Below are 72,089 nucleotides of genomic sequence, written 5' to 3'. Positions count from 1 at the left end.
GACTCATGTCAGCCTGGTCAACATAAAAACATTTGCTCGAACTTTGAACTTTTGAAGTTCTACTGATTTAACTACCCGATTAGGAAGATCATTCCACAACTTGGTAACAGCTGGAATAAAACTTCGAGAATACTGTGTAGTATTGAGCCTCATGAGGGAGAAGGCCTGGCAATTAGAATTAACTGCCTCCCTAGTATTACAAACAGGATAGAATTGTCCAGGGAGATCTGAATGTAAAGGATGGTCAGTTATGAAAAATCTACCCTTAAAATGAGTTTTTTTACTACTATATACAGAGGGATAGTGATGTATTTAATTCGAGAATCGAATTCTGTATTATTATCAACTATAGTTCCTAACTAAATACAAAGTCTCCAATACAGTAATTTAAGTCCTCTTAACAGCTAGATTCATATGGATAATTAAAACATATGTATTAAAAATTACCATTATTGAAAATCATAAGGATAATTCAGCAACAATTTTTTATTCTCTTTTTAAAATTAGTTAGCACATAAATCTCTAAGATCATCATCTGTCTTGGAAAGATGGAGTTAGTCCATCAGATCTTCTTCAAGTGCAACTTGACATCAAATATTTATGAATAGTTTGGGAAAAAAATTACATATGTTAATTACCATCATTGGAATCTCATGAAACAGAATTTACGAAACACCATTGATTTTTGAAAAAAGTTAAAAATATGTGAAACTAAGGTATCATCTCCATCAAAAATAAAATTTAGAAGTTTGACAACATAGTATGTTTATTAAAAAGTACTAAACATAGAGAGTAGAGGTCCCCTTTTTTTGTTTTTGTTTCATTTGTTTGATGTCGGCTACTCCCCAAATTGGGGGAAGTGCCTTGGTATATGTATGTATGTATGTACTAAACAAGAAACTGTTATTAAGTACTAAACAAGAAACTGTTCTTAAGTACTAATCAAGAAACTGTCCTCAAGTACTAAACAAGAAACTGTTATTAGGTACTAAACAAGAAACTGTTATTAAGTACTAAACAAGAAACCGTTCTTAAGTACTAATCAAGAAACTGTCCTCAAGTACTAAACAAGAAACTGTTCTTAAGTACTAATCAAGAAACTGTCCTCAAGTACTAAACAAGAAACTGTAATAAATTAACTAAAACCAAGAGCCAAGCACCAATTATGGAACTACAGTACCGTTGTCTTGGATGAAACTCTAAAAATGTTCTAGTAGAACATCACACATACCTAATTGTTTACTACATGCACTGTATGACATAATATATACCCTTTTTGAAAAAGCAAATATCCAAATAAAAAAGTATTTCAATGGCTCACATTGATAAGTAAAAAACAAAAAATGATATTTTCATATTAAAATAAATTTTTGAATATACTTACCCGGTGGATATATATAAAGCTACTGTCGGAGATGTTAGCTATATATATATCCACCGGCTAAGTTAAATATTTAAAAATATTTTTACCATTTTACAGAGTAAACACAAAGAACATCTACCTTGTGAATTTCTTATCATAATTATTCCCCAAATGTTTTTTGTATAAACTATGTACGAAGAATCCATAATCAAAAGCCTAAATTGTAATGAATATAGTTTTAATGCAAAACAAACTAGAATAATTAATATAACTATAGTATAAAGCTGCTTTGAGTACTATCAAATATTTAGCTGATAATGAGCTACTTTCAAATGCATTTAGGAAAACATGTACTGCATCTTGATGCTATATTTGAAGCTAATCATTCTAATAAGAGTGACTTTAGTAAACAATAACAAACAATTAAATCTCACTACCGTTCTTAAGTGAATTAAAAGAAATCAGCCTAGTTATGATTTGCAGCTCCTCAATTATAAAGAAGTTTGACCAGTCTGCCAAGCTTAAGGTCTCGTGTAATCTTACCCCAATGTTAAGAGAGAACATAGTTTTTCATCTTAAAAAGTTACCCAATGGATAATGGGATGGCATAATGGGGATTTACACTGGCTGCCGATTAAAGCGAGAATTGAATTTAAAATATGTACAATAAGCCACCAAGCTATCAGAATCGGGCGTCCAAAATGCTAAAGAGAATTGCTACATATTGCGCAGCCAACAAATCGTGTCGACACGAGAATAGTTACAGATAGCTTCAAACAATTGGAACCTAGATTTATGTCTACTTTAGGCTCCAGAGCCTTTAAATATGCGCCCCCGAGACTATATAATAAGCTCCCACGAAACATTCGAATGATTGAAGACATTAAGGCTTTCAAGAGGAAACTAAAGACTTTCTTATTTCAAGTCTTTTGACAGTGACGATTTAACAGTAAATGAACAATAAGCAATATGATATGTTAAATACTCTGAACGAACAAGGTAAAACGACAGTGGAGGTCGTGTAGAGAGTGGGGTTCCCATGTTGTATGGGACTGGAAAAGCAGCCATCAAAGTAAAGTAAGTAAGTAGAGACTAAATAATAGAAAGGCTGCTCAAGACTACAGTATACACAATGGGAGGCCAGATGGTTTATCAACAATGCCCAAACTTTCTTACTTGCAACCCAGGTACTCCAAATACAATACATAGAATCCAATTCACATAGCGTCTATATAAAACAATTCTCTCACAAGAAAAACATACGAGGCAACAAATATTTTTTGTAAACCTATAAAACTGACCTGAATTTGAGACAGCGTAACAGAATGTGTAGAATGGCGGGTGAGCAAGGGAGGAGGCTGCGTGACAATATTAGGAAGATCCAAGGCTAAATTAGCTATTGCTGGTAGTGTGTGTTGGAAAAAGTATTCCCGTTCTTCATCTTCAAATTCCTGAGGAATGGAAAAAAACATATTACAGTATATAGACAGAGATAAAGGTATACCGTACCATTGCTTTTCCGGGATTGGATGATCCGAATCCAGCTTTTAATTAGAACATAATTATGAGAACTAACTGAAATATTAGCTCATTGAAAATATCTTACGTCTGGAATCTTTCAAAAATTTGGACTGATGCATATCTGTTACCAATGTCTCAGGATATTGATTTATTTCCCTTAAATAAGACTTAAAAAAAGTGCCAAACCATCACCATACAAAAATATAATTCATCAATTTTGAATAAACACTAAACTAAATAGATATTTTGAGTTCATCCACAACTTAGCTTAAATGATTATCTGGGTAAACATATAAAGTGTATATATAAATATATTATTGATGCATTAACCCTTTTACCCCCAGGCTATTTGGAACTTTCCAACCCTTAACCCCCAGGGTTTTTTTTTTCAAGCACATTTTGTAATATATATTTTTTAAAATTGCTCTAACAGCCTTAATTTTTGTCATAGAGAGGTCAGGTTGGTCTCATTCTTTTGGAAAATGCCTGAAGTTTCTCATAAAGTTATCAAAAATATGCAAAATAAAATACAAATAGCAGTTTTTTTTGCAAGGACGTACCAGTACGTCCATGGGGGTAAAGAGATGAGTTTTGTGAAACATACCAGTACGTCCATTGGGGGTAAAAGGGTTAATGACTACAGCATTGCTAAGTATTAAGATCAAAATAGAAAAACCTACAAAACCTGAAAGTAAAGAGATAAAATTTATACCACATAGGCCCAACTGAAAATTGAAGTGATTATGCATAACTCGATAAGAAGAGCTATTGTGTAAGAAAACTCACTCTCTTTCATGCATGGAAATGTTTAGATTCATTTCATATTCTGTTATGTTTGGCTGCATATGGTAGCTATTCTTGTCATAAATACCTTTTATTTAATCTGACCATATTTCCTTAGCACTTACAATTAAATTAAATTCTTGTTGCAGTGATTTAAGTAATCCCTTTTATATGTAGGCCTTAACACTCATGCTTCACATGCTACTCTCTGCCAGATGAGATAAGTTGTAAACAAGTTTTTTACTTCTTTGTACTGTACATGATTATTAAAGTTATAAATTTTGTAACTATTTTCCAAACATTCAAAGTTTACTGCATCTAAAAATTGAGTTTAAATGCATTGCTACAAATGCTTATTACAGTACAGTAGTTATCTTGAATTTTTTACAAAATGCTTATCTTAGCTCTTTACAAAAAAAACAAAAAAAACAAGATTCTCTGAACAATGTGGTTTAAACACACTAGACGTCTCCTTTTTGACTGACAAATGAAGTTGTAAATAGAACGACACCTCATAGTAACGGGGGATTTTGAGGAGGGAGAAGTCTAATTGGTAAGGGACCTCTGGTAGTGGTGTCACACGCCCCAGTTTTTAAACCGACACCCTATAAGGGTGAGCGAGCAGAGTATATTCCTGGCATTCCATGCAACTTTTTTCTCTGGTATATCTAGAAGTATTTATACCTTAGAAATGGTGCTTTAAGGAGCATTTCACTGGGCGACACAGGTTGAGCCCAGAAATAGATTTTTCCTTCGTCAAAATCCCCTTTTTAAACTGCTATATGGTCATATACTGCTTTTCAAAAAACATTTCATTTAGTTAAAAATAAAGGTGAGTGAATTACTAAAGCATTCAAGTCATATAAATTCACATTAATCATAACAAAATTTAGTTCCTTGAAAACAAATTTCTAATCTTCACAGAACCATATTTATAATAGGGAGACCTATGAGTTCTGACACTATCAAATCCATCACAGCATCTCCAGTTCTGAAATCACCTGGCGACCTTACGACACATCATCACCGAGAACCAAATGCAAATACTGGAGACAACGATACAGCTAATTAACCCTTTTACCCCCAGGCTCTTTGGAAATTTCCAACCCTTAACCCCCAGGGGGTTATTTTTTTCCCAGCACATTTTGCAGTATATTTTCTTTAAATTGCTCTAACAGCCTTAATTTTTGTCATAGAGAGGTCAGGTTGGTCTCATTCTCTTGGAAAATGCCTGAATTTTCTTAAAAAATTATCAAAAATATGAAAAAAAAAATTTTTATTAGCATTTTTTTGCAAGGACGTACCAGTACGTCCATGGGGGTAAAGGGATGGGTTTTGTGAAACGTACCAGCACGTCCTTTGGGGGTAAAAGGGTTAAACACTAAATGCACCAAGCCATCTTAAGTACTTAGAGTAAGAATCAAATGTCCCCTACACGAGGTGAGGGAGGAGGGCCTCAGAGACTAAACAGCACCTCCCAAAAAGAAGGGCCTCATATTTTGGTTAATGTGTGTCTTCAAGGACTTACTACCATAAAGGCCAACCACCTACAACCAAGCAAACAACTTCATCATGTGTTTATAGATTAAATTTGATACTCGCCCAGGAAGTCATCCAACCGAGTATGATGAACCCCAATGTTATTCTAACTTTGCTAATCTGCTGATTAAATGGTGTTTTGCACAGGACAGGTGGAGTTGCAAATACGCCCACCCTCCCCATCTTTCACCACAAATAATTATACTGTATTATAATGTGGGAGGCAAGAGAGCATGCTAGAAATAGGAATGAATGGCGACCGATTGTGACACAGTTCCGGTAGGCCCCGCTGCTTCCTCCGGTGCCTTGGATGACCGCGGAGGTAGTAGCAGTAGGGGATTCAGCGTTATGAAGCTTCATCTGTGGTGGAAATGTGGGAGGTTGGGCTGTGGCACCCTAGCAGTACCAGCTGAACTCGGCTGAGTCCCTGGTGAGGCTGGAGGAACGTAGAGAGTAGAGGTCCCCTTTTTGTTTTGTTTCTTGTTGTTGTCGGCTACCCCCCAAAATTGGGGGAAGTGCCTTTGGTATATATATATATATATATATATATATATATATATATATATATATATATATATATATATATATATATATGTGTGTGTGTGTATATATATATATATATATATTTATATGTATACACATATACATACCTACATATATACATAAATACATGCATACATAAATACATGCATACATATATATATATATTACTGTATATATATGGGTTATGGAAAAAATCCGCGAAGTGGTGAATCCGCGATGGTCGAACAGCGAAGTAGCGAGGATTCACTGTAGCCACCAAAACCAAGAAAACAAGTGTAGTAATCTAATAAAAAAAAAACTCTGGTTATATACTGTATCCTTTACTTAGCAAAACAAAAATATTTACCTTTAAATGCAACGGCAAACAATAAATGGCAGTACATACGAAATATTCCAAAAAAGAAATTAGTTCATACAGCGGTTACAAAGAGAAGACTACTTACATGGAGCTCCCAGTGCTTCTCAATGAAGAAAAATACTGTAAAATTCAAATTTAATCTAACTGAAGGTAACAAAGTGAAAATCATACCACTAGTCATCAAAAATGACTTGTATATATGAAAACCATGAATAAGAAAATGAAGGTATATAGTTAGGCGATAAAAAATAAAAAAGGACTACAATGTTACTAGTATTATTAATATCATTATCATTACTTGCTAAGCTACAACCCTAGTTGGAAAAGCAAGATGCTATAAGCCCAGGGGCTCCAACAGGGAAAATAGCTCAGTGAGGAAAGGAAACGAGGAAAAATAAAATATTTCAAGAAGAGCAACAATATCAAAATAAATATCACTTTATAAACTATAAAAACTTTAAAAAAACAAGAGGAAGAGAAATAAGATATAAGATAGAACAGTGTGCCCGAGTGTACCATCAAGCAAGAGAACTTTAACCCTAGACAATGGAAGACCATGGTACAGAGGCTATGGCACAACCCAAGATTAGAGGACAATGGTTTGATTTTGGAGTGTCCTTCTCCTAGAAAAACTGCTTACCATAGCTAAAGAGTCTCTTCTACCCTTACAAAGAGGAAAGTGGCACTGAACAATTACAGTGCAGGTGAAGAGAGAAATCCACCCGAAGAGGCAATTTGCTACAAAGACACCTGATGACTAGGAGTATTAACTGCTCTTAATTTAGTATGTGTCTAAGGAACATAATTAGACTGAAGTGATAGAGGTGTGTTGAAACAAAACTGTATGATAAAACCTTATCTGTTGTGGGGTATTCTTCACCAACGGGGAAGCAAAAAGTAACCTGGCCAGAACTCTTCTTTTACATAAAGCGCTGATAATAAAGATTACAAATTGTATTCTCTGTTATTATTATTATTAGAAGCTAAGCTACAACCCAAGTTGGAAAAGCAAGATGCTATAAGCCCAAGGGCTCCAACATGGAAAAATAGCCCAGTACGGAAAGGAAACAAGGATATGAATAATAACAAGAAAATTAATACAATCAAAATATTCTAAGAACAGTAACAACATTAAATTGAATCTTTCATATATAAACTATAAAAACTTAGGAACAAAAAAATAAGGAAGATAAATAATATCGAACAGCATGCCTGAGTGTACCCTAGAGGTAGATAACTCTAATCCAAGACAGTGGAAGGCCATGGTACAGAGGTTATGGCACTATCCAAGACTAGAAAACAATGGTTTGATTTTGTACTGTCCTTCACCCAGAAGAGCTGCTTACCAAAGCTGTTGCAGTAAAGTAATACATGACAGTTCAAATGATTGCCATAAATAACAATAGTGAAAAACTATGGTAAATGGACAATGTTATCTACACTATACTGTTACAATAAAGTCCTGAAATGTCGGTATATAATCCTAAGCAAAAAGTTCTGAAATGTCGGTATATAATCATAAGCAAAAAGTTCTGAAATGTCGGTATATAAACCTAAGCAAAAAGTTCTGAAATGTCGGTATATAATCATAAGCAAAAAGTTCTGAACTGTCGGTATATAATCATAAGCAAAAAGTTCTGAAATATGTTATTTTCCTTAGTAAAATAAATTTTTGAATATACTTACCCGATGATCATATAGCTGCAGCCCTGCTGCCCGACAGAAAAAACCTACGGGCGGAATACGCCAGCGATCGCTATACAGGTGGGGGTGTACATCAACAGCGCCATCTGTCAAGTAGGTACTCAAGTACTCGATGTCAACAAAGAACCAATTTTCTCCTCTGTCCACTGGGTCTCTATTGGGGAGGAAGGGTGGGTCCTTTAATTTATGATCATCGGGTAAGTATATTCAAAAATTTATTTTACTAAGGAAAATAACATTTTTCAATATTAAACTTACCCGATGATCATATAGCTGATTCACACCCAGGGGGGTGGGTAGAGACCAGCATTACATGTTGACATTATTATGAGCTAAGTATTCCGTATTTCATTTTAGCAGTTATTCAAAATAACAAGCATAAAATAAATAAGTACCTGGTAAGGAAGACGACTTGAACAATTACTCTGCCTTTTTAAGTACGTCTTCCTTACTGAGCCTCGCGATCCTCATAGGATGCTGAGCGACTCCTAGGAGCTGAAGTATGAAGGGTTGCAACCCATACTAAAGGGCCTCATCAAAACCTCTAATCTAGGCGCTTCTCAAGAAATGATTTTGACCACCCGCCAAATCAAGTAGGATGCGAAAGGCTTCTTAGCCTTCCGGACAACCCAAAAATATTTCAAGAGAAAGATTAAAAAGGTTCTGGAATTAGGGAATTGTAGTGGTGGAGCCCCCACCACTACTGCACTCGTTGCTACGAATGGTCCCAGAGTGTAGCAGTTCTCGTAAAGAGACTGGACATTCTTAAGATAAAAGACGCGAACACTGATTTGCTTTTCCAATAGGTTGCGTCGAATATACTTTGCAGAGATCTATTTTGTTTAAAGGCCACGGAAGTTGTGACAGCTCTAACTTCGTGTGTCCTTACCTTCAGCCAAGCTTGGTCTTCCTCATTCAGAAGGGAATGAGCTTCTCGTATTAACAGTCTGATAAAATAGGATAAAGAATTCTCTGACATAGGCAAAGATGGATTCTTAACTGAACACCATAAAGCTTCAGACGGGCCTCGTAAAGGTTTTTAAAATAGAACTTAAGAGCTCTTACAGGACATAATACTCTTTCTAGTTCATTTCCAACCATACGATAAGTTTGGAATATCGAACGATATTGGTCAAGGCCGAGAAGGCAGCTCGTGTTTGGCTAGAAAACCATGTTGTAGAACATGTAGCCGTTTCGGATGAGAATCCGATGTTCTTGCTGAAGGCATGAATCTCACTGACTCTTTTAGCTGAGGTTAAGCATATCAGGAAAAGTCTTAAAGGTGAGATCTTTCAGGGAGGCTGATTGAAGTGGTTCGAACCTGTCTGACATAAGGAATCTTAGAACCACGTCTAAATTCCAACCAGGTGTAACCAAACGACGCTCCTTCGTGGTCTCAAAAGACTTAAGGAGGTCCTGTAGATCTTTATTGTTGGAAAGATCTAAGCCTCTGTGACGGAAGACTGATGCCAACATGCTTCTGTAACCCTGAAAGTGGGAGCTGAAAGAGATCGTTCTTTCCTCAGGTATAAGAGGAAGTCAGCTATTTGAGTTACAGAGGTACTGGTCGAGGATACGGATACTGACTTGCACCAGTTTCGGAAGATTTCCCACTTCGATTGGTAGACTCTAAGGGTGGATGTTCTCCTTGCTCTAGCAATCGCTCTGGTTGCCTCCTTCGAAAAACCTCTAGTTCTCGAGAGTCTTTCGATATTCTGAAGGCAGTCAGACGAAGAGCGTGGAGGCCTTGGAGTACCTTCTTTACGCGTGGCAGACGTAGCAGGTCCACCCTTAGGGGAAGTGTTCTGGGAACGTCTACTAGCCATCGAAGTACCTCGGTGAGTTATTCTCTCGCGGGCCAGAGGGAAGCAACTAGCGTCAACTTTGTCCCTTCGTGAGAGGCGAACTTCTGCAGTACCTTGTTGACAATCTAGAACGGAGGGAATGCATATAGATCTAGATGTGACCAATCTAGTAGAAAGGCATCTATATGAACTACTGCTGGGTCCGGGATAGGTGAGCAAAGTATTGGGAGCCTCTTGGTCATCGAGGTTGCGAAGAGATCTATGGTTGGCTGGCCCCAGGTGGCCCAAAGTCTCTTGCATACAACCTTGTGGAGGGTCCAATATGTTGGAATTATTTGTCCCTTCCTACTGAGACAAACTGCTATGACATTCAAGTTGCCTTGGATGAACCTCGTTACTAGTGAAAAGTCTAGACCTGTTGAACAGGAGAGGAGGTCTCTTGCGAACTCGTACCATGTCAGAGAGTAGGTCCCTCCTTGCTTGGAGATGTACGTCAAAGCAGGGTGTTGACCGTGTTCACCTCCCCACTTTGCCTTGAAGGAGAGACCTGAAGCTTTTCCAGGTCAGACGTACTGCCAGAAGCTTCTTGCAGTTGAAATGCATTGTCCTTTGACTCGAGTTCCATAATACCGAGCATTCCCTACCGCCTAATGTCGCACCCCAGCCTACGTCCGATGCGTCCGAGAAGAGAACGTGGTTGGGAGTCTGAACAGTCAGGGGAAGACCCTTTCAAAGGTTGATAAAGTCCTTTCACCAAGTCAGACCAGACTTTATCTTTCCGGAAACCGGGATCGAGACCGCTTCTAGCGTCTTGTCCTTTTCCAGTGAAAAGCTAGATGATACAGAAGAGGACGGAGGTGTAGTCTTCCAAGTGACACAAATTGAACCACGGATGACAGTGTCCTAACCAGACTCATCCACAGCCTGACAGGGCAGTGTTCCTTCTTCAGCATCTCCTGGATGGATAGCAGGGCTGGGGGTTGATCGTCTTGTTCAGCAATGTCCTCATCAGAGGGTTCCTCATCCGAAACTGATGAGGAAACGGCAACGGAGTGGGCAACGTCTGACTCGCTGAATCCGGTCGCACTGGTGGATGCGTGACGGAGCCGGACACAAGATCATGGTACTGCTGCACAGTCTGTGAACTGTCAACCATGGGGACGCGAGGAAGTACAGCGTCAACCCTAGACTGTCTGGGTTGTGCAGTCAACCCCCTACAGGGTTGCTGAGGTTGCCGCACTGCGTCACAACAAGTCACCTCTGCTGGTTGTTGAACGTCTTCCTAGTGACACACTGAACGTCCACAACCACCTCCGAGAGTCGCTTAACGTCAACGTGCGACTGGCAACCCACACTGGGTCGCACCGGTGGAGGAACCATCTCAACTGGCGGACGTGAGTAGGATACCTCAGCGTCAACAGGGCGTACAACCAACCGGTAGGAAGGTTGTTGTCTAGAAGGTTCTTCTCCGTAAAAAATCCTCTAACAAGGACACAAGCTTGGACTGCATGTCTTGCAACAAAGCCCATTAGGGTCTATGGGAGCAGGTATGGCAACAGACGGGGTTAGCGACTGAAGCGGAACCATTTACCATCTCTGGAAGCCTTGTTATGCTTTAATTAAAGTCCATAGGAGGCTAAGCAGCTTAAGGCTCCTCTCCAAATGACAGAGTCCTCAAAGGAATATCAGAAGGAGGGAGAACAGCACTTTCTCATCTACAGGAACCATGTCCGAGAAAAGCTAGGTTATCTCAGTGAGGGTCTCACTGGTGCAAAAGCAGCAGACCAGAAGGCAACGTTATGTAACTGTTTGACAGTCTGTGAACTGTCAAAAACTGAACTGTCAACCACAACAGGTGCGTGAGGACATACAGCACTGGTGCATTAGTAGCAGACCAGAAGGCAACGTCATGTAACTGCTTGACAGTCTGTGAGCTGGCAACAACCAAAGCTGTGTGGGGAAGCCTCAACTCCTGACTGACTAGTCTGCTGCGGGCGAGTGGCGGTAACCACAGTGGGTTGCGGAGGCTGACACACCGTGTCAAAACACGGCAGCTTGTGGTAGCTCACGCACGGCAACGGAGTGCTCCGTGTGTCTGTGGGAGTCAGCATGCGTCTGGCAGGGTCGACAGCGCATGGGTGGAGGAGCTCTCACAACAAGAGTGTGGGAGCAGGCAGCCATGCTGGGCGCACAACCGTGGCAGGTTGTAGGCAAACGGGTGCATCGTCAACCTTCTCCGCAGTCGGAGTGTGGGAGCAGGCAACAACCAAAGCGGAGTGGTGGTGCGTGGTGGGGACTGCCGTGGGTTGCGGAAACTAACGCATCGCGTCAAAACACGGCAGCTTGACTCCACCTTCCCACTGCTGATGCGGTAGCTCACGCATGTTAACGGAGGGAGCCGCACGTCGGCTAACGTTAACATGCGTCTGGCAGGGTCGATTGCGCATCGGAGGTGGAGCTCTCCGCAGCCGGAGTGTGGGAGCAGGCAGCCTCAGCGTGAGCTGGGCGCACAACAGTGGCAGGTTGTAGGCTAACGAGAGCAGTGTCAACCTTCTCCGCACGAAACTCCTGCATAACCGCAGCTAACTGAGTCTGCATAGACTGCAGTAAAGACCACATAGGGTCTACAAAAAACGGCAACAGACGGAGCTACTGTCCGTTGTGACTGAGGGTCTAAAACAGCTGGTGCGGCAACAGACGGAGTTACTGCCTGTTGCGGTACCACCTTGCCTCTCTTGGGAGGTGTGCAGTCGTCGGATGACTGCAGCGAGTCCGAACTGACCCAGTGGCTACACCTAGGCCGTTGGACTTGCGCGGAAGGGACCGACTTGCACTTAAAAGCTGCAAGATTTAGTCCATGGTTTCTTACGAGAAACCTCTTCCGCAGACGAGGAATAAATGGGCTCTCTCGTCTTTGTGTGGGTGGGGCGATCTCACGTCGGCAAACGTGTGTAGATACGCCCGAAACCACGGAGGGAAAAACGTCTGTTCGTCGATCAAGGCCTGTGGAACCCATAAGTCGTTCGACATTACTTCTCCCCTGGGCTTGGGAGCTTGTAAGAGGTCCCGGACTAGGTGAACAACTGGCACGAACAGACGAACCCTCGGACGCAACACTGTAACACTTTGCGCATATCACTTTATCACTTTTGATTTTCTGTTTGCACTTATTTCACTGAAATCGAAACTTTAACTGATTTCTACCTGAAACACGCAATCCTATCCTTCATTAAAAGGTAGTAATTGCGAAAACAGTTTTACAATGCAACAGAAAAACATAAATAAAGATAAAGAATTCAGTGGCTGGAAAAGAGACTAAACACTAGATCAAATAAACTACGTTTACAATCTCTCACCGCATAAAGCCTGGGAACAAGAATAAAACCCTAGAAACGTTTTACCTTCTTCCCCTACAGCGACTAGGGAGAAGAGTAAAAAAACGAGAACAACGTTACCCGCTTGAACGAAACGTTTATTCTCCTCTCTCTCCCTCCGTCTCTATCTCTCTCTCTCTTCTCTCTTGATTTAGCACCTGAGAGAAGAGCCCAATTATATATCGTTAAAACATGTTATTTGCTAAAGGAAAAAACTGAAAGGTTTCCCAAATAAAAAGTTCCTTTATTTAGAATTTAAACCATTTAAGCTAAGAAAGAATGAACGAAACGCTAGAATCGGTTTACTCTTATGCAAAGTGAAACCGTGATACACTCTCTCTCTATCGTAACGATAGAGCGCAAGTTGAACGTTCTGAACGTCAACAACTGCGGAGACTAAAAACTAAACGTTAGTTCATCTTTGAAAACAGTACGAGACTATCAAAGAAATTCTTCCATAAAACATTAAAATTAAAAAAGTATTAAATTCTTTAAAGGTTAAATACGATATAACGGGCTCAATGTTAATTAACTTCGGTTCCAAGTTAGGACCGCCTACTATTAGGAAAGGTCGCATATAAACAAACATAAAAATTTATTTTTTATAAGTTTATAATACTGTAATTGGAAAGTTAACCGAAGAGGCCTAAAAAGGCGGAGAGATATAAAATAAATGGATCTATAACGTGTTAAGCAAAATTACCAAAAACCTAAACACACTTCCGTCTAAGGGAAGGGTCGGCCATTTAAAAGTGAAAGAGAGTCCATACTCTCTTCGTCACCATAATTAAATCTATCCAAAACGAGTTCAAGTTTTGAAATGAAGAAAAAACCCCTGCATAGCGAAAGCTCAAAACTGGAATAGTGTACTTCACCAAATCGTTGTGAAAACAAATCCAGTTAGGGACGGCGTATTTAGTAGGTCTTGCCAGTGGCACGACCGAGGGAAAATTGGTTCTTTGTTGACATCGAGTACTTGAGTACCTACTTGACAGATGGCGCTGTTGATGTACACCCCCACCTGTATAGCGATCGCTGGCGTATTCCGCCCGTAGGTTTTTTCTGTCGGGCAGCAGGGCTGCAGCTATATGATCATCGGGTAAGTTTAATATTGAAAAGTCGGTATATAATCATAAGCAAAAAGTTCTGAAATGTCGGTATATAATCATAAGCAAAAAGTTCTGAAATGTCGGTATATAATCATAAGCAAAAAGTTCTGAAATGTCGGTATATAATCATAAGCAAAAAGTTCTGAAATGTCGGTATATAATCATAAGCAAAAAGCTCACCTCATCTATAAGTTCGTGAAGTCCTTTGAAATTCCACTTCTCAGCATATCGAGTATTGTACTCCAAAATTGTTCTCTGTAGATCGTTAACACATTTCATCTCCCTCTTCAGGGCTTTACAAATAACAGACCATCTCACTGCTAATGCCTCATTTCCCTGCAAATAAAAATAATTACAGACTTCACTTATTCTGTTTTGTATTTCCATAAGAAAATGACTCACTCACTCACCCTCTCACTCTCTCTCCCTGAAAGATATAGATGACACTACTGAAACTCTCAACAGAATTCCTGCCAGTTAGGGAATGGATGACAAACTAACAACTAAAATTAAATGAAAATAAAACCGAGTTTATGGCTATTCAAAAACAAAAATGTGTAAGAAACTTGGGTGATATTCAAATAAACACAAATAACAACTCTTCACCGATATCTAGAAAAGTTTGTGATCTAGGCATATCTCTTGATTGTAACTTGTCTTTCAATGCCCAAATAAATATAGTAAAAACTGCTGGTTATCATCTTAGAAACATTGCTTTTATTAAGAGGTACTGTACCTGGATGAACATTATGTAAAGAAACTTGAGATAAACTGTGTTATTACCAGGATTGACTACTGTAACTCCATCTACTAAAATGTACCTAAAGTGCAACTTAAGAGATTACAAAACATAATAAACAGAGGAGCAAAACAAAAAAAGGTGTCCCACCCCAAGAAAGGATCATTCTTATACTAAGTGATTTGCACTGGCTGCCTATTAAAGCATGAATCGAGTTTAAAATATATAAAATAAACCATCTTGTCATCAGAACAAGACGTCTAAAATATCTAAGAGAATTGCTACATATTGTGCAGCTAACAATCATGTTGACACGACAATAGTTACAGATGATTTTAAATTATTGGAACCTAGATATGTCTACTGTATGCTATAGAGCCTTCAAATATGCAGCCCTGAGACTATACAATAAGCTTCCAATAGACATCCAAAACACTGAAGATATTAAGGCTTTCAAAAAGAATCTGAAAACCTTTTTTATCTCCTAGTGCTTCGATAGTGTGGATTTAACAATAAACGAGCAATACACAGTGTGAAATATTGAATGCTTTTGAACGAACATGATAAAATAACTGTGGTCCTGTAGAGAGTAGGGTTCCCCTGATGTACAGGACCAGAAACACAGCCCTTAAAGCAACTATGTAAGTAACAAAGGTAAATCATTAGCGTTGAAATTAAAAGGAAAAATCAATAATGCCTATCACACAATCAAGTCTGTACACTGTATAACGTAAATATTGTGAGGACCAAGAAATAGGAGTGGGAACGTGGGGGCTCCAATCAGGGGCTACTTCCCTGGACTAAGGCTCTGAATTGGGCAATCCCTGGAGAAGGTACGTAAGGAATTTATTTTTTCTATGTTAAATGTTGAAAGCTCACGCTTTATAGGTAAGCATTGTGACCTTGAGGTAAGATTCATAAAAAATAATTTCTTACATGTGAAGAACTTTTCAAAGTCAATACTTTATACAGTAGATACATTCAACCTAAACATTTATTAAAGTTCAGATGTCCAAAATTAGAAAAAAATATGTATTATAGTATTAACATTCTATGTTAAAAGGGGCTACAAAGACGGTTGAGTCCCTGGTTAGGCTGGAGGAACGTAGTGAGTGGAGGTCCCCTTTTTTGTTTTGTTTCACATGTTGATGTCGGCTACTCCCCAAAATTGGGGGAAGTGCCTTTGGTATGTATGTATGTACAAAGACGGAACACCAAAGTGAAACAGCTGCAATACTTACAGAAGCGATCGGATAAAGACTCTTTGGAGAACACGGCATACGGACATGATGCTGATCCCAAATATCCGAATAAGATGAGGGATGAGGCTCCGGAGGTCCAGTGTCTGGTATAGGTAATTTAACCAATACAGTGTGATCAGAAGCTAGATGAACAGTAGGAACATGACGGCTACAGTTACTCAGGACTTGTAAGGTTGACAAGGGGCATCCTCTCCATGATATCTATGGGGGTAACACTAGAATTAGACTAAAATACTAAAATAGAGGCATCATAATATACAATGTAAATTACAATAACTTAATATTTAATATTTAGTGATAATCTTGTATTAACCCTTTGACCCCCAATGAACGTACTGGTACGTTTCACAAAACTCATCCCTTTACCCCTGTGGACGTACTGGTACGTCCTTGCAAAAAACCGGCATTTAAATTTTTTTTTTGCATATTTTTGATAACTTTATCAGAAACTTCAGGCATTTTCCAAAGGAATGAGACCAACCAGACCTCTCTATGACAAAAATTAAGGCTGTTAGAGCAATTTAAAAAAATATATAGCAAAATGTGCATGAAAGTTCCACATAGCTTGGGGGTAAAAGGGATAATATACAATGTCAAATACGATAACTTAATATTTAATATTCTGTGATCATCTTGTATTAACCCTTTTACCCCCAGGCTATTTGGAAATTTCCAACCCTTAACCCCCAGGAGGTTATTTTTTTCCCAGCACATTTTGCAGTATAATTTTTTTAAATTGCTCTAACAGCCTTAATTTTTGTCATAGAGAGGTCAGGTTGGTCTCATTCTCTTGGAAAATGCCTGAATTTTCTCAGAAAATTATCAAAAATATGAAAAAAAAATTAATTTTATAGCATTTTTTTGCGAGGACGTACCGGTACGTCCATGGGGGTAAAGGGATGGCTTTAGTGAAACGTACCGGTACGTCCATGGGGGTAAAGGGATGGCTTTTGTGAAACGTACCAGTACGTCCTTTGGGGGTAAAAGGGTTAAGCATTGAAATGTTTTAAATGAACATATAAAATTTGACTCGATGATTAATTGCTCCTAACTAATCTACATAATTTTACCTTGGATGGTGATACATCCGAAGACTCCCTGTGAGCGTCCTTCGACACTCCTGCTGACCCTTTAGGAACAGTGTTCAAATTTGGATCTGCCATATGTCTGCGCTTTTTCTTGTTTTTACCGATGAGGTGTTTCTTCGCTATCTGTTTCTGGGGGCTTTTTTCCTTTTCTGCAAAACTCTCACCAAATGTTTCTTCTTCCCCTGAAAACATTACACTAGAGGCAGAGTTGGTATCAGTGGTAAGTGTAGGAGAATGGTCTAAATTTGATTCTTGTGTATCGTCTTCACTTCTTATATTTTCCAAAACTTTTAAATCTGAAACAAAAAAGATTATTTCACTAACTTTATCGCAGAATACTCCCAGCATACTTTATCAACAAATACGTAAATAAGAAATTATTTTAATTAATTGTAACAGTTGCAACAGAACAATTTTGCAAAATGGAGTTTTTATGATAAAACAAAGTTTTATGAATACTTACCTGGCAGTTATATATATATAGCTGAGTCTCTGACTGCGGCAGAATTAAATCGAAAATCGCGGCAACCGCCTTGTGGTGGTTGTGTGGTTAGATGGTTAACAACCCTTACAGGGTGGTACTTGGAATCATTCCCATTTTCTGTTCCTCAGATTATCTCTGCCGGCCGGATCGACAACATCGTTGGTCCGCCTTTCAGAGTTTTTCGGATCGCTTTCCCTTCATCGCCTGTTTGGACTTCGTTTTTGGTGAAGTACACTGTGTTGGGATTTGGCAATCGTGTTGTTTTTGTTTTTTGTCTTTTTTCCTTTATTATCATGAGTGAGAAAATTCATTATCGTGTTTGTGCGAATGCTATTTGCAAGGTGAGGTTGCCGAAACTTTTCGATTTAATTCTGCCGCAGTCAGAGACTCAGCTATATATATATAACTGCCAGGTAAGTTCTATTCATAAAAATATAACCCTTTGTGAAAGCCAAATTAATGTTATTGCATATATTCTCCGGAAGGAAAAATATTTTCAGACAGAACTCACCCTTTTTCCCTGGTTTGAACATATCCACTAGAGACATCTGACGTAGTTTCTTCCTCGGTGGTACCTCAGACATTACTCGCTAATACTCTACCTATGGATAAAATAATTAAACTTAAAAACTTTCTTCAAAGGACTGAAAGACCTGTGTTCAGTTTCAGACATAAACCCTCTGAACTATTTGAAACTTTTAAATACAATATAATATTGTTTTAAAGTATTCTATCAGCAAATAAACAAGACGAGATAAGATACGGAATGAGGTAATTAGGGGTACCACAGGAGCTAGAAATCTATCAGATAAGATCCGAGAAAGTAGACTGAGGTGGTATGGTCATGTCATGAGAAGAGATGAACAGTATATTGGAAGGAGAGTGATGGAAATGGAGGTACAGGGAACGAGAAGGAGAGGGAGACCAAAGCGGAGGTGGGTGGAATGTATCAAGGATGACCTTCGATCAAAGGGATTAACCGGTGAAGAAAGTAGACTGAGGTGGTATGGTCATGTCATGAGAAGAGATGAACAGTATATTGGGAGGAGAGTAATAGAAATGGAGGTACAGGGAGCAAGAAGGAGAGAGAGACCAAAGCGAAGGGGGGTGGACTGTATCAAGGATGACCTTCGATCAAAGGGATTAACCGGTGAAGAAAGTAGACTGAGGTGGTATGGTCATGTCATGAGAAGAGATGAACAGTATATTGGGAGGAGAGTAATAGAAATGGAGGTACAGGGAGCAAGACGGAGAGGGAGACCAAAGCGAAGGTGGGTGGACTGTATCAAAGATGACCTTCGATCAAAGGGATTAACCGGTGATGAGGTGTGGGACGGAGGTAGATGGAGAAAGCTGACCAGAAACATTGACCCCACATAGAAGTGGGTAAAGATGTAGACAAAGAAGAAGAAGATATCAGCAAATAAACAAACAAATGACCCTCAACCAGAATCAAAACTAACTCAAACATGACAAATTCGAAGATAATTTGTATTTTTCCTAACCATACAAACCTTAGCTATTTACAAAGGGTTATTACTTTTAGCGTAGCTGAAATGGCGAGCCATTAGAATTTAACGAGGGTGTATTACCCCCGCGCTAGTTAGCGGGGGGTAGGGGAGTGGTAGCTAGCTACCCCTCCTCCCCCTCACACACAGGTGAATACTCACTTTCACTTAGAGGTAGGACTTGTCTTGGGGGACAGGGCTGGCGGGCAAATATGTGTAAATAGCTAAGGTTTGTATGGTTAGGAAAAATACAAATTATCTTCGAATTTGTCATTTGTTCCGTAACCGAAATACAAACCACGCTATTTACAAAGGGTGACTTATCCCTTAGGAAGGGTGGAAAGTCCCCAGCCATACTGGCTTTGGCTTTACCCGGGGACTCAGAATCCGAGTGAGTCGCACTCGAGAAAAGGAGTCCCTGCACCTCACAAGTTCCTTGCTCCGCAAGGAACCATGTGGCCTACGTAAGCTTGTGTGTGAAGGAAGAAGTGTGACCCGTCTTAGGCAGTTGACCTGGAGTTCCAGAAGGAACTCTGGGTTAGGACGTTCCCAATACCACCTCGTCAGGGTATGGGGGACGCGACAGTATTGACTCAATACTCGGAACACAAGGAAGCATGGTTTACCTGCAGAGGTTCGAGGTCAGCTATGCAGAGACCAGGATGCTGCTTCCCCGTAGAGGGGATGATGAAGAAAGAAGTAAGGGCCAGACATACTTCTTTCGTTCATGCAGACTAAAACCTGATAACAATGCCCTCAACCTTCTGCTACCTGTCCAAAAGGAGCCTGAGGTTAGACCAGCTGTTGTGTAGCCACCACAGAGCGATAGAAAACGTATCGAGACTCCTGTGGGTCACGCCCTGCAGGAAGCGGGCTGCGAAGGTCATCAGACGCTTCCAGACTCCAGCTTGTAGCACCTGCGTCACAGAGTAGTATTACTCGAAGGCGAGGGACGTTGCGATGTATCCAACATCGTGCTGTAGGGCGACGTGACGGGGGAGGGTCTGAAGACAGGTCGAGATGAATGTCCTTGAGTCCGGGCTGAAGAGGTATACTGGTGACTCTCCCCCCATGTCCTCCTTGTGTTCCCAAATCGGCTGCAACTGAGGCCAAACTGCAGCTGGTCCCAGCGCTAACCTCTCGATTCCTTACTGGCAAGAAAGAGAAGGTCTTGGGACATCAGACACAGAATGGAGACTCGAAATCTTGAATGAATCGGACCGAAGGGTCGGGACCCTCAGATTCTGAGTCTAGCCAACAACTCAGGAGCGAGCCTGAATGTTGCCTTCCCCTCTTCCTTAGAAAGGGGGGAGTAGTAAGAGATCAAGAAGATTGCTTACACACTGGCCGTGGCCAGAGTGAGCAGAAGACCCAAGGCGGAATACAATCCGAGGCCTGTCGTAAAAGGGTCTTGAGAAGATCTCTTAAAGGACTAAAAGTCCGAGCCATGCTCCAAGTTGGAGGTCTTCCTCCGACTAGGGCAGGGACGATCGTAGCTTCGCATGAGCGAGGATAGATCCAGCGGGCAGGAAAAAGTTATTCCTTTAAGCCTGAAGGTCAGGGAAAGGCTGAGCGACAGGCTTCATTGCCAAGAGCGGAAAGGAGTTTCCTCCCGCCGAAAGGCAATAAGACCGTTATTGCTGGAGAAGAGGCCTCACGGGAAGAGGTATATCTCCCACGGCACCAACCACCTTAGACTCTTCACTTTGCCTGGGAGACCCCTGTGGATGACTATCGCAGATGACGCGACCTCCGTACCGCGACTGTAGCGGGTTGTCTCTTCTAGAGGAGGAAGCGTAGTGTCTCCAGGCATGAAGCCGAAGCGACGCCCCGGTTCGGGAGAGATGTCGCAGTGTGGTTGCTTGAGTAGTCTGCGCCGTGGGAGAAGCTCTCCCGGGAGTTCCGTCAGGGGAAGCAGAGGGTCCAGAAACCGTTCTGCGCATAGTCCCAGTGGAGCTCTCCCATTGAAAGGTTGACAGACAACCTGGTTTTGTTGAGACCCATTGTCCGCAGACAAAAAGGAGGGAAGACGCAGGCGTCGAAGTTGTCCCACCATCACCGGAATGCATCTTGCCAGAGTCTCGGGGTCTGAGACTGGGGGGAAGACTAGCGGAAGCTTGAGGTTCCAAGCTGTCGCGATCAGGTCCCCCAGACCAGCACTTGCTGGTTACCCAAGGTCAAAGACCCCTAGGTACACTCTCTCTATGAGGCTCTGCTCGGATAGTCTGAGAGAAACATTCCCCTGCCTGGAATGAGAGAGCCGATGGTGGAATTGAGAGAATCTCAATCATCCCGGTATCTCTACTGCAAGATGTGAAGGTGTGAAAATGCGTCCCCTGCTGGTTAGCATGAAGTCGACACGCAACGGGGCGACTTGGCAGGAGCGGTAGGATCTGAAGAGGGGCCAGACTAAGGCCCTTAAGCCTGCCTGAATGATGGAGAGGTATCCTTCAGGTCTTGACCATAGGCCTGGACCGGAACATGCCCCCCCCCCCCCCCCTTTCCTTTGACGAGTCCGAGAACCGCATCAAGAATGTGGGGAAAGGACGAGAATATCCACTACCATCAAGAGGCTCCATAGGTCAACACCCATTGCAGGTTTAATAGTTCCGCTGGTCCCATAGGGCCAGGGAGTCCGGTTAAACATTGCCTGAAGCCACCGGAACTTGGATCGCCCCACATGGAACTTATCCTGAGGCGACCGTTCGGACTATAAACGGGTCAATGAGGAAAGAAGAACTAGGAAACGTTCCAAGGTAGGGCTGAAAACTCTGCTTGACTGAGAACAGGTACTGCGACTCTCCTCAATCTTGCCACAGTCAACCGAAAGGAAGGCTCGGAGGATGTGGTAACAGAATCTGGCGTCCCCAGGTGGTCACCCATCCAAGTACCGACGTTGCTTAACCTCGCTGGACGGACGAGAAGCGGGGTTTCCAACGTGGTAAGGCCGTTGACTCAATATCATGGCCAGATACTCCAGATGTTGAGGCAGAGGAAGAGAAGGCTCCAAGCAAAATACCATGAGCCCACACTTATGGTCAGCATCCGGAAGCTTTTCCCGGCGCTGAAGAAGGTCGAAACCCGAACCTACCGGAGTTGACTAGCCCTCCAAACAGCAGAGGAGGCGGAAGTCTGCACCTGAGCGGCCAAGAGGAAGGCAGGGAGAGTTCTCTGGGGAAACAAACCTGCTATGCCACGGCGGGATAGCCACAATGCATCATAAGCAGGAATACTTGCAGTTTAGGCTGAATTCGACGAGCACCCTGGAAGATGGATGGAATGGAAACTGAAAGTACCCGTCCTTCCGATCCAGGGTTAAAGGAGTCCTGTCGCCTCGTTACCAGTCTGATCGATTCTGCTGGTCTACGCTGGCCGAAGTTTGTTCGACAAACTTGATCAGGGCTGAGAGGTCGACTATGGACATCCCCTCTCAGATCCTTCCTTACAAGAAAGGATCGACTGAGGGGGCCGGGGGTGAAGCCGTCGATGATCCTAAGGAAGACCTTCGCCTAAGGTATGGATCATTCTGCCCAACCGGGCAACTCTGCTGATGCTATGGCATAGAGGTTCAGAGACACTGAATTCGCTGACAGAGACGGCAGGCGCGATATCCTTGGCTACTCACAGAGATTGTGCGGGAATGGGCATCGGGAAGCTGTCATTCGGATGAGTAACCTTAAGCATCCTCCCAGCGAAAAAACCTGCAATCCTAGAGTTCGTGAACTCCTTTTAGGACTATGCCCCCCCGGGGGAGTCTCCCGTGCCATCTGTTCCTGACAGTAGGAAACTGCAATTGGACACCTTGTCCCAGTTGTCGTAGCCGATAACTTAGGCCGACGTGGTTGAAAGAAAAAGGGAGCTGGAGCCCTGCAGAGTCTGGAAGAAAGCGCCTTGGAGGAGTGAAACCGGAAGTCGATTTACTCCGCACAGCAGCTGTCTAAGTCTCTGTCCTTGGGCAAAGACAAAACTCTTCTCAAGGATGGAAGGGTGTCTGAGGTCGTTGACCTCCACAGATGAGACACCCGAAGGAAGCCTTCAGTCAGCGCGTCCAGATGGTACAACATCGAGCTTGTCCGCAAGTAGATACTTAACGACGAAAGGCCAAGGTGCCTGAGCTCGAGAGGAGGAAAGTACCCTTGATCTTCCTGTAGCTTCCTTGAACCAAACCTCGGGCCGTAACCGAGGAGGGAAAGAACCTGGTAAGCTCCCAGAGGAAGAGGTAAGCAGTCACCCCTTGTCCGATGGAGACCACGAAGTCCACTCCTCTCTTTCTCTTCAACGTAGGAGAGACAGCCGCTGGTTTGTTACCCTGGCTGGCGAGTGCTGGTTTCATAACCCTCATTAACGCCCGTGCCAGCGGATCAAACCATGTCTGCTGCTCCAAGGACACAGAGTCCGAAATCCTCGCTAAGGTGAAAGGGATCGGGCGATCCTTTGGAGTGGACACGACGGTTCCTGCCTGAAAAGAAGGTGGGGAAGAATGCTGTACTGACCTGTCTTCGTCCTGCACTACCAACCTGTGCTTGGATGGAGGTTATCCCGAGTGCCGCCTAGGAGCACGCGTCCCTGCTGCTACCACCGGCTGTGGAATTCGCCGCGAACTATGGTCGCGCGAGGGCGAACGGTCGCGCAAAGGCGAATGGTCGCGCGGGCGCACAGGCGCGCAGGCGAGCGGTCGCGCGGGCGCGCAGGCGAGCGGGCGCGCAGGCGAGCGGGCGCGCAGGCGAGCGGTCGCGCGGGCGCGCAGGCGAGCGATCGCACGGGCGCGCAGGCGAGCGATCGCGCGGGCGCGCAGGCGAATGGGCGTGAGGGTGGGCAGGTAAATGAACACGTGTTCGAGGCGACGAACGCAAGCGATGGCGTGACGGCGAGGGATCGTGCTGCCGCGTAGGTGAAGAAGATCGCTGGCGGTAAGCGATGGCGAGCAGCATGTGTAGGTAAATGATCGCGTGATAGGGTGCGATGGTGATCAGCATCCGCAAGAGGGCGAGCGTTCAGGGTTGTGCGATGAGGAGCAGCATGCGTAAGCGGGCAATCGTGCAGGGTTGTGCGATGGCGAGCAGCATGCGCAGGTGAATGATCGCGTGAAACGGTGCGATGGTGATCAGCATCCGCATGAGGGCGATCGTTCAGGGTTGTGCGATGAGGAGCAGCATGCGTAAGCGGGCAATCGTGCAGGGTTGTGCGATGGCGAGCAGCATGCGCAGGTGAATGATCGCGTGAAAGGGTGCGATGGTGATCAGCATCCGCAGGAGGGCGATCGTTCAGGGTTGAGCGATGAGGAGCAGCATGCGTAAGCGGGCGATCATGCAGGGTCGTGCGATCAGCATCCGCAGTTGAGGGTCGCGCGATGGCGATCAGCATCCGCAGTTGAGGGTCGCGCGATGGCGATCAGCATCCGCAGTTGAGGGTCGCGCGATGGCGATCAGCATCCGCAGTTGAGGGTCGCGCGATGGCGATCAGCATCCGCAGTTGAGGGTCGCGCGATGGCGATCAGCATCCGCAGTTGAGGGTCGCGCGATGGCGATCAGCATCCGCAGTTGAGGGTCGCGCGATGGCGATCAGCATCCGCAGTTGAGGGTCGCGCGATGGCGATCAGCATCCGCAGTTGAGGGTCGCGCGATGGCGATCAGCATCCGCAGTTGAGGGTCGCGCGATGGCGATCAGCATCCGCAGTTGAGGGTCGCGCGATGGCGATCAGCATCCGCAGTTGAGGGTCGCGCGATGGCGATCAGCATCCGCAGTTGAGGGTCGCGCGATGGCGATCAGCATCCGCAGGTGAGCTAGTAGCTGGCAAACCATGTTCCTTCAGAAGTGTTGGAGAACGTTGGCGTGCCAGCTGTAACACACGTGGGCGATCCGGAGATCACTGGCGAGCTGATGATCGCTGACGAGCTGACGATCGCTGGCGAGCTGATGATCGCTGACGAGCTGATGATCGCTGACGAGCTGATGATCGCTGACGAGCAGAAGGCTACGCGTGGAAGCCTGCGCAAGAAGAAGAGTCCTTGACCCCGACCTGAACCGAAGTTCTAGATCGCGAGGGCGAACGTGGGCGCACAGGGCGCGTAACAGGAACCGCAGGGAAGATCATCTTGAAAGCGCTGACGAACAGGAGAGCGCTGATGAGCAGAAGGGCGCGCAGGGAAACCCTGACACGCAAGGGAAGAACCCCCGTGGGGGCAACCCTTTGCCCCGAAGGGATCGTTGTCCGCCGGGAGACTGATGTCCGTCGGAAGACCGCTGTCCGTCGGGAAGACCGTTGTCCGTCGGGAAGACCGTTGCCCGTCGGAAGACGAGATCAGACTGCTGTCCATCTGCACCAAGGCGGAAGATCGAGAAAAAGGAGTTGTAGGCTGCAAACGGAGATTCAAAAAGGTGCCTCAAGCACCCTTATAGGGAGATGAGAGGCCCTTACGACGAGGCGGACGGTGGGCCTTACGGCGAGGGAGGACAACAGCAACAGAAGAAACCTCCGAAGAGGAGTCTCTATGAGTGTACTCTCTCGCGAACGAAAGAGAAACACTTCGTGGAAGAGACTGGTCAGCCAGTGACCTAAAAGGAGCAATCCTCCGAAGAGGAGCTCCTGCAGTTGCCCAGCCCCTTGAGCGAAACTGCAGGTGCGACCACTCAGCACCAAGAGCATAGTCGCACGAAGAAAAGGCAAGAGAAGAACCCCCCAAAAGAGGAAAAGCTCAAGCCTGGACAGGAAAAACTTCCCTCGGAAGGAAAATTATCCGCCCAAGGAGGCAAGCCTCCTGACTGTTCTAAAATGAACTGGAGAGCTGTCCGTCGACACGGGAGTACTACCAGTAGAAGGAGACACGCCCCTGACGACAATACAAGGGGGGAGGCAGCAACAGCCGAATCCCCAGGACTCAACCAGACAGCTCACACCGTTGCTATATTACAGAAACGAACTAGATCGGTAACTGTAAAAAAATAAAACAAATAATATTAGTACACATTCATTCCCCCGGGAAGGCTCCGAAGAGGAATCCCGAGGAAAAGGAACAAGAATTACACAACAGGCACGTGCCCTCACAACCACTTACACTCGCGGAAGGAGAGCTGTAACCAAAACAGAATTATAACAATTATAATTATGTAACTATGTAATTATGTAAATAAAAAATGAATGAACACTAAAGAAACAACGAAAACCCCGAAAGGAATCGTTCTACGAGGTGAAAAACAAAAAACAACTACAATTAGATTCATAACTAATTGATACAACGTACGGCGTAGCAACCCCCCACACGGAAAGGAAGCTAGGCTACAAGGGCGTAGTAACACGTAGTAAAAGGGTGAACGACCTCAAGAGAGAGAGAGAGAGAAAGACATAAGTCAAACTCGATCGCCACCCATAAAATACGTCGTGGTGGCCTAACTGCCGAGGCCTCCACGTAGATATCGTACACTACACACACACATCTGAAAAGGAAACTTACTTATTTCTATACTCAAATATATATACAAACATGTTTACATATATATTGAGTAAAAGAAAAGTAAGCGATTAAGTAAAGACAAAACAGACAATGGCTGCCAAGCGAGGACCAAGACAGAGACGTCTGTCACAGTCCGAGCCAAAAGTGAAAGTGAGTATTCACCTGTGTGTGAGGGGGAGGAGGGGTAGCTAGCTACCACTCCCCTACCCCCCGCTAACTAGCGCGGGGGTAATACACCCTCGTTAAATTCTAATGGCTCGCCATTTCAGCTACGCTAAAAGTAATAACCCTTTGTAAATAGCGTGGTTTGTATTTCGGTTACGGAACAATTTGCTTTTTTGAAAATGTATTTAAAGCCAAAATTCATTTACTGCATAGACATTACATCAATAAGAATAAACATACAGTACATACATGTCAATAATAAGATCTATGCAAATAATTCTGAAAATTTTCAACCATTTAATTCTACATGTAAACTAAAATGTTTAAATAGTTGTGCTAGAAGGGTAATACTCCTCTAATAAATGATAAAAAGTGAATGTTCACTCCAATTATAAGACATAAAAGTACATACAGTACATTATTTGAAGTAAGCCAGAAATGACAAACTTTAAATTTGTATTTTCCTAACGATATGAACCTTAAGCTCTTTTTAAGGAATATAATTCTGGCGAAGCTGGAAGACTAGTCATAAGACTTTTAGCGAGGTATTATCCACCACTAGTATCGTCACTTTTGACTAAAGGCAGGACTTGCAGGGGGATAGGTGCTGGTGAGACAAATTTGTATAAACACTCAAGGTTTGTATCATTAGGAAAAATATAAATCACTTTCAAATTTGTCATTTGTTCCCTCAATAAATACAAACTCTTTCGCTCTTTATGAGGAAGACTCAACTCACCCTAAGGTGAGTGGAAGTCCTAACCAACTGGCTGGTTTTTGACCCCGGGAGTTTCTACATGCTATGTACGAACTTATAGAGGACTCAGCCTGACACCTCGCTTAACTCTAGTGCATGTGCACACATTAGCGGCCTGAGTAACCGGTGTAATTGTATGATAACTAAGCAATGGGACTTGTCCAGGTAAGAATTCTTGGAGTTGGTTGAACAAACCAATGGACACTGTCCAATTCCCACCTCGCTAGGGGAAATGGAGACGTAACAAATATATGAATATATATCAGGAAATGGTTATTACCTGCAAACAACGGAGGCCAGATTGCACTTTACCGTAAGTGATGAGCCCTAAGAGAGGTGAAGATGAAAGAAAGATGATGCTAGTCACTCTTATCATTTATCCCATACTTAATCCTGGGCAATGGAAGCCTTGAGCATTCCTGTTGCCTTAGAGAGCTGCCTACACCTGACATAGTCAGCAGGGCCTCTGAGCAGAGGCAATTCTAAGCATTGATGAGCGGCATGAACGTCTCAAATGCCAAGCTCGCGAACGTGAGCATTGGCCTCGTGATCGTGAATGTCGTCCTCGTGAACGCCGCCCTTGTAAGCGGGAGCGTTGCCCTCGTGAATGGGAGCTTCGCCCTCAATAGTGTGAGCGTCGTCCTCGTGATCTGGATCAATGCGATCTAGAATATGAGCTTCCAGACCTGTATCTAGACTGGGTTGCTCGTGATCGTGATGACCGCAATTGGAGACTTTTCTTCATGAAGAGGAATGCCTCTTATGAGAGCATTGAGATCACGATGACCTACGATCTCTATAATGATCTTCAGATTGTCGCGAACGACAATCAGAAGACAAGTATCCTGAAGGACGAGAAGATGGAGAGTCTCGTCCTCGTACGCCACTGGTAGAAGGAGCGCTGGGTTCGTGAAGATCATCTCCTCCAGCTGAAATATTCCTGTGGGGAGAAACAGAAGGGTGACGATTAAGAGACGAAAATGTCTCAGGCCTGGGGCGGACACGAGCGATCGCCTCGCCCACTTATGGAAGGTCCAGGAGAGGGCGACAGATGGGATTTGGCAGACCTCCAAAGCACAGGATGTTGAGGGCTCTGGAATAGGATCCTTCCTGGCACAAAGCTGAAGGAGTCGAAGTAGCTCTTCCTTCGTAGGGGGTGCAGAAACCCCTAGGGACAGTCACGACTGCAACACGTCTACAGTACAAGGGAAAAAGGCTCCAGGAGACTGGAGGTGAAGCTGCTCCTCTGCGGGAAGTAATTAGCCCCCAGTACCCCCGAGGTTCTTAAGGAGTTATCCGGTCTGCACTCCTGCTCGATCACACCTCGGAAGAAAGCAAGCGAGAGGGAGCTTTAGAAAGAGGTTTGGAGATGCGAGAAGAAGAAGAACATGCTTTCCTCGCCCCCGAGGGAGAAAGATCGCGCTTCGCCTTCTTCTTCCTGCGCTGCCCAAACATCTCCCATTGGGAGGCAGGCCACTCCCTACACTCTTCACACAGCGAACCCTGCTCGCAGCGATGCCCTCTACACGAAGGACACAGAGTGCAGTTAGTATCCACCAATGACATAAAGGTACCATACGCAGCATCCACGCGCTCAAGACATGTCCGCATGAGGGTGATCAGAAGACGCACAAGCAAACCAAAAAAGAAAAAGTCCAATGACAGCCTTTGGAGGAGAGAGAGGAGACGTCCGCTCTCTACAAGCCAAAAGAAAAAAGTGATGTAGCTCACAGCTGTGAGAGTATATATAGGTGGCTGGGTTAACCCCCCCCCCTCACCGACACCCCCTGCCTACCCACACAAGTAGTCAGGCAGGGTTGCCACCTCGCACTTTTAGTCTAATAGCTACCTTTCAGCTTCGCCGAAAGATAATCCACATAAATAATGTAAGGTTTGTTAGTATGGGAACAAATTGATTCATTGTTCCCTTAGTTTACAGGGCTGTTTCTCAATACTGTGATCATGATACGGTTCTGCCCATTATCCATAGGCATGCTTTACCAGAGTTTATTATTTACTCTTCACTGTAGCCGCTTATTGGGACATACATTTGCATGGGTATAATCACCAGACAGTTATCACAACACAGACATTGCGTCCCCTACTAACTTTGATATACAAATTCAGAACATTGAATGTTTGTGGAAAGAAGCCAAGGAGTGGATAAAAAGGCCTGGCATACACGTGATGTATTTGTATCAATACCTGTTATGTATTTGTTTATTAAAAATCCCCAAAATCATCCTGATTGATACTTTGCTGCACTCTTTCCTATGCTAGGTCTCTAAGCTGTAACCCCATGAGAGTAAGCACCAAGGCCTCAAGAACCATCCGTCGATAACTCAGAGCTCCAACCCAGCACCTCCTTACAGTAAGGTAAGGAAATTAAATTGACATAGTGTTCTAAGTTAGGTTATGGGGAACCTTAGATCAAGACATATTTCTCTGTTCCTTTCCTTCATAAAACCAGATTTTTCGGGGATGAAAATATGTCTGTAGCATCACTTCCAAATGAAGGCTAGTACTGTGTTTGGCAAGATTAAAAAAAAAAATCATATCACAATATACGAAACACTGATTGGTCATCTAGCCAATATCTGTAAATGATGGCCAATTCAAGCACTAAAGGCAGGTTTACATGGGGATAGTTCACTGGCACCAGTAACTATCGGCAAGTAAACTTTCCAGGTTAGTAAGCATTTGCACGGGGACAGTTTGCCTTTGCGCAGGGATAGTTTGCCGATACCAGTAAACTATCCCCAGGTAAACAGGCTTTAAAGTTAAATTGGAAATTAAATAAACAGTGGTACCTCTACATACGAATTTAATCCGTTCCACTACCGACTTCGGGTGTAGAAAATGTTCGGTTGTAGAAACGAATTTTCCCATAAGAATACATTGAAATAGGATTAATCCGTGGTTCAGCCCAAAAACCTATGATAACTCCTTAATAAATTACTACACATAAATACGCATGACAATAATGCACACTAAATTAGATGATAGACATAAAAAAGAATAATTATAAAGAAATAATAAATAAGAAACGGGTTTTTAGCGTCACTTTACCTTAGAAAGTCCAGCGCAGGTGTCGGTCTTGCCATGCAGAGAGGAGACGGACGGGCGGCGAGGAGGTAGAGAGGGTGACTACGATAAACCTACACTACCATAACTTATTCTAACTTACACTAAGTGAACTTTAACCTAACTTAGCTTATTTTTTTTTTTATTTCTATATTTTATACTGTATATTTTTTTAGATTTTCTTTTTTTCATTTTGATGATTAATTTTAATCACTTTCACTCTACACTTGAAATTGATTGAATTTTTTTCTCTTCAATCTTTGCCGTTTTCTTTGTTTCACTTTCTTTCGCTTCACTCTTTGCCGTTTCCTTTGAACCACTTCCTTTATCTTCATCACGAGTTCGCTTCGTAGTTTTTTTTAAAGAAGCTATCGATAGAAAGTTACTTGGTACAGCTTTTCAGAATGTTTCGAAAATAAGTTAGGGAAACATCATCAAACTGCGCAACTACACGACAAACCTGCAATTTTTTTGGATGGTATTTGTCGATGAAGTCGACCACGTCTTGATATTTTCCTAACACCTCTTTTATTTGCGCCGAACCTAACACATGTTCTACCTCCTCGATCCCTTCCTTGTCATCACTCATGTGCTCAGACATAGCATGGAGTTCCCTGAACTCCTCAATAGTAAGTTCGTCGTGATGTTCTTTTGCAAGTTCACTCACGCAGACGCCACACTCATGCTTTTCAATAATTCCTTGCTTTACTTCTAAAGAAAGCATTTCCTTATTCCTTTTCTCACCACTACCACTACCACTTGCGAAACTAAGCCTTTAAGGACCCATGATTTACGTAAAATACCGTAAAAGGATGAACGTAAAAAATCACGATTAAAACACAGTTAATAGCAGAACGCACAGGGCACAACCACACGGAGCCGACGAGAACAGAGGAATGTACCAAGCCACGCTAATTGAGGGTCCCTCCGAGGAAGAAATGCTGCCTTCTATCAGCGGAAATAAAAAATACATCCCGCGCTATGAGTACCATCTACGTGTTCGGGTATTATTTACTTCGGGTGTCAAAAAAAAATTCGGGTGTAGAGTAGGAATTTGTTCGAATTGTACTTCGCGTGTCGAAAAATTCGGATACAACCGGTACAACGAAAATTGCTTACTTCGTGGGTCGAAATAAAATTCGGGTGTAGTCGAAAAATTGCTCGAATTTTACTTTGGGTGTTGGAAAATTCGGATGTAGATACGTTCGTGTGTAGAGGTTCCACTGTATTTTAAAAGGAAATTGTTCATTTGTGACAAAGTTACAGTACATACAATAAAGTAACTTTGATAACTGTGTCGGGAAGTTTTAAATACCTGTTGTAAATTCCAACAGTGATAGTGTTATTTACCATCTACAGTATATTCGTACACCCGTTTCATTAAACGATACATTCATATTCTTTTGATATTCTTCTTGCCCAATTACTTTCTTTTATATATATTTTGTTGAAAACAAAGTATCCAAATATAAATAATTTTGAGCCTTTGTATGTCAGCGGTCAGTTCCTCCCTCATACATAGAAAATGAGAATTTTCTTCCGATTTCTAGTCACTCATAAGACATGGATGCTGTACTACAAAATCTGTCTGCTTTTCTGCGAAACCTCTACACATGAACACCACCTAACCTAAACTTCCCCACCTAACCTAACCTACAAGCCATTTCCTTACCTATTTACCTAAAGAAGGGATAAAATCGAAGGGGTGTCTGTATGATAGCGGCCATCTTTATGTATGACGACGGCTGAATTAGAATACGACAGTGTACGGGGGAGTGTAAGGGGGGTCACAAGGGGCGTCAGCCCCCCATTAGGCAACTAGGTAAGGACACAGCTTGTAGGTTAGGTTAGGGGGAAAGTTTAGGTTAATTGACGTCCATTTTTTCTGCACACGGGAGGAACTGGCCGCTGATATACAAAGGCTCCTAACAGTGTCCTGCGACATCACTTATACTGCCATATTCCTAGTCGGCCATCATCATACATACAGGTAGCTGCTATCAAATATACAACCTATAATCTTATGTAATTTAACATTATCCTTTTGCCATTTGCAATTCCACATGCATATTTAGGTAAAATTTTCATTTTTTATACCTGCGAAACTTTATTACCTAGGGAACCAGACAGGAATATGAACCTAACCTAAGGGACAAAACATAACCTAATTCAGGATGCCGTGTCCTTATCTTAAACTTATTATCTTATCTTATCGTTGGGAGGTGTAAATCCAAGATTATTCCACACTACCGTCCAGTGCGGTAAAGGAAGTGGGGTGTATGTATGATAGCGGCCACCTATATGTATTATGGCTAATTTAAAATACGGCAGTGTAAGGGGGGTTCACAGAGGATAAATAAGGAACCATTATATTATAGTTATCAAATTGTACATAGCCCTTAACTGATTTGGTAAAACTTTACCCGTGCGATGTTCTTAGCGTCCAAGAAATTTTATATGCAAAATATGATGTAAAAGTTTAAGTAAATGCTGACTTTGTCTATTATAATAAAAACATCGAATATTATATCATAATATCAGTATACATTAAATGACAATAAAATCCGTTCATATAAGGCGTACCTTATACTAACAGGCATTTAACCTTATTACCCAATACAGGAACAATACAGGAACTTCACAAAAGTCCAAAATCACAAAGAATATAAGAATATTTCTAAATAAAATTGCAATAAATATATAAATATATCAAAATGACACTTGACACGAGAATAATTACCTTAAGAATAAACTTTGTCATATACAGTATTTGTTATTGTTCCAACTGTGAAGTAATCGAACAGATTCCAGCAGACATCAACTCATCAACTATAATGTAATCAATTATCCTTCATAAAATATAAATTTCTCTTACTTTATATTGTATTAAATACATTTAAATTTATAAAGGAGCTTCCAAATATGAAATCCATGACAAATAACTTCAAAATAACTTCAAAGAACTTAGATTCCAGCAGACATCAACTCATCAACTTTAATGTAATCCATTATCTTTCATTAAATATAATTTGATATTACTTTTTTATTGTATTAAATACATTTAGATTTATAAAGGAGCTTCCAAATATGAAATCCAAGACAAATAACTTCAAAGAACTTAATACATTTACATTTAACTCATCAACTTTAATGTAATCCATTATCCTTCATAAAATATAATTTTCTCTTACTTTTTATTGTATCAAATACATTTAAATTTATAAAGGAGCTTCTAAATTTATAAAGGAGCTTCCAAATATGAAATCCAAGACAAATAACTTCAAAATAACTTCAAAGAACTTAGATTCCAGCAAACATCAACTCATCAACTTTAATGTAATCTATTATCTTTCATAAAATATAATTTTCTATTACTTTTTATTGTATTAAATACATTTAAATTTATAAAGGAGCTTCCAAATTTATAAAGGAGCTTCCAAATATGATATCCAAGACAAATAACTTCAAAATAACTTCAAAGAACTTAATACATTTACATTGAATTCCAGCAAACATCAACTCATCAACTTTAATGTAATCCATTATCCTTCATCAAATATAATTTTCTATTACTTTTAATTGTATCAAATACATTTAAATTTATAAAGGAGCTTCCAAATATGAAATCCAAGACAAATAACTTCAAAATAACTTCAAAGAACTTAATACATTTACAACTTTAATGTAATCCATTATCCTTCATATAATATAATTTTCTCTTACTTTTAATTGTATAAAATACATTTAAATTTATAATGGCACTTCCCAATATAAAATCCAAGACAAATAACCTCAAAATAACTTCAAAGAAATTATATTTCTAAATTATATTTCTAAAATACAAAATCGAAAGTCAAAATAACTGGTTAATCAAATTACATACTTATTATGATCCCTTCTAAAATATGTTTAATTGTTAAAGTATTTATAGTTTATTTTGGAAATATTTATTTTAATGTTTTTACTGCTTTTGAAATACTTTAGTTTCCCTTGTTTCCTTTCCTCACTGGGCTATTCTCCCTGGTGGGGCCCCTGTGCTTATAGCATCCTGCTTTTCCAACTAGGGTTGTAGCTTAGCAATTAATAATAATGATAATAATAATAATAATAATAATAATAATAATAATAATAATAATAACAATAATAATAATATAAGTGCAGGTATACTACACGCACAAAATGAATCATTTTATATATATATATATATATATATATATATATATATATATATATATATATATATATATATATATATATATATATATATATATATATACATATATATATATATATATATATATATATATATATATATATATATATATATATATATATATATATATGTATATATATATATATGTGTGTGTGTGCACTTTGTACAGTATTACATATAAACGAAATTTTAATTATTACCAGAGTATTTCACGTATTGTATAGTACTTACATTTTAAATTAGCGACGTTCACACTATAAAACTGAATAAAGTTGAAGGCCGAAAAAGGAATCTAAATCAGCCAAAAATTAATCACTGGTCTATTCAGAGTCAACTACGTTTTAACGATATAAGTGACTCACTTTCAGTGTAGGTGAACTGAAATCACACTGATAATGCTCAGTGAAAAGCGAACATTTATATAGTGTCTTATCTTTCCTTCTGTTGCGCAATGTTGTACAATTATTATCATCATTATTATTATTATCATTATTATTATTACTTGCTAAGCTACAACCCTAGTTGGACAAGCAGGATGCTATAAGCCAAGGGGCTAAAACAGGGGAAAATGGCCCAGCGAGGAAAGGAAAAAGTGAAAAATAGAATATTTTAAGAAGAGTGATTCATTATTATTATTATCATTATTATTATTACTTGCTAAGCTACAACCCTAGTTGGACAAGCAAGATGCTATAAGCCAAGGGGCTAAAACAGGGAAAATAACCCAGCGAGGAAAGGAAAAAGTGAAAAATAGAATATTTTAAGAAGAGTGATTCATTATTATTATTATCATTATTATTATTACTTGCTAAGCTACAACCCTAGTTGGACAAGCAGGATGCTATAAGCCAAGGGGCTAAAACAGGGGAAAATGGCCCAGTGAGGAAAGGAAAAAGTGAAAAATAGAATATTTTAAGAAGAATGATTCATTATTATTATTATCATTATTATTATTACTTGCTAAGCTACAACCCTAGTTGGACAAGCAGGATGCTATAAGCCAAGGGGCTAAAACAGGGAAAATGGCCCAGCGAGGAAAGGAAAAAGTGAAAAATAGAATATTTTAAGAAGAGTGATTCATTATTATTATCATCATTATTATTATTACTTGCTAAGCTACAACCCTATTTGGACAAGCAGGATGCTATAAGCCAAGGGGCTAAAACAGGGAAAATGGCCCAGCGAGGAAAGGAAAAATTGAAAAATAGAATATTTTAAGAAGAGTGATTCATTATTATTATCATCATTATTATTATTACTTGCTAAGCTACAACCCTAGTTGGACAAGCAGGATGCTATAAGCCAAGGGGGCTCCAACAGGGAAAATGGCCCAGCGAGGAAAAGAAAAAGTGAAAAATAAAATATTTTAAGAAGTGATACATGAAAAAAATTACATGAGATTTTGTAATAGTCTATAGATATTGTAAACCACGTAAATGCAATCTATAATTGTATATATTTTACATTATATTAATAGATTGGACATTGCTTGCCCTGAAAATTTCGTCACCTTAACAAATTTTCTCTTATGGACGACGCCGTTAAGTTCGCTGAAACATCAAGATTACTCTACTGCCTAACATGGTGTAAACAAACTTATAGCGGGTTTATGGATATATTGGCAGAATGAAATAATATATAATAGTAAAGATTAAGATTTTCATTAATAATAATGTTGAGGTACATTTTAAAATGCTTAATTACAGTAATAAGTATCTAAGAAACTTTGTACCTATCTATTGCGCAAAGCTTTCTTAATGCTTATCGAATAAATTTCTCTTTTGGTTAAATATTCATTTTGGTTTAAAATACATTTTGGGGCTATTTTTACTATCTATGAAATATGATTACATGGTTCTAGTTGTCTATTTCTGTGGGTTTCATGATTGCGGGTCACATTAATGTTAAATTTTGATACAATATGTTTTATCAAAAATTATCTTCATTTTCAATATTTTTTCTTATCTACAATAACAGAATGAAGAAATTCCGTCTTAAAGGGAACTGGCTATTTAATCTTGAAGGACCTAAAGGGAGCAACTGAATTTAAGAAGAAACTAAAGACATTACTTTTCACAAGACCATATGATTTGGAAGATGCTACAATCAAAGAATTGTATAAGTTATAATGAAAATGTTTCGTTAGATGATTGATATGGACCCGCCCGAGTAGTAGTTCACTCGACTCCAGTGGAGGGTTGGATTTAAACCCAAAACAAGAAAGAAGAAAGAGGAAAGAAAAAAAAAAACTAACAGAATCTAACTTGGTGCTAAAATCCTAAAGAAATATTTTGCTTTGGATTTTAAATGAATTCACAGTATTAGGCTGCAATATCACATTTTTCTATTAGTATTGGTAGCATGAACATTATGGAGAGAAACTTGTTAATGTTGCATAATTTCCAAAGAACCTATCTTCTTTCCCACCGTTATCTCTACATTAAGGGGTCGGTTGCCTAAAGCGTCCTCTCCAAAGCCTTTTATCAAAGGCGTCCTCTTCCACCAAACCTATTCTCTCCATATCATCCTTCACTACATGAAGGGGGCAACCTAATGTCTTTAATCAAAGGCGTCCTCTTCCACCAAACCTTTTCTCTCCATATCATCCTTCACTACATCAAGGGGGCAACCTAATGTCTTTAATCAAAGGCGTCCTCTTCCATCAAACCTTTTCTCTCCATATCATCCTTCACTACATCAAGGGGGCAACCTAATGCCTTTAATCAAAGGCGTCCTCTTCCACCAAACCTATTCTCTCCATATCATCCTTCACTACATCAAGGGGTCGGTTGCCTGATGCGTCCTCTCCAATGCCTTCAAAGGCGTCCTCTCCCACCAAACCTTTTCTCTCCATATCATCATTATTTGACGACCTATCCTTCTCATTTACCTTGGAGACAAGAGTATCTAATTATCATAACTGAGAAGTTTAGAAATAGCATAACGAAAAGAGGCTATCTAGATTATGATGTAAAACTAAAAATCGTTGCCTTGGCATCAAATTAATTCCATTAAATCCACATAAGATTGTCGTATTCTTTGGCTTCAAACACAAACGGCAGACCTGTATGCTATCTAACATCATTTAGAAATTCAAGTGCACGGAATGTCCCAGTAACTATGTTGGATCTAGCTGTAGGTTATTGCAATTGAGATATTGTACCCATATAGTAAAGACAATTGTCGAAAGCATAGACATACACACAATTGTTTTCAAGACTACCTTCACCAAGATGAAGACCTCAAAATTCGCATCATACCGTCTCATCCCCTCATTGTAAGGCCCCATTCACATCATCATCTGTATTTTCTAAACTTAAACTACTACTAAAAATCTTCCGCAGGAACCCAAGGGAGTAAAGGGTTGGACAACCCCACCTGCCTCCATTTCCCTACTATTCAAAGACCTTACACCCCCAACCTTCTGACTACTACTATCCGTGAAATGATGGCCCTCTACTACTGCCACCATCATCCTTACCCCTGTCCACAACTTTCTCTACCACTGAAAAATATTTTCAAATTTCCTTTTATGAGATAACCAACCTTATATTTTTCTACAGGTCACCTACGGAATGGCCCGTGCCAACAAGAACTGTTGGCTATAATCCACAACACCATCAGTTTTTGAAGGGGTCAAAAAGTGTGTAAACTTCAATCTTCAATTTTCTAATATAAAAAAACCACGCTTCCATATGAAAAAAAAAAACGATAAATAAAACCATGTTCTATTATTAGTACCATAAGTAATAGTGATTTTCTAACTTCCTTTAAAATCCTACGTTTCTGCTTCTCCTCTTTATCTTGCATAACTGAAGTCGTAGGATGATAGGATGATGTCCTGTCTGGGCCATTCGTTTTTCCCGTTCTCCTTCGGACGTTTTGGTGAACTGATCATTTTTTTTCTTACAGTAAATTTTAAAGTAATATTAACTTCAACTGCTGAGAATAATTTCAAAGTTTTCTTTGTGTGTGTGTGTGTGTGTGTGTGTGTGTGTGTGTGTGTGAGTGTGTGTGTGTGTGTGTGCATATAAGCATTACGAGTTCCTTTGATTTTTCAGCCTCTACATTATACCGATATATATATATAAATTATATATATATTATATATATATATATAAATTATATATATATTATATATATATATATATATATATATATATATATATATATATATATATATATATATATATATATATATATACACACAATACACACACACACACACACATATATATATATATATATACAAAATAATATATAATATAAACATCTTAATAAACCTGTATAAATATCCTCTGCAAAAATTCCAGTCAAACTCAAATCACTCCCAACACCCTTAATGTCAACAGACATAAGCATGTCAGTCAACGAAATCGGGAAATGAAGTTTCCAACCCTTTCCGGTTTCCTCTCTGACGCCATAAGTGCGAATTTGGCGACACCTTTTTCTTAAAATGATGCAAAAAACATCATATTTGATCACGCTTTGTCCGTATTGGTTACACAACACTTTCTGTTGGTGTAAGGAGCTGGTGTTGATCATTTCTGGAGCTTTGAGAAGGCCACCTGAACGCTATATTATTATTATTATTATTATTATTATTATTATTATTATTATTATTATTAGCTAAGCTACAACCCTAGTTGGAAAAGCAAGATGCTATAAGCCCAAGGGCTCCAATAGGGAAAAATAGCCCAGTGAGAAAAAGAAACAAAGAAATAAACGATATAAGTAATGAAAATCAAAATAAATATTTAAAAAAATATATACAACATTAAATAGCTAAGCTACAACCCTAGTTGGAAAAGCAAGATGCTATAAGCCCAAGAGCTCCAACAGGGAAAAAATAGCCCAGTGAGGAAAAGAAACAAAGAAATAAACGATATAAGAAGTAATGAAAATCAAAATAAAATATTTAAAAAAATATATACATTAAAACAGATATTTCTTATTATTATTAGCTAAGCTACAACCCTAGTTGGAAAAGCAAGATGCTATAAGCGCAAGGGCTCCAACAGGGAAAAATAGCCCAGTGAGGAAAAGAAACAAAGAAATAAACGATATAAGTAATGAAAATCAAAATGAAATATTTAAAAAAATATATATACAACATTAAATAGCTAAGCTACAACCCTAGTTGGAAAAGCAAGATGCTAAAGCCCAAGGGGTCCAACAGGGAAAAATATCCCAGTGAGGAAAAGAAACAAAGAAATAAAGGATATGAGAAGTAATGAAAATCAAAGTAAAATATTTAAAAAAATATATACAACATTAAATAGCTAAGCTACAACCCTAGTTGGAAAAGCAAGATGCTATAAGCCCAAGGGCTCCAACAGGGAAAAATAGCCCAGTGAGGAAAAAAAAACGATATAAGTGATGAAAATCAAAATAAAATATTCTAACAAATATATACAACATTAAAACAGATATTTAATTTAAAACTACAAAAGGACTTATGTCAGCCTGTTCAACATAAAAACATTTGCTCCAACTTCGAACTTTTGAAGGTCTACTGATTCAACTACCCAATTAGGAAGATCATTCCACAACTTGGTGGTCACGGCCGGAATTGTGTGGAAAGTTTTGGAAGTTCCATTTCAAAACGCTGGTGACAATGCAACTATGGACACTTTTTTCCTAACATGTAGCCAAAATAAGGAGGATAGATTGCTTGTGAGAAGTAAAGTGCTCCTCCAAATAAAAAATATTACATTTTTGTCCTATCGTGAATTTGATAGCAAAATTCAGACACTAGTTTTTTGGCAATACAACATTGTTGCAAGTACCGAGAAAATTAACCAAAAATACCTTCCTTACCTTTATTATTATTATTATTATTATTAATTGCTAAGCTACAACCCTAATTAGAAAGGCAGAATGCTATAAGCCCAGGGGCTCCAACAGGGAAAATAGCCCAGTGGGGAAAGGAAAGAAGGAAAAAATAGAATATTTTAAAGAATAATACTAAAATATCTCCTATATAAACTATAAAAACTTTAACAAAACAAGAGGAAGAGAAATTAGATCGAATAATGTGCCCGAGTGTACCCTCAAGCAAGAGAACTCTAACCCAAGCCCAAGATAATGGAAGACCATGGTACAGAGGCTATGGCACTACCCACTATTTACATTATTAGAGGGACAATTGAATTACAGAATACCGTAGGGGTTGACTGCAACTTAAGTACTTCCATAACAGGATGGGCTAGTGCATTATGGTGTTAGCAGCTAGGTACGGATAAGATAGTTGGTCCTCGACCAGGAATCAATGAAAAGCCTCTTCTATACATCAACACACTCCCAACGATCTTCTCGTAAGGCACGCTACCCAATAAGCTTAGGCTAGGTTAGGATATGTGACTTAATATCCCTCGATGTAACGCAATCGAAGTCAATTTTAGCTGAAGAAATTTACGGTTGCTTTGAAAGTTATCGAGTAATTGAAATCTGACGAGAGGGCCCTTTCTCTCTCTCTCTCTCTCTCTCTCTCTCTCTCTCTCTCTCTCTCTCTCTCTCTCTCTCTCTCTCTCTCTCTCTCTCTCTCTCTCTCTCTCTCTCTCAAGTTTTTTTCCTTCCCTTTCTCTTACCATGAAGAAATTTACGGTTGCTTTGAAAGTTATCGAGTAATTGAAATCTAACGAGAGGGTCCAATCTCTCTCTCTCTCTCTCTCTCTCTCTCTCTCTCTCTCTCTCTCTCTCTCTCTCTCTCTCTCTCTCTCTCTCTCTCTCTCTTTAGTTCTGCGAATAGCGGAAACACACGTGTCGCCAAAGGTGTTTACGACAAGCCACGGATGTAATAGGGCGAAGGATTGACATCCTGCCTTGAAAAAAATAAAATGTTATTGAAAACGAAACGAGCAAAATAGGCGGTAAGTTTTTTTGGGCTACGACAATCTGGACAACGGATACGTGATAAGAATTTGATGCGAAGGGTAAGGCGATGACAGTTACGCCGAAAAGAGTGGATGTGTGAGGGAGGGAGAATTGAAATACAAATACTGTTCGAAAATTATATTGCATTTTTGTGTAATTACTCAGTGGTGATAAATAATGCCACCGTTTATTTGTGTGAAACTTGAAAATTTAAAAGTTTCACGATATGAATCTATCAGTCGAAGACTACCTCTAGCGATACCCCCTTTCACCAGGGTTAGACTACTCCCTCTCCCCCTACCTGAGAGACTGGGAGAGACCGAGTAGTCAGTGTGATTGGAAAGATATATTTATATGTATATATATATATATTATATATATATATATATATATATATATATATATATATATTTTATACATATAGATATATGTATACTGTATATGTATATATATTTATATATATACATATAATATATATACATAATATATATATATATATATATATATATATATATATATATATATATTATGTATATATATTATATGTATATATATACATATATACTGTATATGTATATATATTTATACATATACATATATATACATATATACTGTATATGTATATATATTTATACATATACATATATATATATACATATATACTGTATATGTATATATTTTTATACATATACACATATATATATATACATATATACTGTATATGTATATATATTTATATATATACATATATATATATATATATATATATATATATATATATATATATATATAGTCAGACACTTGTTCCTTATTATATAGATGAGATTATTATTATTATCATTATTATTACTATCATTAATTATTCAACCCTAGACAACACAAGAAATGGAATGTCCGAAATATGGAATAAATAACCTACCTCTTGTGATAATAGGAAATCTATTTAACGACCAATAGAATTCCAGTATCTTTAAAAATTGAAATAATATATATGACCACTCACCTAAAGTTATCCCAAACGGGGAAAACCCCATCCACAAAATTCCAACGAGAAAGGGCCTGGCTTGACGCAGATGCATTTGAAATCTTGATTGCCTGTGTGTCAAACAGGGTAAAGCAATGCCTTGATTATAGGTTTCATGTCCGCCGGTCTTGGTCCGTCATTTCGTCATGTCACGAATGGGATGAGTGAGCTTTCGTAATGTAATCGTGGTTTTCCTTTTATCTGTCTCTCTAAATGAAGAGACATAATCATGTACTATATTAGCTTTGAAAACGTAATGGCGGCCATATTTGCTGGTGTTTGGGCTGTATACTTACGTCTAAATAACACTTTTATCTGTCTCTCTAAATGAAGAAACATAATCATGTACTATATTCATTTTGAAAACGTAATGGCAGCCATATTTTCTGGTGTTAAGCTGTATACTTGTCTAAATAACACTTGCATTGACAGACATATTTTTTACTCACCAAATATACTCCACAAGAAAGATCAGTTCACCAAACGTTCAGCTGGGTTCCACAAGGCACCAGAAGAGTTGGAAGACCCAGACCTACATGGCTGAGGACTATGAAGAGCGAAGTAGATGATGATGAATGGAGAAGTATTGAATTAAGAACTGAAGATAGAGACGACTGGCGATATCTAACCGAGGCCTTTTGAGTCAATAGGCGTAGATGATGATGATGATGATTATATATATATATATATATATATATATATATATATATATATATATATATATATATATATATATATATTATATATATAATAAATATGTATATATATATATAATAAATATGTATATATATATATATATTATTATATATAAATATATATATATATATATATATATATATATATATATATATATATATATATATATATATATAAATATATATATATATGTATATATATATATATATATATATATACATACATATATATATATATATATATATATATATATATATATATATATATATAAATATATATATATATATATATATATATATATATATATATATATATATATATATATATATATATATATATATACATATATATATATATGTATATATATATATATATATATATATATATATATATATATATATATATATATATATATATATATATATATATATATATATATATATATATATATATATATATATATATATATATATATATATATATATACTGTATAATCGTGTGTACAGTATATATGTATGCGCAAATATAGCTCATAATAATTATAAAAGCATACCCACAGCTTTATCGACAATAACGTAAGAAAGATTTTCTTGTCTATTCGTAAATCTCATCTAAATGGAATGTTATGCCCTACACCATCTGTCGTCATTAAAATCTATTCTCCGTAAAACGCTTAAATAACTGTCTGTCTATGACCTTCTTTACGTCTGCCCGTCTCCGATGACGTCACGAAGTCACGGAAGGAACTACTTGCCTCGCGGAGCTATTTTTAGAACTGGAAGACGCCTCATTTCCAGCGCCTTTAATGACCTTACGATCCCGGGTGGAAAAAAATTAAGGAATTGGATTTCAAATCGAACTTCTCTGAATGACTGGAGTTACGGAAAGACTGACTGAAGTTACGGAAACTATTAAAACAGACAGGAAGTCCCGGGGATAGCTATGAACGGATGTAGGAAAGACGAATCCGACGGAGTGCGGTGCCAGGCGAACGGAAATGGACGTCCACATTACAGCTGATTTTGACGCAGGATTCCGCGATGGGATTCACCATGTGGAAATAGCGTCTCAGAACGTTACCTTGACTATATAGAGAATGCTTGAAAATATTCACCTTAAATGGTCAACAGAGGAGGCGCCAAATCTTCCTCAATTGCTTGCGGTATGAAACTACAGTTGGAGGAAGAAAGAAAAAACGGTACATCGTTGTGCCAGAAATATGTGTATACACAAACACACACATAGGCGTATGCAGGACCCGTGGGTCCTAGGGCTATGCAGGCCAAGTGGGTCATAGGCCTATGCAGGACTAGTGTGTCCTAGTTCTATGCAGGACCAGTGAGTCCTAGGCCTATGCAGGATCAGTGGGGCCGAGTCCTCGGCCTATAAATTTAGGTGGCAAAGAGCGTATTCTTTCCCTATAATGGGGAATCTGTATTAATAGACTATAAAGCAATATAAAGCTACTCATCCCAGTGTTATGTCAAAATCAAGGCCGATGTAATCAGTAACTACTACCTTCATCTTCCGGAGGGGATTCCCGCCGACTCCTCGGGCCAGTTTCGGGACGCTCCAAATTTCTATCGTCGCGAAGAGTTCTCCGAACGGAGCCGAGATCGCCAGTGAGCATTTCCTTATACAGGATTGCGTTAAACGTTCGTCCCAGCTAATTATGGCAAGACATTACGTTGGCCGGAATGGTATAAAACCGAGAGCGAGTGTCAGGGAATCATACATTAGCTTCGAAGCAATCTCTGGATCCGGAGCTTTACAGAGCCTATAGATCTTCGTAAATTCTGCCTCAAAGGAAGAATTCACTTCAGATTCTCCTCTGAATTTAAAACAGCGGATATTAAATTCTGTTTCAATAGAATTTATACAAGTGAACATCACAGTTGGAATTTTACTTCTTGTGGAGAATACTTTTACAAAAATGAAGACTACATTCGCCGCTGCAATTGTATTGATCGTCGTGTTGAACGTGACCGCAACAGGTATGCTTGTGATTGCATAATTTGTTATTTTCTTTCTTCTCTCTCCCCTCCCCCCGGACTCTAGGCCCTTGCATCCTTCACGAACTAGTTTATTGCTCCTCTAGCGATAAGCCCCAATCTTATTTTTGTATATAAAAACCGTTTTGTGTGTGTGTATATATATATATATATATATATATATATATATATATATATATATATATATATATATATATATATATATACACACACACACACACACATATATATATATTTATATATATATATATATATATATATATATATATATATATATATATATATATATATATATGTATATATATATGCATCTATTCAATATATACATATATAAATAAGGTACTTATACTCCTACAAACACACACCACACACACAAACACCACACACACATATATATAAATATATATATATATATATATATATATATATATATATATATATATATATATATATATATATATATATATATATATACATATATATATATATATATATATATATATATATATATATATATATATATATAATAAGACGTTTATTAAACATACATCAATTGTAAATTACATCAAGCAGCAAAAATTATTAACATTATTTTTTATTTCAGAAGGAAGAGACTGTCACAAGTCGAGAAAAGAAAAACAGCACCTACAAAGGATAAAGAAAATCGAGATGCCATGTAGCCCACCTGCTCAGCAACTGGTACCTATACCGGTACCCGAAGGATATGATAGTGTAAGTAGATTAATAAGTTCTTCACCCAAGGGGCTAACTACTTGCCTGTAATTATTCAGTGGCTACTTTCCTCTTGGTAAGGGTAGAAGAGACTCTTTAGCTATGGTAAGCAGCTCTTCTTGGAGGACACTTCAAAATCAAATCATTGTTCTCTAGTCTTGGGTAGTGCCATAGACTCTGTACCATGGTCTTCCACTGTCTTGGGTTAGAGTTCTCTTGCTTGAGGGTACACTCGGGCACACTATTCTATCTTATTTCCAACTTGTATTGTAGCTTAGCTAGTAATAGTAATAATAATATCTGTTTTGATATTGTTACTGTTTTTAGAATAATTTGTTAATTTTGTCTCATCAATTATTTATTTCCTTATTCCCTTTCCTCACTGAGTTATTTTTCCCTGTTGGAACCTTTGGGCTTATAGAATCTTGCTTTTCCAACTAGGGTTGTAGCTTAGCTAGTAATAGTATTAATAATATCTTCTTTTATGTTGTTACTGTTTTTTAGAATAATTTATTGTTAATTTTGTCTCATCAATTATTCATTTCCTTATTTCCTTTCCTCACTGAGCTATTTTTCCCTGTTGGAACCCTTGGGCTATAAGAATCTTGCTTTTCCGACTAGGGTTGTAGCTTGGCCAGTAATAGTAATAATAACATCTCGTACTGTTTATAGAATAATTTATTGTTAATTTTTTTTCTCATCAATTATTTATTACCTTGTTTCCTTTCCTCACTGAACTATTTTTCCCAATTGGAACCCCTGAGCTTATTACATCCTGCTTTTCCAACTAGGGTTGTAGCTTGGCCAGTAATAATATTAATAATAACTCTTTTCCCGCAGGTTGTGCCGTCAGTAACGATTGTTAAGCGTTGCAGCGAATTGCTCTGTTCAGAGAAGAAACGATGTGTTGCCACTCAAAATACCACCAAATACGTCAAGGTGGGTTTCAAGTTCCACTTCTCTTCGTAGTGATTTAATGTACTTGAAAATTTTGCTATTGTTTTTAGTGTGGCCTCTCTCACATTTATGTGTGTGTGCATATGTGTGTATACTTGAATTATTATTAATATGAAATCTCTACAGATAATTACAAAAATATAACTAACAAGAATAAAATGATAGCTGTACTATTTTCCACTATAGTTTTCAAAATGCACGTAAAAAGTCCCATAACAGTCAAAAATACATTCTATAATAGAAGGTAAACAATTTCTCAAGATGCGAGATTAATACATTAATAAATAATAGAAAAAAAAAACACGATAAAAAATAGTTGGTATTTGCTTATTATCTCTACAATATCCTTTTCACCTAAACTTAACTCATTTCTATCCTATCAGGTGGAACTGAAATTTGGCGACAGCTCAAAGTGTGATTATGTAGGAGTGGAGGAACATCAGGAGTGTGGATGTCAATGCATCGTCGAAAAAGAACACTGCAAAGAATTCGAGGTAAGATCTTTATTGATTCTAGTCGTGTACTATGTTCTTCAGTTCTTAATTTTGTTCTTCAGTAGTGCCTCTTGCCATATTGAGGGTCCTCTAGCTTGTTAAGTTTTACTTTTCCATCCAATGTTACAGTTCAACTTTTAGTAACTGGGTAGTTGAATCGGTAGAACTTCAAAAGTTCAAAGTTGCAGCAAATGTTTTTCCATGTTGAACAGGCTGACATAAGTCTTTTTATAGTTTATATATGGCATATCTTGGACCCATTAAAGTCTACTACATTATTCATTCAACCATTTCACTTAAGGAATGGATTAAATAATGAAAAGTGTAGATATAAAACCAATACAAACAATGAACTTCACTCACGTGCCTTTAGTAACCAACAAGAATCAAAGTTTCATGCAATTGCAAATATGCTTGAAATGGAATACAGACATGCTTGTACCTCACCACATAAATGAAATATCTTCCATTAACTACTAATCTATAATCCTGAGTTAACTGTTCTCTCTTTAGAGTCTTCTTTAATCACCTAACATTATATTTATACTTTATCTAAAGCCTTATTTATTTTCCAACAGGAGTTTGACGAAGACAAGTGTGAGTGTAGATGTACTGAAAATGGCATGGCCAGATGCTTAGCCAGAGGCAATGCCTGGACTTGGCACAGTTCCTCCTGTAGCTGTGTGTCTTTGGTGGATGGATCAATATGTAAGTATAGACATACAAAGATATACACACACACACATATATATATATATATATATATATATATATATATATATATATATATATATATATATTAGAGGAAGAATATTTATTACATCATTACAACTGTTAGTTTAATTAGGGAATCTTAAAATAATGTCGTTACAAAGTACATTTTTATTTCTTTTTATCCTTCTTAAATGAACTTTTGGATAAGCATCACAAATTAATTCGGACATCGTTGATTCATGAACTTGCATTTAATGACTCTAGTTACTCAAATTTGGCCTTGGTGAAATTTTTGGCTTTTCAAGTTCAAATATAAAAGCATATTTGACAAAACTTAGCATTTCAGCCCAAATTAGCTTAGGCAAATCAGCAGTACTATCTGCAGTAAAACTAGGCTGTTTATTAAAGGTATTTTTCATATAAAAGTAGTAACAACTTTTCTTCTTCATCCTTATTTCCACAGATAAATGAAGAACTCTCCAAGCGGATCCTTAATAAATCATCTCAGAGAGAAACTGGTAGTTTCAGCACTTAATATCATGCTAGTCCTGATCAGAATTACGAAGGATGATAACAATTAAGAAGATACGGAGTGAAATCCATTCAACCCCCAAGAACCAGCATTCACGTCTCCAAGCACGACGCAGCTCCAGAATGAATCAGCATTCATGTCTCCAAGCGCGACGCTACTCCAGAATGAACCAGCATTCATGTCTCCAAGCACGACGCAGCTCGAGAATGAACCAGCATTCACGTCTCCAAGCACGACGCAGCTCGAGAATGAACCAGCATTCATGTCTCCAAGCGCGACGCAGCTCCAGAATGAATCAGCATTCATGTCTCCAAGCACGATGCAGCTCCAGATTGCTAAGAATCAAAGGATGCGCAGAGCAGTGGCGTCTGATGCAAGGATTCATCAGCAAGTTGTTTAGCCCAAGGAAAGGTTTGGACTTCACACAGTCCTTCCTGTAGATGCATCTTCGGTGGATTCATTGCGAAAATTGTAAAATATTCTATTCATTCAGTATCTTAAAACATAGAATAAGATAGTTTCCTCAATAATCACTTCTCTGAATGTTTAATTCTCTCATTTTTCTAATGTATTATGATGAGCCCCTTTTAAATACATTTAATTATCTATAATTTATGAAATTTAAATTTCCCACAGTTAACCTAATTTCCATTTCTGTGTTTTATAATGTACCTTTCTATTCAAATGCCACAAACGGATTTACTGAAACATAGGTGGCATAAATAGCAAAAGATGTCGGTTCATTAAAATTTTGATTGCTGAAATGGCCATGCAGATGCAAACTAAACACATTTCACTATTATTATTCTAATCAATATTGAATAGATATTAATGCTTGTTCGCCGTATAATGTCATGATATTGCTAAATATCGAAGCTAAAACTCAATACGTGAAAGTTATAAAGGTTTCAACTTAGATTCAAATCATCTTCATATAACTGAAATAGGATATATCGTCACAAAATAGTCAATAAGTGTTGAAAATATTTCAACAAGGTTTCTAAAATTCATATTTAAAGTACCTAAGTTAATATACAGTATAAAAAAATTAAATCTAGACAAAAATGAATTCAATATATTACCAGAGAACCGAAACTGCAAGTAAATATCAAACCTCTAAAGGTAGAAACGAAAAATCACACTCTCTAAGTCTAAAACTGAACATATCAAGGACTGGTATCATATGACACAACTACACCCTCTCAAGTCTAAAGCTGAACATATCAAGGACTGGTATCATATGACACAACTACACCCTCTAAGTCTGAAGCTGAACGTATCAAGGACTGGTATAATATGACACAACTTCACCCTCCAAGTCTAAAGCTGAACATATCAAGGGCTGATATCATATGACACAACTACACCCTCTAAGTCTAAAGCTGAACATATCAAGGGCTGATATCATATGACACAACTACACCCTCTAAGTCTAAAGCTGAACAGATCAAGGACTGGTATCATATGACACAACTACACCCTCTAAGTCTAAAGCTGAACATATCAAGGACTGGTATCATATGCCACAACTACACTCTCTAAGTCTAAAGCTGAACATATCAAGGACTGGTATCATATGACACAACTACACTCTCTAAGTATAAAGCTGAACGTATCAAGGACTGTTATCCTACGACACAACTATTGCTATAAATAGCTCAGGCAGGACACAATGACAACCGAACTTAAAAGACCAAATACATTGCAATGATAATGTATACAATCATGTTTCTATGATATAATGGAAAGAGAAGCTGTGTGTTATTAAATTTTCCTTGCTTCAAACATAATGGGTCCACGAAACTTGTAAAAATAGCGTCAAAATGTAATGATAACGACCGGAAGCCATCATAGTGATATATTTCAACTGATAACTCGAAACGAATGGTGTTACTCAGTGGAAGCTATTTATAAACACATGCTTGATATGAGAGAGAGAGAGAGAGAGAGAGAGAGAGAGAGAGAGAGAGAGAGAGAGAGAGAGAGATAGAGAGAGAGAGAGAGAGAGAGAGATAGAGAGAGAGAGAGAGAGTTAAAAATTAATAATACTTATTTTTATACAATTAATAAACTAGCCTAGCCCTCCATATCATTATCATTACTTGCTAAGCTACAACCCTGGTTGGAAAAGCAAGATGCTATAAGCCCAGGGGCTCCAACAGGGAAAATAGTCCAGTGAGGAAAGGAAAAAAAGGAAAAATTGAATATTTAAAGATGATCGGTCTAGCATATGATGGATTTCCAGAGAGAGAGAGAGAGAGAGAGAGAGAGAGAGAGAGAGAGAGAGAGAGAGAGAGAGAGAGAGAGAGAGAGAGCGTCTAAACCTTTCCTGGGATAACTAGATAAACAAAACCCAAATTAAACTCACAAGTTAAAAATGCCAAATAACATGACGGTCTTCGAGAAGGAGAACAGAAACACAATGTTCGTTACGGTATAGATTTCGTATTTTGAATATGATTAAATGGTCTATTAATGCAATGCAATTTGAACTTATAAATTACTAAATACAAAAAGAATATAGCTAAACATAGTGATGAACGGTGGGGAAAACCTAATACGGTTTAACTTCATGCAGTTTTACAAGCATCTTAGATAGTCAATTTATTATTTCATTTATTGGTATTAGAATATAAACTCATCGTTCTACTTTGCGCATACCAAAGATGGCTAATTTATGGCTATATCTTACTGACAATAAACATTAATAATATACCTTTATAACTTCCAACCGTATGAGATGAACAATATTTGTTGCCTACCATCAACCATGAGATATGATACATCATACGTTTTAGCCGTATCTCAAAAAAGATACATTTATATGTATTTTACATTCATTGAATATTATTAATAGGAAATATAAAAAAATCACTATCTCTCTGGCATAATATATGAGAAATAATATATGTTGAATATATAATTTCATCTTACTAGTATTCTAAATAAAAAAATTTGTCTGCCTGAAAATACTAAAAAACATAACATTCGTGACCGAATTTTAAGAACATTTAAGTCATATGTATATAAGTTTTATGCGATAATTAAATGTTTGATAATTGATGATATACTGTGAAGTTGAAATTCAAAACATCAATTGCATGAAATCAATTATCATTATTATTAGCATTAGTAGCCAAGCTACAACCTTAGTTGGAAAAGGAGAATGCTATAAGACCAAGGGATGAAGTGGGGAAAGTAGCCCAGGGAGGAGTGGGAACATTATATATATATATATATATATATATATATATATATATATATATATAAATATATATATATATAAATATATATATATATATATATATATATATATATATATATATATATAAATATATATATATATATATATATATATATATAGATAGATAGATAGATAGATAGATAGATAGATAGATAGATAGATAAATAGATAAACAATGAAAAACTACCATTTGGGTTTGTACCTCCATATACATCAAACCATCAAATATGTTACAATTTCACGGGACCGAAAAGCTAAACTAGTTTAGCCTCGGGAAAACAGGAATATGGAAGATCAGGTTTCTCATTACTCAGCTTACTGCTAAACATACCAGCCAAATAGCAACTGGAAAGTATTATTCAATAAATTATAAAATCACTTAAGACTTCGACAGCTGGAGTAAAAGATCCTAGTTCTAATAGCTTATCAAAATTACTTTTCTAATAGCTTATCAAAATTACTTTTCTAATAGCTTATCAAAATTACTTTTCTAATAGCTTATCAAAATTACTTTTCTAATAGCTTATCAAAATTACTTTTCTAATAGCTTATCAAAATTACTTTTCTAATAGCTTATCAAAATTACTTTTCTAATAGCTTATCAAAATTACTTTTCTAATAGCTTATCAAAATTACTTTTCTAATAGCTTATCAAAATTACTTCGAACGACAAAAAATAATGGAATTATAATAGATAAATAAAATAAAAGAATTTGCACATGAAAAGGCATTATTATTATTATTATTATTATTATTATGATGATGATGATGATGATGATGATGATGATTATTATTATTATCATTATTATTATTATTATTATTATTATTAATTACATACAAACTTTATAAGGAATAAGTCTTTTGGAAAAACTAATATTTCCACTGCATAGAATGACACTATACAAGAAAAGTAAAAATATGATAATGGAGAAAATAAATATAAATATTGATAAATTAAAATATAAATAATCTATAGTAATATATAATCCATCTAAATATTATGAAGCTGCTTTGAAATATTACAATTCCTTATTTAAAAAAAAAGGATCACTAATATTATGAAGTAGAAATTTGCTTTGTTTGTTTACATTCTCATTCATAAGATCTTATAAGGACTCTTTGATCTCGAACACTTAAGGATTGAAGGTAAGGATTTTAAGGATTTTAAGGATTCCCTGTTGATAAAATCACGTTATATATAAAATACTAAACTAGTTTTTATTGATATATTAGGGAAATTTAATCCCATTTAATTAAATTAAAGAGATATGTCCTAACATAAGGTTCCACTACCTAGCCATACCTAATTCGGGGGGAGAGAGAGAGAGAGAGAGAGAGAGGAGTTAGGTAAATAGATAAGAACACAGTTTATAGGTTTGGGGGAAAAGTTTAAGTTAGTTTATGTCCGTTTTTAATCAACGCGTGAGGAACTGGCCGCTGATATGCAAAGGCTCCAGATCTTGTTGGGCGCAGGATTCCCCTACGCTATAGGGCCAGGAAAATAGCCCTTAAAGTAAAAGTACAGTAATATACCCCAAAGTGCAAATTAATAAATTACCAAACGCAATACACAGAAGAGCAAGACTGATAAAAGGTGTCATGCCCCGAGAGAGGGGAGCCTTTGTATATCAGCGGCCAGTTCCTCAAACGTAAATTAAAGATGGACATCAACTAACTTAAACTTTCCCTCATAACCTAACCTACAAGCCGTTTCCTTACCTACTTACCTAACGTCACTCCTTACACTGCCGTATTCTAAGTTAGACATAATACATAAAGGTGGCCGCTATCATATATACACCCCGAGAGACGTTTACACCTAGCCTATGCTCCTATACTAATTGAATTACACTGGCTGCCTATTAAAGCTAGATAGTTTAAGATATATGCAATAACTCATCAGGTTATCAGAATCAGCCATCCAAAATATCTAAGAAAATTGCTATACGTCATGTGATAGGATCAAGAGCCCAGGAGATATGTATGATAGCGGCCACCTGTGAAAACGGGAAGAAATTCCCGTTTTCTGCGGTTGCAGGAAGACCTGGCCGCTTATCTACAAAGGCTCCAAGAGCCCATAAAGTAAAGTAACACCCCCCCACTTTTAGTTGGTGTGTGCATCCGCCTTCCTACTAACTACTGTACCTGCAGGTAGTTTGTAGAATTGCAAATGCACCCGCAAACTATTCTTGGGGTTTCTCAGGGTACATTATCGCCAACCCCGGAAATGATACGTAGATGTAGACCATATAGCTTTGATTTAGTGAGATGTGATTGAACTAAGCTATTTCTGTGCATGAGCTAACCTCTGTCTGCTGATATACAAGCATACTAATTGCTGTAACAAGTTGGCCTTCTTTTTGAACCTAGTTAAAGTTATGATACTGTACGGCCCTGAGGCTAGCCGGTTTTACAGTATTGTAGTTATGGACAGGAAAAGCTTTCCTACTAAAAAACAGCCTTTTTCTATAGAAAAATGCCCGTTTTCTTAAAAAATGACACTTATTTTCACTACAAATAAATACTTGGTGAAATATATATATATATATATATATATATATATATATATATATATATATATATATATATATATATATATATATATATATACATATATATATATATATATATATATATATATCTGTCGATAGTGGGGACCCCCAATGGGACCCTGGGGTTTTAGAAGTGTCGTTCTTGGTTATCTTACAGGGAAGAGAAGCACCTTCGATGGCCCGATCATAAAGTAAGTCATTAATTTGTTTTTATTGAATTTCAGGGTTTGTGATTTTAGATTTACAAAAAAATGTTGAATAATTACCAAGAAATAAGAAGCTTTGGGGGAGGGACATGCGTAGCTCAGCATGTACCGCTTGCCAGTACATGGGAGCTTGATGCTTTTCTTTTTCCATGAACGAAGCGAGCGTAGGGTGAAGCAAGAACCATTAGATTTTCTAAAGAAAATATACTGCGATTAATTATCTAAGAAGTAATAATCAATCATTGTCATTAGCGTGTGCAGCTCAACATTACCGCCTGCCAGTTATAGATCTTAATATTTTTATTTTTTCGCAAGTGAAGCGAGCGTACGGTGAAGCAAGAACCATTATATTTTCTAAAGAAAAATATACCGGGAATAATTATCTAGGAAATAATAATCAATCATTGATGTTAGGCTAGTACATAACGGAGCTTGATGTTTTTCTTTTTCCACGGGCGAAGCAAGCTCCCGGCGGAGAAAAAACCCATTAGATTTAAGGTTGAGCATTTTGAACAGAAAAATATGTTTTCCTGTAGTTAAATATTCAGTGCCCATTCTAGTTCCAATAAAGAAATATCAGTGTTTTAAAAGAATCAGGTTTTTATGGCTAGGAAAAATGCAAATGACTTTAAAAAAAAACTTGCGTTGCCAACTGTACACAAGTGGATGAGTGCAAAACTCCCTATGAAGTAAATAATCATGAAGGCTCTCATACTTCATTGGTCCAAATTCATCTTTATACTGAATGGAGGTAATAGAAAGTAAATTTCCATTCCATTGTCTGGATGAGTGGTAATAAAATAAGAATAAGAACGCAGTGGTTAAATGACAGTGTACCTGGACGAGTGATTGAGAGGCACAAGGATTTCACTGATAGAACAGGTGGTACTTCTCTTATTTGGATAATGTGTAAGAATCTAGTAACTAACCAGCCAAAATAATGGAGAGCAAGGTGTACCGGGGATTTCTTTGTCCAACTGTACCTTGAAGCACATAATAGTGAATGATGGGAAGAAGATACAATATGTGAATCATAAATAGGCGGAGCAAGAAAGGGAACAGGATATTAATAATGAATGATGGGAAGAAGATACAATATGTGAATCATAATGGATAATTCATAAGGGAAGTAGTAATTATTATAACTTGCTTTTCTAACATAGAAATGTGGAATTTTTAGTGCAATTTTTCATTGATACAGTATTCTTAAAAGAAAATTGATACTATTTCAACTTTTACATTTCTTTCCTTCCCAGCGGACATGAAAAATTACATAAATACTCAATATGTAATATGACTACTCTTTACTAAGGACATTGTAAGGTTTCACTGTATGATCAAATTTCTATGGCTTCCACCTGTGCATCTCGAGTGCTTAAAGGTGCTTAGTCAGTCATTTCTGTGTTAGTCATTATGTTGTGAACTCCTTGTACAAGAGATTTGACAGTGGAATTCAGATATTTACAGTATATGTCAGTTACATATACTGTATTTACAATACAACACAGTATGTTTTGAAAATTGAAGTATTGCAGTGATTTTCTAAACAAAAATACTACTACTGATTGTTTGGCTTTATATTAAAACTGTGTGAAGTAGTACTTTCTTTAAAATGTATAGCAACATTGTTCAGGTATGTAGAATTGACTTCTTAATTCATTATTGCAATTATTATAGTCTTTGGTTACATAGTATAAGAATATTCATTCAAAATACTAGGCTATTTTAGTCAAGTTATCTATCTTGTAAACAAACACAAAATAGCTGTATCACCCAACACACATGCAACAAGAAATAACTGCCGAGTTCATAACTTAGTATGGTACTAAATAAACTTATTTCCCCCCCAGGCTTACTACTACAGTGTTTAATGTTGATGACGCAGTCATCAAAATGTCAGAATTACTGCAGATCTTGCTGAGTTTCTCCGAGCGTGCAGGGGAGATAGCACGATCAATTCGCAGGGAGCCAAAACTTTTCTCTCTATTAGTCGAGGAAAAAGGGGAAATAGAGAAAAATCAACGATTTGCTCACGACTTTAAAACGCTAGCGGACGTATTGATACAAGAGGCTTTACGGCATCATATTGAAACTATGGTGAGTCCTGTTCCTTTTACAGTAATGGGTAATCTTAATCTTGAAAGAATTATTACACAAGCATTTAATATTAAAGAAAAAAAATAAACATTTAAGAAAACCAACACCCTCAAGATATCTTCAAAGTTTTGTATGCTCATATGAAGTACTTATTATTATTATTGTTATCATTATTATTATTATTATTAAATTGAGGAAGATTAACCAGCCTAATAAATTAAACTTAACTTTCACAGAGCTGGCCTGATTAACATCGGGAAGAAAATTACATATGGAGTACTAAAAACGTCACAATTTTTTAAAGTAATTTCTATTTTTCTAACAACACAGCAAAGTTAGTTACATCTAATAAAACTGAAACAAGATGGCGCTAGTTACTGCTGGGTGGCGGGGAAGCCCCTCCCACCCAATAGGCCATTGAGCCTTCACTTTGACATTCAGCCTCGGATTTGCGGGGCGGAAACTATAACTTAAAAGACTCAGGTTTGCATACTTGGGAAAAATGTAAATTACTTTAAAAATTAAGGACTTGTTCCTACACAAATGCAAACCCTCGTCCTTTAATAAGAGACTTATCCTTACGAGAGAGAGAGAGAGAGAGAGAGAGAGAGAGAGAGAGAGAGAGAGAGAGAGAGAGAGAGAGAGAGAGAGAGAGAGAGAGAGAGAGAGAGAGAGAGAGAGAGAGAGAGAAGTCCCCATAACCAAATTGGCAGGTTTTCTATCCTGGGAAATATGCAAGTAAATACTTTGGTCCTGTACTGTACAGGAGTGGAAGTGATGACTCCTGTCAATCTCATAACAACCTGATCATGAAGATGCAGCAGGTGTTAGGTTAGGTCACTATCAGAAACTGGTAGATGTTTGAGGGAAACCTTACGTATATTCATGGAGTATATTGTTGTCAGAATGTATGGTCATTAAGAAAAATGAGTTGTATATATTTGGCTATCCTTCTCCTCATCTGGGATGGGGAAGAAACTTCTAAACAAAACATACTTGTAGGAAAAGTTGCTCGATCATGTGGCTACCCTACTTCTAGTGTCCGATCCAAGGAAGGGGTAAATGGGCCAGTCAATTTCTTTCTCATTCTTGACTTACATCAAGACCGCTATCTTACATGTGATGTTTTTGGCCCGAGAAGGAGCTAGATTTACTACACAATTTCTGGAGCTATTACCACAAGGCCATGGATACCGGTATCAAAGGACCTGTGGGTATTATCCAATAGGTAATGGATAGAGATGGTTCTGTCGTTACCCGACTCGTCATGAAAAATTGCACCCCTGACAGGTTCTTCCCGAGAGCTGGGATAGATTTGATATGTTTGACTGATTCATTTTCCCTTTGCCTAAAAACATACACTGAATAGTCTGACCTATTCTTTACATATACTCCTCTGTTCTCATACACCTGACACACAGATTACCAAACAAGTCTTCCTCACTCAAGGGGTTACTGCACTGAAATTGTTCAGTAGCCACTTTCCTCTTGGTAAGGGTAGAAGAGACTTTAGCTATGGTAAGCATCTCTTCTTGGAGAAGGCCACTCCAAAATCTAACCATTGTTCTCTAGTCTTGGGTAAAGCTGTCTGGGGTTAGAGTTCTCCTGCTTGAGGGTACACTCGAGTACACTATCTCATTTTTCTTCCTATTGTTTTGTTAAAGTTTATATAGTTTATATAGGAGATATTTATTTTAATGTTACTCTTAATGCTCAAGGTTTCTAGGAGCAAAGAATCAATATCTAGCAGTCTTTAACCCTAGGTTTTCTTCCTTTCAGATTTCTAGTCTTTGGGAAGCAACTGAGGATCCTTTAGTGCCCTGTGAGAGTGCCGAGGTGCTATTTCTAGTCTTTGGGAAGCAACTGAGGATCCTTTAGTGCCCTGTGAGAGTGCTGAGGTGCTATTTCTAGTCTTTGGGAAGCAGCTGAGGATCCTTTAGTGCCCTGTGAGAGTGCCGAGGTGCTATTTCTAGTCTTTGGGAAGCAGCTGAGGATCCTTTAGTGCCCTGTGAGAGTGCCGAGGTGCTATCTTAAGTGTACACAAGGAGCTCACCCCAGACGAAACACCTATTCGTCGGTACTGGGATGGTCAAGAGTAAGGTGACCAAGAACACTATCTCTTCCTGGATTAGGCAGGTTAATCCTTCCCCTTCTCAACAAGGAAGGGTACAATTCAGTTTGTGATGTCATGGGGTCCCTGGCATTTAGAAAGAATCTTTCTGGGAAGCAGGTATTATAGGCAGGAGTACAAAAGTGCCAAACTATCTTGGTCCCTAGATACATTTACTCTACGTCCTGTTGGAGCTGCTCATCAAATGGTATACAGTAGCTACCTTAGCTCCCTCACAGGACTACTGTATTAGCAGTTGTTCGAGGACAGATGTTATGGTTTTAGTCTGGGATGAATGTAAGGACACAGCCCTTTTCTTTTGTCATTTTCCCTTCTCTTGGGGTACAGCATCCGACTCCCTGCCAGCTGGAGCTCGTTGACTGCAGGTATGCCGCATGTGGCGTGTAGCTATCTATAGATTTTTCTTGTTATGTCCCCATTCTCCTTACAAGGGGGAGATGGGTGTCTGGATACACCACTATGTATATTAGCAAACTTGTTGCTTATATTTTGCCTAGATGGTGTCATAATGGTGTTCTTAAATTCCCTTTTCACAGGTCGTCAAGCCACTGGCTTACAAGGTGTCAGAATGCTCAATTCATGCATTATCATGCTAGGATGTAGCGATCCCGGGTAAAAACTTCCAGCCAGTTGGAAAGAGGGCTTCCACCCTCCTAAGTGTAAGTCTTCTACATAAAGAATGAGGGTTTGTATTAGTGAAGGAACAAATGACAAATGTGAAAGTAATTTGTATTTTTCCTAACTATACAAACCTATGTTCTTTACGCAAATGTTGCCCACCATCACCTACGGAACAGTGAAGTTTCTGCAATTTCAGTCTTCTGGAAGGCAAGCGACATTGGTCATTTCCCTGAGGGCAAGCAAAGCTGGAAATCCTGTCTGCAGTCAAAGAGGAATTATAGTGAGTGGGTAGGGCATTGCTTCCCTCTACTAACTGGTAACAACCGGTACAGTGGTTGACACCTTTTAAAAGTTTTGTAGCTGTGTTCCAGCTTGCACTGTCAACTTCTCTTATGTGAAGAACTTAAGTTTGTATAGTTAGGAAAAATACTAATTTCCTACAAATGTCATTTTTCCAGGTTCATCTCCATTACGATAGACTAAGCTGCCACGCACAAATTCAAAACTACAAGTAAAATCACAAGAATTGATAGGCTTGTTAGGGTGCAACAGTATCGTCCTTACTAGGTGTGGTCGGACATAAAAGTGAAAAGTCTTTGACAGTAGAGTGGGTGGGGCACTCACCACCTGACATTAACTACATTATTAATTAATTAATTTAAGTCAATTCCAGCTCTAATGAAGATATTTCCTATTTTAAAGGATGAAAGGTTTTGTATGTGTCGGTACAAAGATTTTGTTATGCTTGAGTATTAATGTAATTGTTTAAAGAAATTTCTATTTTTACAATGTTTAAAAATTGTAATGTATATTGTTTTTTTTATTATAGGTTCCATCATTAGGGGATCATGTCCAAGGGGAAGAAAGTGCAGAATTCACAAACACACTTGGTGAAAAAATTACAGTTAAGATCTGTGAAACGGAAAAAGAAACGGCCAATCTACTTGCAAAGGTGAGACTAATGAATTCAATTCATTCAAATAAACCTTTCCTGGTGATCATCGTGCTTTAATTATTGAAGCCAGAGGGTTTCCCAACTATTATTATTATTATTACTTGCTAAGCTACAACCCTAGTTGGAAAAGCAGGATGCTATAAGCCGAGGGCCCCAACAGGGAAAATACCCCAGTGAGGAAAGGAAACAAGGAAGAAGAAAATATCTTAAGAACAGTAACAACATTTAAAAATATTTCCTATATAAACTATAAAAACTTTAACAAAACAAGAAAAATATAAAACAATAGTGTGCCCGAGTGTACCCTCAAGCAAGAGAACTCTACCCCAAGACAGTGGAAGACCGTGGTACAGAGGCTATGGCACTACCCTAGACTAGAGAACAGTGGTTTGATTTTAGAGTGTCCTTCTCCCAGAAGAGCTGCTTACCATAGCTAAAGAGTCTCTTCTACCCTTACCAAGAGGAAAGTAGCCATCAGTAACTACCAACACCTCGTTATAAATTATAACAGCCGAATGCCAGATACCGATATCATCTCCTATTAATGGAATTAGGTTTGTATAGTAGGGAAAAATACATTTTTCAATATTAATCTTACCCGATGATCATGTAGCTGTCAACTCTGTTGCCCGACAGAAATCTACGGTCGGGATACGCCAGCGATCGCTATACAGGTGGGGGTGTACACAACAGCGCCATCTGTGAGCAGGTACTCAAGTACTTCTTGTCAACAAGAACTCAATTTTTCCTCTGTCGTGCCTCCGGCTAGACCTACTTGGATACGCTGTTGATTCTGGAGTTATTGTTCACGATTTGGTGATGTATTTGCTCTAGAGTTTAGCCTTCGCTATTCAGGAAGCTTTATCTTTAGCTTAGCAAGCTTTTGGAATTAATTTGAATTAATTATGGCGACGAAGAGAGTATGGACTCTCTTTCACTTTTAAATGGCCGACCCTTCCCTTAGACGGAAGTGTTGGTGTCGAAGAGAGTATAGACTCTCTTTCACTTTTTATTTTATATCTCTCCGCCATTTAGGCCTCTTCGATTAACTTTCCTTAAAAAAAAAAAAAAAAAAAAAAAAAAAAAAAATATGCGACCTTTCCTAATAGTAGGCGGTCCTTACTTGGAACCGAAGTTAATTAACATTGAGCTCGTCATATCGTTTTTCCTGTTAAGAATTTATGCTATTTTAATTTTATGTTTTTTGAAAGAATTTCTTTGATAAGTCTTGTACTGTTTTCAAAGTTGAACTAACGTTTTGTTTAGTCTCCGCAGTTGTTGATGTTCAGAACGTTCAACTTGCGCTCTATCGTTACGATAGAGAGAGAGTATTCACGGTTTCACGTTGCAGTAAGAGTAAACCGATTCTAGCGTTTCGTTCATTCTTTCTTAGCTTAAATGGTTTTAATTCTAATAAAGGAACTTTTTATTTGGGAAACCTTTCAGTTTTTTTCCTTTAACAAATAATATGTTTTAACGATATTTATAATTGGGCTCATCTCTCAGGTTCTAAGTCAAGAGAGAGAGAGAGAGAGATAGAGACGGAGGGAGAGAGAGGAGGATAAACGTTTCGTTCAAGCGGGTAACGTTCTCGTTTTTTGTTTTTTTTTGCTCTTCTCCCTAGTCGATAGAGGGGAAGAAGGTAAAACGTTTCTAGAGTTTTATTCTTGTTCCCAGGCTTTATGCGGTGAGAGATTTTAAACGTAGTTTATTTGATCTAGTGTTTAGTCTCTTTTCCAGCCACTGAATTCTTTATCTTTCATTATGTCTTTCTGTTACATTGTAATACTGTTTTCGCAATTACTACCTTTTAATGAAGGATAGGATTGCGTGTTTCAGGTACAAACCACTTAAAGTTTCGAGTTCAGTGAAATAAGTGCAAACAGAAAATCAAAAGTGATAAAGTGATATGCGCAAAGTGTTACAGTGTTGCGTTCGAGGGTTCGTCTGTTCGTGCCAGTTGTTCACCTAGTCCGATACCTCTTACAAGCTCCCAAGCCCAGGGGAGAAGTAATGTCGAAGGACTTATGGGTTCCTCAGGCCTTGATCGACGAACAGACGTTTCCCTCTGTGGTTTCGGGTGTATCTACACACGTTGCCGACGTGATCACCCCACCCACACAAAGACGAGAAAGCCCATTTATTCCTCGTCTGCGGAAGAGGTTTCTCGCAGAAACCATGGACCAAATCTTGCAGCTTTTAAGTGCAAGTCGGTCCCTTCCGCGCAAGTCCAACGGCCTAGGTGTAGCCACTGGGTCAGTTCGGACTCGCTGCAGTACGACAACTGCACACCTCCTAAGAGAGGCTAGGTGGTACCGCAACAGGCAGTAACTCCGTCTGTTGCCGCACCAGCTGTTTTAGACCCTCAGTCACAACGGACAGTAGCTCCGTTTGTTGTTGTCTTTCATAGACCCTAGTGGTCCATGCTGCAGACTATACAGTCTCAGCTTGCTCATTCATGCAGGAGTATCATGCTGGAAGGTTGACAATGCAGCCTGTTTACCTACAACCCGCCGAGGTTGTGCGCTCAGCAGATACTGCGGCTGCCTGCTCCCACACCACACCTGTGAGAGCTCCTCCACCGATGCGCAGTCCTCACTGCCAGACGCATGTTCTTGCTGCACCATCTGCTAACATGCGTGAGCTGCCGCATCAGGAGTTGCCGGGTTCCAGCACTATGCGGCATTCTCCTCAGCCCATGCAGCATGCTCTGCAGACCTTACAGCATGCTCCGCATACCATGCAGCATGAGCCGCATACCATGCAGCATGAGCCGCATACCATGCAGCATGAGCCGCATATCATGCAGCATGAGCCGCATGCCTTACCGCATGCTCTGCATACCTTACCGCATGCTCTGCATACCTTACAGCATGCTCTGCATACCTTACAGCATGCTCTGCATTCCTTACAGCATGCTCTGCATACCTTACAGCATGCTCTGCATACCTTACAGCATGCTCTGCATTCCTTACAGCATGCTCTGCATACCTTACAGCATGCTCTGCATACCTTACAGCATGCTCTGCATACCTTACAGCATGCTCTGCATACCATACCGCATGCTCCTCAACCCACCGCAGCCCCTCCCACGCACCAGCACTCTGCTTTTGTTGTTGCCAGCTCCCACACTCCGACTGCGGAGAAGGTTGACGATGCACCCGTGGGCCTACACCTCCCACGGTTGTGCGCCCGGCATGGCTTCCTGCTCTCACACTCTTGTTGTGAGAGCTCCTCCACCCATGCACAGTCAACCCTGCCAGATGTATGATGACTCCCACACACAGAGCACTCCGTTGCCGTGCGGGAGCTACCACAAGCTGCCGTGTTTTGACACGGTGTGTCAGCCTCCGCAACACACTGTGGTTACCGCCACTCGCCAGCAGCAAACTAGTCAGGCAGGAGTTGAGGCTTCCCCACACATCTTTGGTTGTTGCCAACTCACAAACTGTCATGCAGTTACATGACGTTGCCTTCTGGTCTGCTACTTATACACCAGTGCTGTATGTCCTCACGCTCCTGTTGTGGTTGACAGTTCAGTTTTTGACAGTTCACAGACTGTCAAGCAGTTTCATAACGTTGCCTTCTGGTCTGCTGCTTTTGCACCAGTGAAACCATCACTGAGAGAACTTAGCTTTTCTCGGATATGGTTCCTGTAGATGAGAAAGTGCTGTTCTCCCTCCTTCTGATATTCCCTTGAGGACTCTGTCATTTGGAGAGGAGCCTTAAGCTGCTTAGCCTCCTATGGACTTTTATTTAAGCATAACATGCTTCCAGGGAGGGTAAATGGTTCCGCTTCAGTCGCTAACCCCGTCTGTTGCCACACCTGCTCCCATAGACCTTGAGCTTTGTTGCAAGACATGCAGTCCAAGCTTAGTCCTTGATAGAGGATTTTTTTTTTACGGAGTCAGTGTGTCACTGGGAAGACGTTCAACAACCAGCAGAGGTGACTTGTTGTGACGCAGTGCGGCAACCTCAGCAACCCGATAAGGAGTTGTCTGTACTAACCAGACAGTCTAGACAGTTTCGGGTTGTCGCTGTACTTCCTCGCTTCCCCATGGTTGACAGTTCACAGACTGTGCAGCAGTACCATGATCTTGTGTCCGGCTCCGTCAGACGACTGGCTTTTAAGAGCTCCCACAAGTCGTCGCTGTCTGGAGAATCTCAGATGGACTATGGATCTGACCAAGGAACTGGGCCTCCTGGTCAATTTAGAGAAGTCCCAGCTCGTCCCATCCCAGACCATTGTCTACCTGGGTATGGAGATTCAGAGTCGAGTTTTTCGGGCTTTTCCGTCGGCCCCAAGGATCAACCAAGCCCTAGAATGCATCCAGAGCATGCTGAGAAGGAACCGATGCTCAGTCAGGCAGTGGATGAGTCTAACAGGGACACTTTCATCGCTGGCCCTGTTCATCGAGTTAGGGAGACTCCACCTCCGCCCCCTTCAGTATCATCTAGCTGCTCACTGGATAAAGGACATGACGCTAGAGACGGTCTCAGTTCCTGTTTCCGAAGAGATGAGGTCTACTCTAACGTGGTGGAAGAACAGCTTTCTTCTCAAGGAAGGTCTACCTTTGGCTGTTCAGAACCCCGACCGCCGTCTCTTCTCGGACGCATCAGACACGGGCTGGGGTGCGACATTGGACGGACAGGAATGCTCGGGAACATGGAATCAGGAGCAAAGGACACTTCACATCAATTGCAAGGAGTTGTTGGCGGTTCATCTGGCCTTGATAAACTTCAAGTCCCTCCAGCTAAACAAGGTGGTGGAGGTGGACTCCGACAACACCACAGCCTTGGCTTACATCTCCAAGCAGGGAGGGACTCATTCGAGGAAGTTGTTCTAGATCGCAAGGGACCTCCTCATCTGGTCAAAAGATCGAAAGCTCACCCTAGTAACGAGGTTCATTCAGGGCGATATGAATATCATGGCAGATCGCCTCAGCCGGAAGGGTCAGGTCATCCCCACAGAGTGGACCCTTCACAAGAATGTTTGCAGCAGACTTTGGGCCCTGTGGGGTCAGCCAACCATAGATCTGTTCGCTACCTCGATGACCTAGAGGCTCCCGTTGTATTGTTCTCCGATTCCAGACCCAGCAGCAGTTCACGTGGATGCTTTTCTGCTGGATTGGTCCCATCTCGACCTGTATGCATTCCCGCCGTTCAAGATTGTCAACAGGGTACTTTAGAAGTTCGCCTCTCACAAAGGGACACGGCTGACGTTGGTTGCTCCCCTCTGGCCCGCGAGAGAATGGTTCACAGAGGTACTGCAATGGCTGGTCGACATTCCCAGGACTCTTCCTCTAAGAGTGGACCTTCTACGTCAACCTCACGTAAAGAAGGTACACCCAAACCTCCACGCTCTTCGTCTGACTGCCTTCAGACTATCGAAAGACTCTCAAGAGCTAGAGGCCTTTTGAAGGAGGCAGCCAGAGCGATTGCCAGAGCAAGGAGGACATCCACTCTCAGAGTCTATCAGTCTAAATGGGAAGTCTTCCGAAGCTGGTGCAAGGCCAATGCAGTTTCCTCAACCAGTACCACTGTAACCCAGATTGCTGACTTCCTGTTACATCTAAGGAACGTAAGATCCCTTTCAGCTCCTACGATCAAGGGTTACAGAAGTATGTTGGCAGCGGTTTTCCGCCACAGAGGCTTGGATCTTTCCACCAACAAAGATCTACAGGACCTCCTTAGGTCTTTTGAGACCTCAAAGGAACGTCGGTTGTCCACTCCAGGCTGGAATCTAGACGTGGTCCTAAGGTTCCTTATGTCATCAAGATTTGAACCTCTCCAATCAGCCTCTTTTAAGGACCTCACATTAAAAACTCTTTTCCTCGTGTGCTTGGCAACAGCTAAAAGAGTAAGTGAGATCCACGCCTTCAGCAGGAACATAGTTTTCACATCTGAAACGGCTACATGTTCCTTGCAGCTCGGTTTTTTGCTAAAAACGAGCTTCCTTCACGTCCTTGGCCTAAGTCGTTCGAGATCCCAAGCCTGTCCAACTTGGTGGGGAACGAACTGGAGAGAGTACTTTGCCCAGTTAGAGCTCTTAGGTACTATCTAAAAAGGTCAAAACCTTTACGAGGACAATCAGAAGCCTTATGGTGTGCTATCAAGAAGCCTTCTCTTCCAGTGTCTAAGAACTCAGTTTCTTACTACATCAGGCTTCTGATTAGGGAAGCACATTCTCATCTGAAGGAAGAAGACCTTGCTTTGCTGAAGGTAAGGACACATGAAGTGAGAGCTGTGGCTACTTCAGTGGCCTTCAAACAGAACCGTTCTCTGCAGAGTGTTATGGATGCAACCTATTGGAGAAGCAAGTCAGTGTTCGCATCATTCTATCTCAAAGATGTCCAGTCTCTTTACGAGAACTGCTACACCCTGGGACCATTCGTAGCAGCGAGTGCAGTAGTAGGTGAGGGCTCAGCCACTACATTCCCATAATCCCATAACCTTTTTAACCTTTCTCTTGAATACTTTTTACGGGTTGTACGGTCTGCTAAGAAGCCTTCCGCATCCTTGTTGATTTGGCGGGTGGTCAATTCTTTCTTGAGAAGCGCCGAGGTTAGAGGTTGTGATGAGGTCCTTTAGTATGGGTTGCAGCCCTTTATACTTCAGCACCTAAGAGTCGTTCAGCATCCTAAGAGGACCGCTACGCTCAGTAAGGAAGACGTACTTAATAAAGGCAGAGTAATGGTTCAAGTCGTCTTCCTTACCAGGTACTTATTTATTTTATGGTATTTTTGAATAACTAATAAAATGAAATACGGGATACTTAGCTTCTTTGTTAACATGTATGCTGGTCTCCACTCACCACCCTGGGTGTGAATCAGCTACATGATCATCGGGTAAGATTAATATTGAAAAATGTTATTTTCATTAGTAAAATAAATTTTTGAATATACTTACCCGATGATCATGAATTTAAGGACCCGCCCTTCCTCCCCATAGAGAACCAGTGGACCGAGGAGAAAATTGAGTTCTTGTTGACAAGAAGTACTTGAGTACCTGCTCACAGATGGCGCTGTTGTGTACACCCCCACCTGTATAGCGATCGCTGGCGTATCCCGACCGTAGATTTCTGTCGGGCAACAGAGTTGACAGCTACATGATCATCGGGTAAGTATATTCAAAAATTTATTTTACTAATGAAAATAACATATTTTCAAAATTTGTGAATTTTCGAAGGAGCTCTCTCAATAATCAATACAGCTCTTCTAGGAGGACACTCCAAAATCAAACCATTGCTCTCTTGGGTAGTGCCATAGCCTCTGTACCATGGTCTTCCACTGACTTGGTTTAGAGTTCTCTTGCTTGAGGGTACACTTGAGATATTTTATTTTTCCTTGTTTCCTTTCCTCACTGTGCTATTTTCCCTGTTGTAGCCCCTGGGCTTTAGCATCCTGCATTTCCAACTGGGGTTGTAGCTTAGCAAGTAATAATAATAATAATAATAATAATACTGCAGTCTACCATCGACTGTACGTCTGTGTTTAAAATACCAAAATTTTTCAAGACATACTTGCTATGAAATTTTTTTTTTTATTCTTATTATTTTCATCATTATTACTGTACTATAATCATCAATGAATTCACTGTAATGAGATTACATAAGGTACTCTGAATGATTTGTTCTAGAATAACTAGTGAAAAATGTTATTTTGATAATAAAATAAATTTTTGAATATACTTACCCGGTGATTATATAGCTGCAACTCTGTTGCCCGACAGACAACTCTACGGTAAAAACTCGCCAGCGATCGCTACACAGGTTGCGGGTGTGCCCAACAGCGCCATCTGTCGTCCAGATACCCAGTACTCAATGTAAACAAAGACTCAATTTTCTCCTCGTCCCACTGCGTCTCTATTGGGGAGGAAGGGAGGGTCCTTTAATTTATAATCACCGGATAAGTATATTAAAAAATTTATTTTATTATCAAAATAACATTTTTCAATATTTAACTTAGCCGGTGATTATATAGCTGATTCACACCCAGGGGGGTGGGTAGAGACCAGCAATATATGTTTACACTTTTATGAGCTAAGAGTTTTTATTTCATTTTAGAAGTTATCAAAATAACAAAAACAAAATAAATAGGTACCTGGTAAGGAAGTCGACTTGAACAATTACTCTGCCTTTTAAGTACGTCTTCCTTACGGAGCCTCGCGATCCTCTTCGGATGCTGATCGACCCCTAGGATCTGAAGTATCAAGGGTTGCAACCCATACAACAGGACCTCATCAAAACCCCTAATCTAGGCGCTCTCAAGAAATGACTTTGACCACCCGCCAAATCAACCAGGATGCGAAAGGCTTCTTAGCCTTCCGGACAACCCAAAAAAACAACAATAAAAACATTTCAAGAGAAAGATTAAAAGGGTATGGAATTAGGGAATTGCAGTGGTTGAGCCCTCACCCACTACTGCACTCGCTGCTACGAATGGTCCCAGTGTGTAGCAGTTCTTGTAAAGAGACTGGACATCTTTCAAGTAAAATGACGCGAACACTGACTTGCTTCTCCAATAGGTTGCGTCCATTATACTTTGCAGAGATATATTTTGCTTAAAGGCCACGGAAGTTGTTACAGCTCTAACTTCGTGCGTCTTCACCTTAAGCAAAGTTCGGTCTTCCTCACTCAGATGTGAATGAGCTTCTCGTATTAACAATCTGATAAAGTCTGACCAAGCATTCTTTGACAAAGGCAAGGATGGTTTCTTAACTGAACACCATAAAGCTTCAGATTGGCCTTGTAAAGGTTTAGTACGCTTTAAATAGAACTTAAGAGCTCTAACAGGGCATAAGACTCTTTCTAGTTCATTGCCTACGATCTCCGATAAGCTGGGGATATCGAAAGATTTAGGCCAAGGCCGAGAAGGCAGCTCATTTTTGGCTAGAAAACCAAGTTGTAGCGAACAAGTGGCTTTTTCTGACGAAAATCCTATGTTCTTGCTGAAGGCATGAATCTCACTGACTCTTTTAGCCAAGGCTAAGCATACCAGGAAAAGTCTTAAGAGTGAGATCTTTCAGGGAGGCTGATTGTAACGGCTCCAACCTGTCTGACATGAAGAATCTTAGTACCACGTCTAAATTCCATCCAGGGGTAGCCAAACGACGCTCCTTGGTGGTCTCAAAAGACTTAAGGAGGTCTTGCAGATCTTTATGTTTGGAAAGATCTAAGCCTCTATGCCAGAAGACCGATGCCAACATGCTTCTGTAGCCCTTGATAGTGGGAGCTGAAAGGGATCGTCCTTTTCTCAGGTATAAGAGAAAAACAGCTATTTGAGCTACAGAGGTACTGGTCGAGGATACAGAAACTGACTTGCACCAGTCTCGGAAGACTTCCCACTTCGATTGGTAGACTCTAATGGAAGAAGCTCTCCTTGCTCTAGCAATCGCACTGGCTGCTTCCTTCGAAAAGCCTCTAGCTCTCGAGAGTCTTTCGATAGTCTGAAGGCAGTCAGACGAAGAGCGTGGAGGCTTTGGAGTACCTTCTTTACGTGTGGCTGACGTAGAAGGTCTACCCTTAGAGGAAGACTACTGGGAACGTCTACTAACCATCGAAGTATCTCGGTGAACCATTCTCTCGCGGGCCAGAGGGAAGCAACTAACGTCAACCTTGTCCCTTCGTGAGAGGCGAACTTCTGCAGTACCTTGTTGACAATCTTGAAACGGTGGGAATGCGTAGAGATCCAGATGTGACCAATCTAGGAGGAAAGCATCTATATGTATTGCTGCTGGGTCCGGGACTGGAGAGCAATAGATTGGAAGCCTCTTGGTCAGCGAGGTTGCAAAGAGATCTATGGATGGTTTTACCCCAAGTGGCCCAAAGTCTCTTGCACACATCCTTGTGGAGGGTCCATTCGGTTGGAATTACTTGCCCTTTCCGACTGAGACAATCTGCTATGACGTTCAAGTCGCCTTGGATGAACCTCGTTACTAGGGAGATGTCTTGACCTTTTGACCAGATGAGCAGGTCCCTTGCGATCTCGTACAACGTCAGTGAGTGGGTACCTCCTTGTTTGGAGATGTACGCCAAGGCCGTGGTGATGTCCGAGTTAACTTCCACCACTTTGCCTCGAAGGAGAGACTTGAAGCTTTTCAAGGCCAGATGTACTGCCAACAGCTCCTTGCAGTTGATATGCATGCTCCTCTGACTCGAGTTCCACAGTCCTGAGCATTCCCGACCGTCTAGTGTCGCGCCCCAGCCCACGTCCGATGCGTCCGAGAAGAGAACATGGTTGGGAGTCTGAACAGCCAGGGGAAGACCCTCTCTTAGGTTGATATTGTCCTTCCACCAAGTCAGACAAGACTTTATCTTTTCGGAAACCGGGATCGAGACCGCTTCTAGCGTCTTGTCCTTTTTCCAGTGAAAAGCTAGATGGTATTGAAGAGGACGGAGGTGTAGTCTTCCTAGTGACACAAATTGTTCCACGGATGACAGCGTCCCTACCAGACTCATCCACAGCCTGACTGAGCAGCGTTCCTTCTTCAGCATCTTCTGGATGGATAGCAGGGCTTGATCTATTCTGGGGGCTGATCGTCTTGTTGTTCAGCAACGTCCTCATCAGAGGGTTCCTCATCCGAAAACTGATGAGGAAACGGCAACGGAGTTGGCAACGTCTGGCTCGCTGAGTCCGGTCGCACTGGTGGATGCGTGACGGAGCCGGACGCAACATCATGGAACTGCTGCACAGTCTGTGAACTGTCAACAACCATGGGTGCGCGAGGAAGCACAGCGTCAACCCGAGACTGTCTAGACCGTCTGGGTTGTGCAGTCAACACCCTACCGGGTTGCTGAGGTTGACGCACTGCGTCAAAACAAGTCACCTCTGCTGGTTGTTGAACGTCCTGAACGTCAACAACCACCTCCGAGCGTCGCTTAACGTCAACGTGCGGCTGGCAACCCACACTGGGTCGCATCGGTGGAGGAACCACCTCAACTGGCAGACGCGAGTAGGTTACCTCAGCGTCAACAGGGCGCACAACCGACCGGTTGGAAGGTTATTGGCCAGAAGGTTCGGTAGCAACCTTCTCCGCATTAAAGTCCTCTATCAAGGACGCAAGCTTGGACTGCATGTCTTGCAGCAAAGCCCATTTAGGGTCTACGGGAGCAGGTGTGGCAACAGACGGGGTTAGCGACTGAGGCGGTACCGCTTACCATCCCTGAAAGCCTTGTTATGCATGACATAATTGTACAGCAAAACTTCAAAGGCTCGAAAACAGCTGTGAAGTTGACCTGTAAACAACTTGGAGCGTCTCCTGGCCAGGCGCCAGGGAGAGTCTACAAGAATTGAGAAGTCTATCTGGGCAGAGGCATGAACTCCCAAGCCGAGAACTTCTCTCGTGTCATATCAGACTCTCGCTCTATAAACCAGTTTAAAAGAAGGGAAAGCAAA

The 72,089-nt window shown here is 39.8% G+C and overlaps 3 protein-coding genes across 5 annotated transcripts in view; 2 read left to right on the top strand and 1 right to left on the bottom strand.

Moving 5' to 3' along the window:
- Parg (Poly(ADP-ribose) glycohydrolase) overlaps nt 1-35,240 on the bottom strand; it is a 67,031-nt gene extending 31,791 nt beyond the window's left edge. Inside the window, exons 1-6 of one of the 3 annotated variants that reach the window (XM_068368912.1) lie at nt 35,082-35,240; nt 18,184-18,274; nt 17,171-17,484; nt 16,080-16,301; nt 14,280-14,435; nt 2,665-2,814 (exon numbers count right to left, since the gene is read on the bottom strand). In XM_068368912.1, the coding sequence (XP_068225013.1) occupies nt 2,665-2,814; nt 14,280-14,435; nt 16,080-16,301; nt 17,171-17,484; nt 18,184-18,256 (915 nt within the window). In that variant the 5' untranslated portion in view covers nt 18,257-18,274; nt 35,082-35,240. Of the gene's footprint in view, nt 1-2,664; nt 2,815-14,279; nt 14,436-16,079; nt 16,302-17,170; nt 17,485-18,183; nt 18,275-33,220; nt 33,243-33,377; nt 33,432-35,081 lie in introns of those variants that run through there. The other 2 variants (XM_068368913.1, XM_068368914.1) reach the window with 2 other exon arrangements.
- A 9,731-nt stretch (nt 35,241-44,971) lies between these two features.
- On the top strand, nt 44,972-49,337 carry LOC137636490 (balbiani ring protein 3-like). The gene is made up of 6 exons (XM_068368911.1): nt 44,972-45,440; nt 46,063-46,190; nt 47,031-47,129; nt 47,531-47,641; nt 48,220-48,349; nt 48,819-49,337. The coding sequence occupies exons 1-6, from the start codon at nt 45,380-45,382 to the stop codon at nt 48,824-48,826; spliced, it is 537 nt and encodes a 178-aa protein (XP_068225012.1). The 5' UTR covers nt 44,972-45,379; the 3' UTR covers nt 48,827-49,337.
- Nucleotides 49,338-56,454: 7,117 nt separating this feature from the next.
- LOC137636489 (inositol polyphosphate 1-phosphatase-like) lies at nt 56,455-60,690 on the top strand (the record flags this gene model as incomplete). The annotated part of the gene is made up of 3 exons (XM_068368910.1): nt 56,455-56,522; nt 56,740-56,986; nt 60,568-60,690. Coding segments are annotated over exons 2-3 (327 nt in total), but the record flags the coding sequence as incomplete, so codon positions are not given.
- Between the last annotated feature and the right edge of the window lie 11,399 nt (nt 60,691-72,089).

The sequence above is a fragment of the Palaemon carinicauda genome, unplaced genomic scaffold (genome assembly GCF_036898095.1).
Source record: "Palaemon carinicauda isolate YSFRI2023 unplaced genomic scaffold, ASM3689809v2 scaffold311, whole genome shotgun sequence".
NCBI lineage: Eukaryota > Metazoa > Arthropoda > Malacostraca > Decapoda > Palaemonidae > Palaemon > Palaemon carinicauda.
Note: the sequence above shows the minus strand (reverse complement) of the source record. Positions and strands in the feature narration are given on the sequence as shown.

Bases quoted from the DNA above. Each gene is read 5' to 3' on its own strand.
- LOC137636490 (XM_068368911.1), top strand. From the start codon at position 45,380: ATGAAGACTACATTCGCCGCTGCAATTGTATTGATCGTCGTGTTGAAC. The intron at 46,191-47,030 runs GTAAGTAGATTA...CTTTTCCCGCAG, and splicing joins TACCCGAAGGATATGATAGT to GTTGTGCCGTCAGTAACGAT. The intron at 47,642-48,219 runs GTAAGATCTTTA...ATTTTCCAACAG, and splicing joins AACACTGCAAAGAATTCGAG to GAGTTTGACGAAGACAAGTG.